Genomic DNA, 71,427 nt, shown 5'->3' with positions numbered 1-71,427 from the left:
ACTGCAGCTAAGAAGAGATCACATAAATTACAGTCATGTATTACTTCTCTGCAGCCACTATGTTTAAGTAAAAGCTTCAGCTTCTCTTTCCTTGTGTAGGTGGATTGCTTTTGGTCAGAATTTTCCTTTAAGCACAGCCTAAGAGCATTTCACCTTTATTTTCCTGTCTTGAATTTTTCTTTTAAACATAGTAGAAACTTCCCACTTTGAGTTAGATAACACTACACAAAGAATATGAAAAAAACAGTTGCCACTGAGAAACTGAAAATGCTACCTATTATTTAATCAATATTTCTAGTGGCTGTCATCAAATTGGACTGCCAGGGATCCAGGGATTTTTAGGAGACATATCAGGACCCTGAAATACTTCTCATGCTCTTAAATGGAGCAATAAAGAAAGGAACTCTGCTCAGGTACTTAGTTCTTTATGGGACTGGTTGTCATGTTAACATATGAGGTAGAAATGGAAGCATGTTTCTACATGGAGGTAGGAGGGACCTCTTTGTGTGGAATGTTCTGCTGGGGATATTTGAAATGGGAGCCTGCCCCTGGCAAAGGAAGGTCTGGCAAGATAGGGGCAAAGCTGCTGCTGTCCAGCCAAGGTGACCTCCACCCATGTCTGTGTCTTTCATTGTCTGCCAGTTACCAGGACAGGTAAGCACCCAAGGTTGGGTATTTCTAGAGATGCAGAGAATCTGGAAAACCACTGCTGCCACCTGCTGTGCCATCCCACTTTTAAATCCACAAACCCATGCCCTGAGCAATGCCAAAGCCTAAAGCTCAAGGCTTCCCGTGGGATTTGCCTACGGGGATTAGAAAAAGATGGATTGCTGTGCAGGTTTTAACCTTACTGCATGATGGTGACCTCATGTGTGTAATAAGCACCCAGAGGTATTTCCCAGCACTTTCCAGCTTGGGAGAATCCTGGAAATCAATTCCTACCTGCTCTTTGTGGTTGGCAGCATCATCTGGCATGGAGAACATCGACCTCCACCACTGCAGCTGCTGTTTGCCACCCAGATTAATTTTTCAGAATTAGGATTCCATGAAAAAGCTTTTTACATCTTATGAGGCAGTTCCTTTAAAAGTGTTCAAATTGCGGGTGGTGCAAAGTCAAAATCCCGCTTTCAAACCAACTCTGCAAGATTGCTTCTAATCTGAAAAGTGATTGAAAAAGTGGCAAGTGATCACTTTTCCAGTTTCTCCAGATCAGAGGGTTGTCAAAGTACTTGAGAGTCCTCTGCTTGCCCTATTTAAGTATTGCGTCATGAACAAAGGAAAAGAAAGCTGATGATGACTATTCAGCACTGTGGATTATCTACATTTCAGTCCAGTCCAGGTGACTCAGCTTCATCTCTGTAAAAGTGAAAACACCATGGAGTTAAAGACCATTTTGCAGGAATTTTGCTGTGAAAGGTTGTCAGGGTGGTTTGATCTTTGATTTAGATGACAGAGGCGCAGCTTTTACTATTGCAAAGAGTTGAACACTTGCACAGAGTGTGAAGAACAGAGCAAATGGAAAGCGTGAGAATGCTGTACTTCATGGTAACTGCTAAACAGACATTGAATTAAAATTTAATTGCAATTGATGTGAGATTAATTGTGGCCTGGAGCAGGAGGCAGTGACTGTCAGACTACACAGAGCTCGAGGGCTGTCTCAGAGCTTGGCACTCTTGAAGACTGCCAGCTATTAGCACTGTAATTATGTTATTTTTATAATTCAAGCACTATGCAAAGGAATAAATGTCCTGCCAGTAACATAAGCACCACCTGAAAAAAAATAATATTAAGAAGAATGACTTAATGTGGAAAAACATTGAAACAGCTACTGAAGTACTCTGTATCCACCTCATCAGCAGCAAGGTGCTAAGGAGCTACCACCGAGTCTGCCAAAGTCAAATTGAGTCAGACTAATTTAAGTGGGTTTTTTGGCAGTGTCCCTGGGCTATGGAGCAGTTTGCAAACCAGTAGCAGGAAACTTTAGGGACTGGTGAGAGACACAACACCAGAAAGATGCTGGGAACACAGCAGTGACTACAAGTGTCAGCCACGGCTGGAGATTTGAAGCTTCCAAGCTTCACTTGAAGTTACAAAGGGGGCTTCAAGCAGGAACCACTGAACTAATGTTTCAATGTTGAGAAAAAATGTAAGGAAAGATCAAACAGGTGGGTTCAGTCGAGGGAGGAGAGAGTAGATGAGGACACTCATCAGACTGGTATAAAAAGAATAGTGATGAGTTATTCTCCATGTAATTGGCTTGGTCCTTTTGGGTTAATTCCATATGTTTGGGGAATAATTAGAATAACAATGGAAAACTGCAGGAAGCAACTCAGAGTTATGGAATCAGCCATATGGGAGACTTCTGAACCAGAGGGTTCAGAAACATCACTTAAGACCAGTCCAGACACTTGCTGTGCTTCAAAAAAAGGGAAATTGAATAAACATTTCTACAGCTTCCTTTCAATCATGTTAACATGAACAACACTTAGGCTTACATGAAGTCACTACATTTTTTAAGTAAGCTGAACTTACAGGAAGAAAAAATAATTAAATCAAACTATGTAGATTTGCAGCTTAAACTTGGCAAAATAATTCAATAATTGGATCTTTATATGTTAGCATTGCTATTCTGTGTTGTCAACATCACTAAAATCAGCTCAACAAATATACCTGCTTTTGCCATACTTTCTCTGAACAGAAGAAATGTTATTAATAAAATGACATCAAAGTCATTTGCTGTATTGCAAGTGACTTTATATTACAATTTAGACTAAGTTCTAATGTGTATTTGTATTTAAAGGGAACCAAAAGAAAGTATGTACTAAAAAGAAAGAAGTAAAACTAAATCTCTAAAATATTAATGACAATGGATACTCACTTTCAAAAATCCTGGCATTTTATGACTGACTTCCTGAACATTGCAATTCCAATTGCAAATAAAAATAAAATAGTAGATTATTTTATTTCCACTTCTTATCAAAATACCTATTTGTTTTCAGATTTGAATAAAACCACAGAGAGAAAGGATAGGTTAAAAACTGCACATTTGACCTGTTTTACAATTGGTGTTCAGAAGCTTATTGAGTTCTGGAGGCAATTTAATAAAGTCACAGATATGAAAATATAGAACTGTCTTTATTAATGAGGTATGTATTTGTTCAGATCAGGTTTCTTGGGATACAGCCTTCTATTTGGATTTCAGCTGGCCAGCCTTTGTATCTGTCCTTCATCTGGTCAGAGTGGTTTATCTGTAAAAGTAAAATAAATTCAGAAAAAAAAAAAATCTTTTAGTTTTTTTTCTATTTACATACCAGTTTCTCAAACCTTATACAAGAGGAGAGGGTAATGAAGGAGGACTGGGAAGCTGAGGAGAATCTTGCACATCTTGCTTAACATAACGGGTGAAGATTCTGCCAGTGTCTCTCTTATACAAAGTGCTTTATTTATTTCACAGATGGCTGTCATGATATAAACTAAACTGAATATCTTTGTCCAGCAGAAGCTCTGAAATGGGAAGAATATTGCAAAAATATTCGGCACCAGCACAAGCTGGGGGTGACCTGCTGGGGAAAAGCATTGTCCTGGTGGACAGTGAGCTGTCCCTGACCAGCAGAGGCCAAAGATGCCAATGGTGTCCTGGGGGGCATCGGGATGAGCATTCCCAGCAGGTCAGGGGTGATGCTGCCCCTGTGCCCAGCCCTGGAGGCACCTCTGGGCTGCTGTGTCCAGCCCTGGCTCCTCAGCACAGCAGGGACAGGAGCTCCTGGAGCTGAGGAAGGGCCTGGAGCATCTCCGTGCCCAGGAAAGGCTGAGGGAGCTGGGGCTGCTCAGCCTGGAGAGGAGCCCCAGCTGAGAGGGGCCTCAGCCCTGGCTGTCCCTGGGTGTCCCTGGGTGTCCCAGGCAGTCCCTGTCCATCCCTGTCTGTCCCAAGCTGTCCCAGTCCATCCCTGGGTGTCCCTGGGTGTCTCTGGCTGTCCCTGGATGTCCCTGGCTGTCCCTTGATGTCCCTGGGTGTCCCAGGCTGTCCCTGGGGTGTCCCTGGGTGTCCCAGGCAGTCCCTGTCCATCCCTGGCTGTCCCTGGGTGTCCCTGTCCATCCCTGTCCATCCCTGTCCATCCCTGTCCGTCCCTGTCCATCCCTGTCCATCCCTGTCCATCCCTGTCCATCCCTGGCTGTCCCTGTCCATCCCTGTCCATCCCTGTCCATCCCTGTCCATCCCTGGCTGTCCCTGTCCATCCCTGTCCATCCCTGGCTGTCCCTGGGTGTCCCTGTCCATCCCTGTCCATCCCTGTCCATCCCTGTCCGTCCCTGTCCATCCCTGTCCATCCCTGTCCATCCCTGTCCATCCCTGGCTGTCCCTGTCCATCCCTGTCCATCCCTGGCTGTCCCTGTCCATCCCTGTCCATCCCTGTCCATCCCTGTCCATCCCTGTCCATCCCTGTCCATCCCTGTCCATCCCTGGCTGTCCCTGGGTGCAGGAGGGGCAGAGCAGGCCCAGGCTCTGCTCCAGGCCCAGCAATGGCACCAGAGCCACGGGCAGGGGCTGAGCCCAGCAATTCCCCCTGCACAGGAGGCACAACTTGTGCCCTGGGCAGTGCCCAGCCCTGAGCAGAGAGCAGAGAGGGGCTGGAGTCTCCTCCTGGGGATATTGCAGAGCCCTCTGGACACAGCCCTGTGCCCGCTGCTCTGGGATGGCCCTGCTGGAGCAGGGAGCTGGCACCAGTGACCCACCGTGGTCCCTTCCAGCCTGACCGTTCTGTGATCCAGTGATATTCTGGGAAAAGAGCTGCACTGTGGAAGTTTGACATGGCTGGGGAGGGAATCAGCATCATCAAGAGACCTGAACTCTGCACTGGGTTTTCTCATTTCTGTCTGCCCCAGTCACACAGATGAGCGGGGCTGGGCTTACAGAAACTGAACACTACAAGGACACAGATGCAAACAGAAATCTCTGTGAAAAACAGTATCTTTAGTCCTCCTGTCCACTTGAAGTCCACTTACCTGTGGGCAAGTTATTCCCAAAGTTTTTGGTTTTGATATACAGACAAATATAAAGTGAAAATGAAACAAATCTGACCTTTTCTTTTTGGATATTATCTGGCAGTTTGAAGCCTTTGGCAGCTATAAAAACCCAACTTGATCTGAACTTTATATTCATTATTTCTTTACTTCCCAGTTCTTCCACTAATTTTTTGGTGTAATCTTTCAACCTAGGAAAACATAGTGAAAAAATGAGCGTTAAAAATTCAGGATGTGAAAAATAATGAAAAAGATCACGGCTGATTCATGCTTTATATTCAGCATTAAGCCTGCAGAAGCAAAAATGAGATTTAAATAGTCCTGAAAGTTGTGGTAGTAGCATGACATTGAATTCACAAAGAGAATTGAATTTATCAAATTTTTTCCTTCTCAGTAAGTTCCTGATATTAATACAACCTGTTTCTAACAGCATAGCAGAAAGAAAAATGTATCTCAAATGCTTCTGGTGCTTCAGTCCTTCCTAAATAAGGACAAGGGTGTCAAACATGGATTAAGTCTTTTCCTGGATAATTACCATATCATGAACTCAGCTAAAAACCCCCAAAGATTTAAAAGCACCTGACAAATCAGATTATGATGTTAGAAAAAATGGAAAACTAGAAACATCATAATTGGAGGTGTGGATAAATAACATTTCAGAGTAAAGAAAGCTGTGACCCAGACATAACAGCAGTGCCCTTTGGGGTGCTTTTAACCAATATAATATCTACCCATCTTATGGAGCACCAGCACACAGATGTGTGCAGTCATGGAAAAGATACAGAATTAAAACTTTTAGACAAGAATGGAGAGAACAGCTCTTAAGTGTAGAATGGAATTTGCCATTCCTTTACACCAATTCACAACAGTAATCCTCCAGCTTTTCACTGCTCTGCCCCTCAGGCTCCATAAACTCCTACCTGGTGCTCGCATCATCTTGAGTGGCCATCAGAAGGAGGGTTCCTTCTGGTGCCTTCTTGATGTAATCTGCCATCTCCCGTGAGTGGTCTGTGGAGTCAATCACACAGTTGGTTATTCACAGCCCACACATCACATTCCTACTCATGCACCCATGGTCACCAGCATTTTAAAGGAAATTCCTCAGGAAATCACCTTCCAGTGCCTTCGGAGCATTCTGGTTCTCCTCACGAAACATTCAACATGTAGAAAATGTGTCAAAAGCTGTTCTTAAAGTAGATAATCTTTCCAGCTATGTGGAAAGATGTTAAGAGACAGATTAGCAAATTTTCTATGCTGATTTTATAACTATGCTGATTTTATAACTAAAATAGAACAAAATATGTCAGGAAGAGGAATTTTGCTGAGTGAAGTAATCTGGATGTCATACCTGGTTAAGTGCTGTTCCTACCAGACTGAAATAATGGAGACCAAAGAAAAAGACAAAACAAAAAAAGGGAAAATAACAAGATAATATGAAAAAGAAGATAAGTAACTATCTCAACCAACAGAAGAAATCCAGCTTTTTAAGCAAAATTTGTCATCATATCTGGCCATAACATATTTTATGAAGATAGCAGCTGCTTGTTTCTAGCTGATCCCTGTTGAGAATACAAAGTCAAACAGGAAAGAGGAGGGTAATTACATGAATCTGGCTTTTCTTAATTCTTAAACATTAACAAATGCTCTATTGAACTCTTTTCCTTACCTGCTGCCCACATTCCAAAAAAATTTGTTGACATGTGTTGTCCTGTTTTATCTGTAATTTAATAAAAAAAGGTCTAAATATGAGCAAATAAAATATTATTTTATTCAATAGGAAAACATATAATTTTCAGCTAAAGCTAGGCATCCCTAATTTTGTGTATTTGGCTTCTTTTGTTTCAGTTCTTAAATTGGAAGAAATATAAAACAACAAGTTTAAGATTTGGAGAGAATATTTTGTTTCATGTAGTCTCTGAATCATTAAATGGGACTGAAAAAAAATTATTACTTCTTATTTTAAAGAAAAATTATTTTTTTTTATATGTGCTTCCATGTTTTTGTGTCTAAATATACCATACTAGGTCATAGATAGGAAAATTGGTTAAGCCTAAGACTATTTGAGTGAGCTTCATCCTATTCTGTGCAGTGTTTGAATGTTCAACCTTTCATCCATAAGATACTTACTGAAAACAGTTATTATCTTGTCTGATCTAAATAGTGCACATGTAAAAAAAAAACATGTTTTGCTGCAGACTGGTGCAGGATAATGGACAGATTTAGCTGCTCCTATTTGCCACCATCTTGCTTGTGCATTCAAGATGAGTATTTCCTCTCTTATTCTCATTTTTTAACTCATTTTTATATTTTATACCCAGTAAAGATTTTATGGTTGTTGGAAAAAAAAAAGGCAGCAGTTAACTAGGGAAAAATTTGGAACAGATTCTTGTCAGTGGTTAATTTAACCTTCAGCAAATTTATACGAGTTTAGACAAAGTCAAGAGCTTGCTTAGCAATAGTGAGACAAAAAAGATTTGAATATATCAAAACACAAGTGTTTCCTGATCAAAGCCAGCTTGACTGTGCCTGTGAACTCCCTTTCTTCCCCCTTCTCCACAAGATTTAGGCATTAATTTTTCCCATTATTGAATACACGGCACTTCATCACCGTTCCCATTCATCTAAATCAAAATTTAGGATTTAAACCTAGAATAAAACACACCTGCTGCTTACAGTGGCTTTTACTATAAGCAAATGGCAGCTTAATATTAATTAAAATTTGAGTTTGTCTTTCTGTACCCTGAATAAGTCCAGAAAATAAATTTGTACCATGGCTACACCTTGAGGCAAAACTGCAACTCTCAGTTCCTGCTTCCCCCTTATCAGTGGAGCAGCAGATATATTTTACCAAGGGAGTCCTACTGCTGGAGATCACAGATATTTTTGCTGTGCTACAAGTCTTTTGTCTAATAAAACACACTTACACCACATCTGTGTGCACATTTTCTATTCTATTTTCCTATATTGATTATGAACACGTTTCTTTTGTTTACCCAGAAGACTGTTTTTATCATGCAGATTTGTTTTTCTTACATTAAGGTGAATCAGGTTTGCAATGTTTTCCTTTCCCTTCCATAATATCTGGTGAAAAACCCCACAAAACAAACTACCCAAGCCCCCAAGAACACTCATAATTTATTGCAGTACAAAAGTATGTCTCTCTCTAACATTTTTTTCTCTTACTTACAATTCACAATGGCAATGTTTATACCACTTCCAGCTTCATTCTTGTCATTTATAAGCCTGGAATTGAAATAAATACAATATCAGTAAAATACATCTCTCCAGCAGCTCTTTACCAGTTTACCAGTGCTAAGTAATTTTCTGATATTTATGTTTTCTTTAGTTATTTAATTTAAAACTCTATTGTAAACAAGAGCTTAAAAATCTTGCACAGTGTATCAGCCAGTTTCCGTCAACAATGACTCTTTCAAAATGAGCCAGATCAAGGAAATATTTCATACAAGTGCAGCCAGAAAGATAAAGGAGGAAAAAAAAAAGCCAAAAACAAGATAAAGTGGTTTTGTGTCTGTACTGTCTGTGGCTTATGTCTCCAGGAAAGGTCACTGCAAGGTTTTGAAGTTATTTCACCTGTCCAGTTTGAAAAGCCATGAAAGAACCTGACTTTCAGAAGGTGCTGAGCAGTCAGCATTCTGCAAATCTGCTATCCTGAAAATATCCCATGAAAATTAAAAATCCTACTGGAAACTAACAGTTTATGTAGAAGAACAAAGAGAATCACTGGAGATTAGAAAAAAAACCCAACAATAAAATTAACAAACAAACAAAAAAACCCCACCCTGAAACAAAACAAAACAATCAAACAAAAAAAAATAAAACAGGGGAAGAAGAGTAAAATTCTGTCAGATAAATTCTGAAGTTTTCCAGCAGAATAGGAGGCCCTGGCAGGAGCTCAGTTGCTGCTGCTGAACCAAACCAAAGCACCTTTTCTCACACTACAAGGCTCTTGCTTAGGTGTAAAGTTAGAGTGGTACTCACTGCTCATCCTCAAAGCAAATTTTAGCCCTCCTCTGTTTGCCACCGCCACTGAGGATGCGATAGGCGAAGTTCCCAGGCGGGCAGGGAGACCAGTGGTCACATTTCTGCCTTTTGGGGACTGGGGCTGCAACAGCAAAGATGGAAAAATGTTTTATTGGATGCTGCATGAATAATTTCTACATGGGATGGATCCCCTAAAGTTAACGTGCTAAACTCAAACATCTGAACACAGAATCCTGGCAGTTCTCTGGGGTCGTGGCAGCTTCATCACAGGTTTGTTTGGGGGGGAAGTTATCACTGATTTCCAGATAGGTAGAATTGAAATAAGGTAATTATTATCTGCTATTCCATGTAACAGGAAACAGGGGCTACAAGGATGAAGGTTTCCCACCAACAGTTTGAAGTGAATAGTTATCATTCTTATTTTAAGCCCTTTTTTAATATAATAATTTAGTCATAGAATGACAAAAATATACACATTAAGCCACCTGTTCAGAGTAGAACTAAAAAATAATGAGAATTTACTCACAAAGTTTAGTTAGTGGTTCAGCTGTTTATCATAAATATAAAATACATGTAATAGAACCAAAGCTGCAGCTTTGCACTTTTATGCTGGCAAACAAATAAGGTGTTCTTACATCAGTGTTCAATGAATTACCTTTGTACCCTTGCAAAAATAGGCTGACATTGTGTTTCTTCATAAACAGTGTCTAAGAAAAAGTTTAGCTTTGCTTTAATTAACTTTACAGTCAACTTCATTCTTATAATAGCACATACCAAATAATTTCTTAGCTAACAAGCTGTTGGTCATTTAGCACATAAATTCACATTATTAGAAGAAGTATAAGAAAGAAAAAAAGGGAATAAATAAAACTACACACCCCTCAACACTGGTTTCTTTACCATCTCTTCAAGTGCAGCAATAGATAGTGTGTTTTGGTCTACATGATCAGCAATCAAATATCCCAAATACCAAGCAGCAAAAGATGTCAGGAGCAATGCAAATAATCTCAGAAGAGCTGTGAAGGGGGGAAAATAAAAATAAATAATTTTAAAAAAATCCAAAACTACAAAGACATAAAAATGTTTTCATAGCAACACAAAAAAATCCTGCCATTTTTTGGGCATTGCTACCTAAGCTGGCTGGTTTTTGGCTGTTTCACTGTGCTAATCACAGCCTTCAGAGATGTGGCAATAGAGTATTTGTTATATTCCTATCTAAGACAACTCCTCTTATTTCTAAAACTTGATCTTCAAGCAGAAAATTCTCCCCAACACTCCATTCAATCCACATCCATAATACCTCAGAGAAACACAAAGTTCAGCTCAATCCTAGTAGGATTTTGACTCTGAAAAGTACTACAGAGGTGTTCTGTGGTTACTATTGATTTTTTGAGGCATGCAAACACTCCAAGAATGGATTGAAACACTGACCAAACAGGGAATTCCCTGTGTTCTCAACATGCTGGGTTGAAACAGCAGAAGGCCCAAACAATCCCTTTCAATGAGCTCTGACTGCATTCAAAGAATCACAGAATTATCTGGGTTGGAAGGGACTCAAAGTTAATCCATTTGAAATCTTCAACTGCATCAGGTGGCTCAGAGCCCTGTCCAGCCTGACCTCGGGTATTTCCAAGGATGGGGCAGCCACCACCTTCCTGGATAACCTGTGCCAGTGTTTTACCACCCCTGTTGTGAAAAGTTTCCTTCTCATATTGAACATCTGCTTTTCCTCAACACCAAAAGCGCTAACAGGCTTTCCTGATGAAATACAACACCTAATTTATGATGCTAAATGAGGAAATATCACACTGCAGTAGTGGAACAGGCTGTTTTGGAGGCATGAGTCACTTCCTGATGTGCAAAGAGCCATCCTTGAAAAACAAGGGTCTGTTAAAGTGGAAAAAAAAAAAGAAATTTATTCGTTTTATAGTCCTGAAAATTGAGTTCAACAGGACCAATGTCCAAAAATATGCAGTATGCTTACTTTTCCAGCCCTCTAAAAATATATTATTTAGTCTGAATCTTCCTTATAACAATTTACACTCATAAGATACTTCTTTCCTTTCCTTGTTGGAACTGTCTTTTATAAACATTAAGATTTCTGCCCTACCCTTTCTCTAGAATAAGGCCAAATTTTTCACTTGTCCTCCTCAAGTCCTGTTCTGCGAATTCTGACACTCCTGTGAATTCTGCCCAATTGGTCTGCATCCAAATTCTGAAAAATTCAGAATGAACACACTGGTCCAACAAAGACATTCCTGAGCCTTTACTTCTGGTTATTCATGCCAGAAGGAACTTTGATATTTTTTTTTCCATAAGGGCAGACTTTATTCACTCAGGTTCTGTTGATAATCCACCATAAAGACTGAATTTTTCCTCTCTAGCTACTCCCTAGTTGTATTTGTCCATGTGGTTATTCCTGCATTCTCCCAGCTTTAAAAATAAAAAGCCCAATGAAACATTGCAGAAATATTTGTGTGACTACAGATATTCTGATAAACTCACTGTTTTCATCAAAGGATTAAGACTGAGAAAGTAATATAATGGATCTTCAGATATTATAAATTTCCCTAAATATTACCCATGAGAAATCTCCCACTCCACCAAGAGTAGTGATGCAAACCCACACTAAAATAGTACTGAAATTACTCTGACACTTCATTTGTGCAGTGATGTGAACAGAAACACTGACAAAGTCCACGTGCATAAACCAGGAAGCTGCTGGAACCAAGCAGAATGACCCCAACCTTTGGTTTATTTTTTTAATATTTAAAAAAAATACCAGATTTATACACAAAATATATTTAATTCATAAAGGAGGCCAAGTCACAAGTGTCAAAGACAAAACCCAGTAAGAATGAAGTGAAAATGACAATTTTATTGAGAGATTTCAGTGACTATTTCTGGGGAGGGGATGGGGTGTGGTGCAGTGCAAAGATCAGTGAGAGCACCAGTCAGGTTTTGCTCTGCTCATTCCACAATTAGCTTGGCAGGTTTATCTCTACAAGGTATTTACACTATTTTAATCATAATTATGGAGCAACTCTGTCGGAAAACGGGCTCAAGAGTGCAGCATTTTACCTAAATAAAAGAGAAAGCACAAATGGCTAACTGCTGTTATGCCTGATGTTATTCCCTGGTGGTTGGGAAAATCCTGGAACAGATTATCCTGGCACAAATGGGATCAGCATGGGTTTAGGAAAGGCAGGTCCTGCCTGACCAACCTGATCTCCTTTTATGACCAGGAGATGTGGGGAAGGCTGTGGATGTTGTGTCCCAGGACTTCAGCAAAGCCCTTGTCACTGTCTCCCACAGCATCTCCTGGAAAAGCTGCAGCCCAGGGCCTGGACAGGCACATCTTCCCTGGGTTAAGAATTGTCTGCATGTCCAAGCCCAGAGGGTGGTGGGGAATGGTGCCACTCCCAGCTGTGTCCAGGCACGAGCAGTGTCCCCCAGGATCAATTTTGGGGCTGGTCAGGTTCAATGTCTTTATTGATGATCTGGGTGAGGGGATCGAGGGCACCCTCAGTAAATTCACAGACAAAACAAAGGGTGGGAGTGTTGATCTGCTGGAGGGCAGGAAGGCTCTGCACAGGGATCTGGACAGGCTGGATTGATGGACTGAGGCTTGGATCAGTGTCTCCAGCAAGAGCAGGACCCACCTGTACTGGGCACTGGTGAGGCCACACCTCAAACCTTGTGTCCAGTTCTGGGCTCCTTGCTACAAGAAAGGCACTGAGGGGCTGGAGTGTGTCCAGAACGGAGCTGGGAAGGGTCTGGAGCCCCAGGAGGGGCTGAGGGAGCTGGGAAAGGGGCTCAGCCTGGAGCAAAGGAGGCTCAGGGGGCCCTTGTGGCTCTGCACAAGTCCCTGGCAGGAGGGGACAGCCGGGGGGGTCGGGCTCTGCTGCCAGGGAACAGGGACAGGAGGAGAGGGAATGGCAGGGGAGGCTCAGGTCAGACACCAGGAGGAATTTCTCCATGGAATGGGTGCTCAGGCCTTGGCAGGGGCTGCTCAGGGAGGTTTGGAGTGCTCATCCCTGGAGGAGTTCAAGAAACTGAATGCAGCACTCAGTGCTACTCTCTAGTTCACAGTGTGGTGATCAATCAAAGGCTGGACTCAGTGATCTTGGAGGTTGGTTTCCAACCTAAATGATTCACTAATTCTATAATATAGTCTGCATTTTATTTAGAACACAAGGTTTATAATTGTTTTTTGAAATATGCCTTTTAAGGCTCAAGGAATTAATTTACCAGCTCTCCTGCACAGTTTGTACTCAGTTATCAGAACTCATGGAATATTTTCACTGTCAACCAACTTTTGGTTTTCCTTTCTGGGACTCAGAAGGTATCAAGAGACCTCACTGACCTGAACTTGCTGGGTCCAGCTGGCTCTCTTAGGTTTACTGAAGTTATTTATCCTGCACAACTCCATTCATTTTTGGGTTTCTCCACTGACACGTGCACACCTATACACAGTTTAACAGCAAAGCTATAAACTGAGGTGAAGTTAAGATAGTGAAGAGGGCTTAATATTTGTGATTAAGCAATTAAGAGCTATAAAGCACAAAGTCTAGCCTGCATGCAGGAAAGCCAGGCTCTGCTGTTGTTGACACAGGAGGCTGTGGTTGCTCAGCACCAAGGAGCAGTGTGGGGATGGTGAGCTGCAGAGGTGCTGCTGTGCCTCCCTCACTCCATTTCTGCTGTGGAGGAGATCCCTGAGAGTCACAGCTGTGTCACTGTCAGGAGACAGAGAAGCTCAGCAATACTCACAGTGCTGCGAAGAGAGAAGCCAGGAGGAAGGACGGGCAGGATGGAGGTGTGGCAGGACATGTAAAACAGCAGAGAATAAGGAAAAGATGACAGAACCACAGAATATCCTGAGTTTGAAGGGACTCACAAGGATCATCCAGTCCAGCTTCTGGCTTACAGGACATCCCAACAATCCCACCCCGTTTCTGAGATGTCCAAACCATTCTTGAGCTCTGCCAGGGTCAGGGCCCCACTTCCCCGGAAGCTGTTCCAGTGCCAGACCACTCTCCGGGTGAAAAACCTCTCCCTAACATCCCACCGAAACCTCTCCTAAGAGAGCTTCCTGCCATTCCCTCGGCTCCTGTGTCAGCAGCCCCACCTTTCAGCAGCTCCCAATTTCCCTTGTCCCTCAGGTGCCTCTTGGCAGCAACTCAATCACTAAATGTGAGCCCAGGATGGGTTATTCTGCGTGATTCTGTGTGATTCTGTGTTATTCTGTGTGATTCTGTGTGATTCTGTGTGATTCTGTGTGATTCTGTGTGATTCTGTGTTATTCTGTGTGATCCTGTGTTATTCTGTGTGATTCTGTGTGATTCTGTGTGATTCTGTGTTATTCTGTGTGATTCTGTGTGATTCTGTGTGATTCTGTGTTTTCTGTGTTATTCTGTGTGATTCTGTGTGATTCTGTGTTATTCTGTGTGATTCTGTGTTATTCTGTGTGATTCTGTGTTATTCTGTGTGATTCTGTGTTATTCTGTGTGATTCTGTGTGATTCTGTGTTATTCTGTGTAATTCTGTGTTATTCTGTGTTATTCTGTGTGATTCTGTGTGATTCTGTGTGATTCTGTGTTATTCTGTGTGATTCTGTGTTATTCTGTGTGATTCTGTGTGATTCTGTGTGATTCTGTGTTATTCTGTGTTATTCTGTGTGATTCTGTGTTCGGCTGATTCCAAACCCCCACGCAGCCACACCTCACTAAGACACAAACCCACCCGCACGCAGCTGGGCTTGAACAGAGGAAAAAAACCAAAACCAAAACCAAAAAAGAATATATTTAAAGCTAGAGCATGAGTTATTCCAGACTAAGAGCCGGCATCAGCCCTCTCGCCCCTTCCCCTTGGCGTGGGGGGGTCTCATCCCACCCGGAGCGGCTCCGAGGCGCATCCTACTCACAGTGCCGGAGCTTCATTATTCCTCCTCCTCCTCTTCCTCCTCCTCCTCCTCTTCCTCCTCCTCCTCCTCCTCCTCCTCGTCCCTCTCCCGTCCTCCCCCTGCCAGCCCCGGGAAGGGGAGCGGCCGCCTCTCAGCGCCGCACCGCCCCGGTTAAAGTTAAAGAACTTTAAAGTATTCTCTGCAGAGAGCAGCCAGCAGGCTGGCAGGACTGAACCAGGGTTTATGTGCCACCCATCGCCCATTCGGAAAGCTGGACTTTTTCTTTCTTTTTTTTTTTTTTCTTTTTTTTTTTTTCCTTTCTTTTCTTTTTTCCCAATCGCTAAATGGTTTGGGTTGGAAGGGACCTTGAAGATCATCTGGTCCCAACCCTGCTACCATGGGCAGGGAATGTCCCAGCACATCAGCTTACTCAGGCTTTGGACACTTCCAGGGATGGGGAAGCACCCCACCACCCTCACAGTGAAGAATTTCTTCCAAATAGCCAATCTAAACCTACTCTCTTTGAGTCTGGATCCATTCTCCAGATGAACCAGTGATTTTTGAGTCTGTTGAACCCAACCCAGGGCTTTTTCCACTGGAGACCCCTCCTCCTTCTTCCACCCCTCGTCACAGCACTGGGATGACACGATTTCCACCAGGAGCTCCAGCCCACCCTTGGTTCATCTTTCCTTGTGCACCAGGTGTCCTGCACCATCACCTGGAGGTTTCCTCTCTGCTGGGTCACTAATTTTCATTTAGAAAATCGCTCAGACTGCTCTGTGATTCTGCACTGCAGTTGCCCTTAAAACCTTTCAGATTTAGTTTCCACTAAGCTCTTTCGTTCCCTCTCCCTCTAATTCTGCACAGGAATTACGTTTAGCTCAGCAAACAGATGAATAAAATCCTGCAGGAGGGTTCATATAGGAACTGCAGCCAGAGTGGGGCTTTTGCATTCCTCCCAGGATACTTTTGAAAGCTGTAAATGTTTCCATTCCCTGGAGGAGAGGTGTTTCTTGTCCTTGTCTGCAAGTGGTATATTATAACACCCAGTAAATTGCAGGTAAAACCTAAGGGAGTAATTGCTGCTGGTTATTTTCAAATGTACTGGAGCTTGCACATGAAAAAGCAATGCCCCATAAAACCTGTGTGTGTGAATAATTAAAGAGGTAACATGGGACAAATAAACTTAAGGAATGAGAAGCATTGGACAGAAAGGAAAAAGAGTTATGAGACGGCAAGAGGAAGTTAAGGGCAACATTAGTCTGGTATACTTTTTAAAATATGCAGTTATTTCTTTAGGAAGTGTCATCCTGCAAGCTGGCACATCAGAAAATGATGCTACTGTTAATAAATGATTGAAACTGTTGAAGACTGAACTTGTAGCCCTTAAAGTAACAATAATCCAGCTCCAAACCCAAAACACTGCGTTGTAACCAAATGAAAAATTCCTTTTTATTAAAGCAAGGAATATTAACTAGGATTTGGGATAATTTAATATTGAAATAAATTTATTGTACGAGTAGTGGTGGCTCACAGATTCCATAGAGAAAACATTTAAGCCCTTAGGAACTCGGTCACCACCTCAATACAGTGAAAAATCCACTTCACTGGCCATCAGTGTCTATTGAAAAAAAATTAAATTTTACCTGTTTTTACCCAAAAGAAAAGGGTAGCAGATTACTTTTCATTACTGCCTAAACTACATGGAACTACACCCAGGCATTTGCTACAAATCCTGGTTTGTTGGCCTGCCAAATCCCAGGGATTCAGTGGCTGAGGGGATTTTAAGTGCCAAAGAAGAGTAAACTCTAAAATGTTTTAGATACTTCAGATATCTCAGTTTTGTATCTGCAAAAAGCGCAAGCGACACTTCTTTCTTTAGTGATTAGTGGGGTGCAGAACCCTTCTGAAGGATCATTTCTGGTTTCATCCTGCAAACATTCATTCTGTAATTGGAAAGCTTAGAGAAAAACTTACAAAATATTAATATTAATATTAATATTAATACTGTGAGGCTGTAAAACCTTTTGGTGCTAAGCAGGAGAGGAAATGTACTCAGGAAACAAATGACACTGAATGGAGCAGGTGAACGCATCTACAGGGTCTTATTCTTGTCTCATCACCACAAAATCCAGCCAGCAGAGGAAGTTTATGGTCTAACACGGTTAAAACAACACCAGCAAGTTCCTGCTTGCTCTTTGAACCATGGCACCAACAGAGAGATTTTCTTCATCTGCCTCACTTGACTAATAAATGAGCAGAAGTGTCATTCCAGCCCTTGTAAGAATTTAATTTACATATTTTCTGCTTGCCCACAAAAAGCCAGCAGCGGATTTTCAATCCTGCCAGGACGAGTTTAAAGAACTTTAATGATTTGAAACGGAGGCAGAGTTTGCAAGGCAGGGAGACAACATTGAACTAGATCTTTGCTTGTGGAGCTCACAAGAACTTAAAAAAGTAGACCTCCTACATAAAATGTGCAGCTGATGTCTAATTTTACCTAAGACTCAGGGCAGACAAGAACATGTACAGGGACAACAGGGGCAGCAGTGTGGAAGAGCAGTTATTTAACTCACCCATAATTTACCACGTGCCTGGGCCATAATTTAACTCACCCATAATTCACCACCTGCCTGTGCTGTAACTCAGCATTCTGTGTGGTGGTGACATGAAGGGGAACATAGAGAAATAGAGATGTACATGTCTGTTGTAATAAAATTTTTGTTTGTTGTTTTCTGGTTTTTGTTTGTTTGGGGTTCCCCCCTTTTTATTTTTATTTTTTTTTTCCTTTTTTTCTTCTGGTATACCTTGCCTGTCTTTATGAAACCCAGGAACAAATACTTGAAACAAGATGAGAACTTTGAGATGCTTCTTTTGTGGATATAAAGGATTAAAGTCACTTTCCTCAAAGATCTGCAATAATGGATCATTTAACAAAGGGCAAAAAGCAAGCATTGATTACTTTCAGCTGATAAGCTGGAAAACCTGTAGAGCTTGTGAATCTGGGGCATTGCTGGCCTGCTAAACCATACAAAGGTGGGGCTACTTTGTGTGGTTTTCTTCTGCTTTGATAATCCAGAGAAAATCCGGAGAAAAAATAAATATATTTGCCTGCACTTCATCCAGATACAAGATGAATACATCAGCAGTCAAAAACGAATCAGCAGTTAAAAATCAGTATAAACCACCAGCCTGGAGAATGTTCAAGCTGTCCAACAATAAAAAGAATCTCATTCAGTAAGAATACAGAAAGCTGAAAGCAATCTTAAATCTACAATTAAAAAGCACTCGAGGGAAAAGTAAATGGTATTCCTGCTCATAGTAGTTCAGTACAATTCTGGGTGCATGAAAAGAAAGAATTTGAAGAATCACAATACCTTGTTTATTCATAGAAAACAGTCTCATCTAGCTAACAGCTTTAAAAATCCAATACTCTAGTATTTGTGTAGGCACTGGCAGCACAGATCCCCATATTCTTTACAATAACCTATATTTTGGGAAATGCTATTGAATTCCCCAGCCAAACAGATGATGAGTCAAGGTACAGGCAAGTGGTACTTGTCAGCCTCTAGAAGGGGGAAAAAAAGAGCCACAAGCCATTTATTTTTGAAGAGTTTGTTTTGGTGGAGAAAGGGGAGAATAGTAAATGTTTACTGTTTAAGTGGCCATCAGAATTACACATCGTACTGGAAAATTACACAGAGCACTTGCACTGCCAGCCTTCACGTATTTGTGTACACTTCACTGTCATTATCAAAAAAAAGCCATATTCTCGCAATGAATTCTTACTTTTGTGTTTCACACACAAACTTAAAAGCTGTTTTGTCTAGACAGGCCAGTTTTCTTGGGCAAAGATGAGCAAGGGAAGTGTGATTAAACAGTTTTACAGTTCTGGGGTCAATGAGCCTGAAGTCTGGAGGGTGCTCTGAAGATGATGGCAATTTCCAGAGCGTAAGAGAAGCTTAAGCACGAGAAAAATAATGACAAGCTGCGAGCAGAGCTGTGTAATAAAGGGATCATGGAATGGGTTGGAAGGGACCTAAAAGATCACCCAGTTGCCACCTCCTGCCATGGGCAGGGACACCTTTCACCAGAACAGGCTGCTCAGAGCCCCATCCAACACCTGGATGGGTGGATTACCATGGATAACCAACACCTGTGGATAACACCACAGGGATACCTGGGGCATTAATGGAGAGCCTTCACTGAATATCAGGACAGAAATAAGCAAAACCTGCCGCCTTTGAAGGAAAAACATTGAACAGTCGGTGCCACTCCATCTTACTTGACTAATGCCCTAAATTTACAATTTATACAATAAATACACCGTGCTGCCTTTAAAAAGCTGTGGGCTTAAAAAAAGGGGACTTTTTAAAGAGGCGTTTAGGTGGAGGGAAGAGGGAGATGATAAACCATCAGAAGACCTTAAGCTATGGACCTTAGAGGTCGGATATTCAAAAAAGAAAATGAAAGTAACTTTTAAGGGAATTCGGCCAAAAATATCCAAGAGTTGGAAAACGCCCCTTGGGCTCCACCTGGCGAGGAAAGAGCGCGGAGCAGGGGTTGGGGACAGGGATTTGTGTCCCTTCTCCATCCTCATCTCAGGGCAAGAACAGCCCCTAGGTATGACCCGATTCCACTCCAAACCATCAGCAGCTTCACCTTCCCAGCGTCATGCTTCCCCTGCTCCATTCTGCCCCATACTGAAATGAAAAGTTGAAGCAGGAATGTCTCTAATTCGGGAATAAGCAGGAAAAAAAATAAAATCACCTCGGAGCTAAACTTGGCTTCCTCCCCCTCCTCTGCCAGGGTCAGATGGGATCTACAGCAGCTCTGCTTTCTCTGCCAAAAGTTGGAATTGAGAGTCACAGGAGGAATTTGGATGGATATAATTTATCAGCTTTGAAGTTCGTCTTAGCAGGATTTAAACAGACACACAGAATAGGTTGAAAGAATTAATCATTTATTTTACGCAGCATAAAATCTGATTTTTTTACATAGTGTTTATCTGAAAATGGCAAGACCTGAAAGTACAAAGTATCAGTTTTTGGAAAATTGAGTAATGCGGCTTGACAGTAAGTGGGATAGAGATCCTAACATAACCTGAAGATTGAATTAGAAAGACTACACCCCTTTATTCAAAGTTTTGATCCCATTTTCTTTTCAGTCAATGTTAAAAACATTGTCTAATAAAAAAACCAAACCAAACCAAAACAACAGGTGAAGAAATGCCTCTCTAAATTGGAATAATTTCCTTAAAGGTGAAATCCTTTCCACACTTCCTGAATAACTATCAAGTAACAGTTAATGTAGTGTTAAAAGCCTTAAAAGATCTCTGCATCTCCATATAAAATTTGCAATAAAAAAAGTGAACTGCCTGTTTCAGGTAAGTCTTAAACACTGAACTTTGTATAGTTTCTGCACACACAGAGTACTGGCTACCAAAGCAATTTTTTCCAGCACATATTGCAATAATCCACACCTTTGTGCCATCAAGAAATTGTTGTCTTTTTATTACCTCTAAACATTCTCAACTCCATTTTTTTAAACCACAGAATTTTCCAGAGGACAGCCACGCTGCAAATAGAGCCATTTAAACATTCAGCTCTATAACCCCTCTCTGAGAACACAGCAATAAACATGCCCTGTGCAGGTTTGACTTGGCCCTGTGAAAATTTCCCTCAGCAGAGGGGGACGGGATGAGAGGATTGTTACAAACAATGTCCTTTACTCAAGTGTTTTGCCTAAATACACATTGCTGTAAAATCAGAGCAAATTCAGTTGCTCAGCTGGAGTTGTTTTTAGGACAAGAAATGCCATGGATGGAGCTCCCAGAGCTCCTTGTGGTCCTCCTCTCCACCCTGTACTTCCTGAGGATGGAGAAAAATGAGAATATACAGCACCAGGGTGTATTTCCAAGTGGGATGTGAAAGAAGTCCAGGGAACGTAGTCAATGCACAGAAGAGTCTTGGCACACATTAAAATTCAGGGACCATTGGCACAGGTAAAGTTCTGGCTCCAATTCTTCTCCTAATTGCACTGCAAGGATTTTCAACCTACAGTTAATTTTTAAAGCTACTTTAAAAATTAAAGTACTACTACTTTAATTAAAGAACTACTTTAAAACAGGTCTGTGAATGATAAACAAGAAAAACATGTCATTTGTTAGAAAGCTGAAATTGGAAAATGGAGTTCTTAACCTTTTAGCAACTTCTTTTGGGGGGGAATGAGAAGGGGTAAATGGCCTAGAAGACAAATCAGAAAAATCAGATTTACAACCAGTGAATTAGTAGGACAGCAACTACACTAAAATATATTTAAGTGATTGTTATCAATTAAAAAAAAAAATAAAAAGGAAGAGAACACTAATTGAGAGCTCCTTCTTTTTAAATTTTAAAAATTACCTTTTGTGTTTTACTTTTGTCTAGCTCACAAGAAATTCTGCATGTGCCTTCACGGTCTAATCTAAAATTCCCAGTATTTCAAAGACCACCCGACCACAAAAATCTGGCCAAATACAAACCTTTCTTATATTACTACTGCACAGGCATTGATGTCAGCATGTTTTATGATCTCCTGTCCTGCTGCTCACAAATGCCAGTGCTGGGGGTGAGAAACAGCTCTGTGTGCACTGTTACATGGAGAGGGGAATGTTCAGCAGCTGGGCAATGATCCAGTCTAAAGATGGTCGTGCCCTGTCTTCACCTGGGAGTGGATAATTCCCAGTAGCACCAAAAGGCACCTTGGAGTGCTGGTTTCCAGAATATTCAGGCAAGTGGGCCCTTGCCAAAGGAAATGGGGATTGTTGGATTTTGCACCTACAGCAGCTTCTCAGCAGCTGCTGTCTCACCGTGCCTTTTGTGGTTTGGATCCATCTCACCCAGGGGTTTGGCTGAAGCCAAGTATTTCTGCTAGCATTCCCACAGAGCCATTCCCAGGATGCTGGATTACTCACAAGCCTGGATTAGCATCTAATTAAGCCTCAAAATCCAGCAAATCTAACTGGCTCAGAAGAATGCTCGTATCCCATTACCAACCTATCTTCACTTCTCTCAACTGCAGCAAGGACTTCAGCAGCCAGAAGTGAACAATTTATCAATCAGAGAGTCAAGTTTGACAGGAACTAATGTCTTGGTAAAAAGTACAGCATTTTATGCAAAGGATCAATCTGTTATGCTCTTGCAATTTTTAATGAAGCTAAAGGCATCCTATTTATTTTTCTTTCTGCAATTCCCTTTAATTGCACCTCCACAGGTCACTGTACCAACACCTTTCATTACATCACTCATATTGCTATTTATATTAATGTCTGAGATGAGGATATGACAACCAACACCAGCCCAATTTCTGGAAACCCCTACAGAAATCAAAGAAACTTCCAGCAGCACAATCATTTTGTAATACTGGAAAATTTAAGGATCTCTCTTTCTCTCTCTGGAAATTTGCAGTGCTGTGCAACTCTCACAAGCCTTTTAATATTTAAAAGGAAATCCTTCAGTAAGACAAAGCCAGCCAATACACAAGGGTTGGGTACTCATAGGTTGACTTTCGCTGATAAATTTTACAGCTGCTGAGCACAAGAGATACCAAAACCCCTTGCTACATTGCATTCAGGTTGATGCAACATGCACATCCTAAACACAATCCTTCACCTTAAAAACAGAACAATCCCCTCCACCTAACTTCTTTCGCAGCCCCTGGACAAAAGACTTATTAAAATGCTTCATCTATTTCCCTCAGCATTTAAATTACGCCAAGAAACCCATGACAATATTTCTAAAACTTGCGAAGGCAGCGGGATAGAATTAACCTGTTCCCAGGGCTGGGCTCAGGTTTAACCACTCCAACTCAAAGCACACCCCCTGAAATCCCTGGCTATCTCACCGATGGTATCAGATTACCTGCGAGGCTGCAGCCAGGGGAACACAACTTTCTGACACTTTCCTGGGACGTGGTGTTGCATTCCCATCAGAGGAGAGCTGGGTCAGCAAGAAATATTGATATTTCTTACAAGGGATAGTTTGGAATGCTGTGATTTGGAGCATCCTGTCTTCCATAATAAATAAAAGATATTTTCCAGTATCATCTTTACTCAATGCTCTGTTTTTTTTTCACTCCTCTTCCCTCCTTTTTTTTTTAAGGTGTGGTTTATTCTTACACCTGAAGTTGGTTAACAGGAACATAATAATCTCAAAACATATACATTTTTTGAAATATATCAGAGAAAGAGATCACTGTGAGTTACCAAGTGACCACACATGGTTATAGTGTAGTCTATCACTGTGTTTCATCTTCCATACAAAACTGCTCGAGAGCATTATTTTTCTTAATGTGTTGTAGGCTAAAAATGAACTCTCAAGGGTTTCCATTGCTCTCCTTGTTGCCAGAGCAACAAAGCAGTGCTCACCTGAATTTCTGCCAGTATCAATTTACAAGCCCAGATGAAGTTTGTGATGTAAGCAGGTGTCACTCACAGCATTTTTACCAGGAGACACATTTTTAGTGTGAAGGAATGCCAGGAAAACTCAAGAATATATCAGTATTTCGTTTGTGCTACTTGGTTACCGCTCCTCCTCATTCAAGTGTTTCCCTCAAAATATCTTGGCCAAGGACATTCAAAGGGAAAGGGTAATACTTAAATCTTTTATATGAAATCCAGTGCACTAAGAAGACTTTGTTCACCAACTCAGAAGAAATCTCACTAAAGATCCTACTCAGAACCTTTCCTAATAAATTCCTTCCTAAAACTCTTTGTGGTGAGGAGATAGGAAGGTTCTGAGGTGAGGGGAGCAATGAAGTGAAACTTTTTAAGAGCATACAAGTTGTTTTCACTTTCTGAATTGAAAGAGGTGTTATTGTTTAACACTATCCATCCAAAATCCATACTGTGTTTTGGTTTGGAACAAGTGACAAAAGCATAACTTCTATTGCCATAGGGTAGAAAAAGAAGGAATACACCTCTGGAGTTGTTATGTGTTAAAACCAAACCCAGGAGGACAATGTGTAATTCTTAATTTAAAGATATTTGGAAAGAGCTATGGAAAGTAGAACACTGAGAAAACAGCTAAGCTCTATGGCTTATTTCATGTAATTCACAATTTTTCTCCTCTTAAAAACTAAGAGGCAGAGGGAGAAGGAGACAAGCTCAAAATTCCTTCCTGTTTCCAACTCCAAATTCCACAAGAAATCATTTTCAGACGTTGAATCACAGCATCAATTATTTTACTCTACTGAGCCAAGCAATCTGAAAGTGCAAGAATTGAAAAGAAAACCACAGGCACTTCCAGTTATGACGTGAAAGACATAAGTTAGTTAAAAAAAACCAAAAAACCCCACAGTGTTTTATTTTCACACACATGACGTGCATCTGTGTAAATGCACCATTCCTGAAAAAAAAAAGTTTAAAAAAAAATAAAAAAATCTTTCCTTGTTCCACACAGAGTCAGATACAGAGGCAGTGTGAATCACAGAGCTATATGAAAGGATTTTGGGCAGAAAATTGTCTGGCTTGGGAAATTCAGAGCTAAGCTTTTTTTTTTTTTTTTTTCTCCTCATTTCCCATACAGATAGCAAACTGCTCTGCTATCAAAATGCAAAGGAATATTTTTTCCTTTTTTTATGTATAAAAAAATCCTCAGCCTTGCACTGTTTATCTTTACAATCCAAACACTTAGGCCAGTGTTACAGAGAAGCCTGCAACTAGAGAAAAGAAAAAAATTGTCCTATCTGCAAAGAAAACACCTCATTCTGACCTCAGCATGATGATATGCATTTGCAGAATAGAAACCTGGTCAAATACATCCTCCCCTGCCTTCTCCCACTGTTGTTTCCAGTCCCACCACGTGTTTGTTTTCATCCAGGCAGGACAAACACACTTTTCATTTGATTGATGCCAAAATGAACACCTCCAACTGCTGCTTGAGCTGAAAAACAAGCCAGCATAAAGATTTCACTTCACAGCCTGTCCATACAGACAGGTACTTCTCCTCTGAATTTCAAGGTTGCTGAGCTCAGCCAAATTAAAAAAAAAAGAAAAAAAAAAAAGTTGTCTTTCTTATTTTGTTTTCTTTTTGTTACACCTTCCCTAGAAATACATCAGAACACAGACCTCACTTTCTTGTCTGTCCATACATATGCAGATCAGCCTTTTCTAAATATCAAACTCAGAAAAAATGCAACAAAACCCTACACAAGGTGGGGGAAACTGAAAGGTTTCTTTTTTTTTTTTTTTGTGCACCAAAGTGGAACGCCATGAAGTATTAATTTTTATAAAATCCCAAAAAAATTCAAAGCCAAGCCGTTACATTTGGTTGTATGGAGCATCTTTGTGCTTCAAGACCAGTTCTAATCCACACACTCACCAGTGGTAGCATCCTTGTAAATTAAGAGAGGTAGTCTTGTTTTACTCTAAGGCTGAACAAGTTTGTTTCCCAGTTTTCACCACCTTGGACTATTTTGTTACAGCTCTCAGGGAGGGTGACCCTCTCAAGTGGCAGCAGTGATCCTGAGGGAAAGAAACCACAAACCAACATTTCTTCTTCATCTCCCTTGCTTTTTCTCTGCTGCTTAAGTCTGACTTTTCTCCCTCCCCCACATCATAAGCACAGTTTCAAAATAAACTGATGTAAACAGAAAGCAGTATTCATTTAATGCAATTAATAAGAAAGAGTATTAATTTTTTTTCTCTTTTTCTACAGTCAGGCTCGATTAGTTAGAAAATACTGACAGCTCCTTTTTTTTGTGAAAGAAAGATGGGTAATTTTGTTCAGACAGTGGAAGAACATCATGGTGTGGTTTTTTATATTTTTTTTTTAACTTTTTTTAGTTTTGGTTTGCTTTTTTTTTTTTTAAAGAAGGTACTGTAGAGAGCATAAAGGCTCATTGTACTGCAGTAGCAAATCCAGTACCGTAGCACTTCAGAGGTGGCTAACAGTGCTTTGGTTCAGAACCAGTGTTAGAAAATAAAGCTATAAAAGTCACGATGCAGGATATTTGGTGGGATTTTCAACAGCGTTCTGCAGGAACGTAGAAAGGACTGAGGAGGCATTGGCTTCTTCCCCTTGGCAGAGCTCTTTGTCCTTGGCCCCGTTTTCAAGTCTGTTTTCGGGATCCAGCCTCTCATTTCCACCGGTGGCGCACGAGGGAGGACTCGTCGTTGACCACGTCATTGTCCGTGTAGCGGTGCTGGCAGCGGGGTGGGATGAGCAGCAGGACGATGAGGACCAGCAGGATGATCCCACACAGGCTCATCAGGGCGTAGGAGGCGATCCAGAGCACGGGCTCGTGGAAGGAAACGCTGGAGACGCAGTTGCTGGCGACGTCCGCTGTGGTGAAAGGGCCCTCGATCTCAGAGACGGGAGAGCCGTCAGCTTCTGGGGAGTTACAGGAATCGGGTCAGAGACACGGAGGTCAGGTCTACAGACACTGTTTAAAAAGTACTTGTGTATCCCTCTGCCCCTGTCACGGCACGTCTCGGCACCCTCGTGTTTTACCGCGTTTCTCATCGCAATAAAAATGCAAGAATCCCATGTTTATAACAAGGGGCTCTGAAGCATAAGGAGATCGTGACTTTCCCACACCTCCACAGGCTCAGAGAGAAGAGGCATTGCAGTCAGTCAAAGCCCAAACCACTGGATCACTCTTTTGCCTCTGCACTAATCTTTCAAAAATGCCCATTTAAATACCCTACAACACCCACCCTGGTGTAGGGCGGGGCCTGGGCAGCTTTTTGCTCGTTTCTGGCATTTCCAACAACTGGAAAAGCACCTCAGGTGATTCTATGAACTTCTGTGTTTGCTGTCTTCTTACTGAGCAGCAGGAGGGTTCATCAGCTTCACAGATACCTTAAAGGACTTTATCCTAAACACAAAGTGCAGTGTGGAGAGCAGCACAGACACTCTTGTGGATGAAAATCTAGAAGGAAGGTGAGGTGAGGCAGGAGAGCTGGGTGACAGCTGTCCACAAAAGGGGAGTGGAAGAGAGAAAGTCAGGAGTGAGGAGCAGGGACATGAAGTAGCAAAGGTGTTGGGCCAGGAGAGCTAACCCAGCAACTCAAGAAATGATGACAAAGTTAAGGCAAGAAGCAGTCATAATTCGCTTCTCTAGTCAGCCACTGCCATGACACATCTGAGTATTTTTTCATGAAGGCCTCAGTTTTAACTGTCCTGCTCGATTTCTCACACATTTTACATACAGGCACACTCTTGCCAGATGGGAAGTGATCCCATCCACTAAAAACTGTATCTCTAATTTTCACATATCTTAGTCACAACTCTGAAACCATGTTTAAAGAGATTACCATAAACTACACCCTTGGAAGGAAGAAGGGAGCCTGAATTTTGCAAAGGTGGACTTCAAGGTTCTTAAAAAAATGCAGAATAGGTTGGTTGCTTTATCTGCATAGATTTTGGTCATCATTCAGTCCCTGGCCTCATAAGACCTCATATTATTTAAAGATTTAGGGTTTTTTTTAGACTTAATTCAACTTAATTGTGGGCTGGTGTTGAAAGGGACAATCCTGCACCCTCACTCCTGTCCCTCACAGCCCCTTTCGTGTTGGTGGAGGGAATGGGAGGCTGCAACTCACAGATCAGATGGGAAACCAACCTTCACAACAAACAAAATGCCCAAACAAGGAATTTTCTGTGGAATCACTCATCTGAACCAACCCTTTCCTCACCCCTAAGTGTGGGAAGACTCCTTTAGCAGGAATATGCTGTGAGAGCGAACTGGGGGCACCCGAGGCTGCACCCACGAGGACCCTGGCACTGGTGAATAACCAAACACCCACTCCCCAAACTCATTAGATGGTAAAATTCTGCCTAGAAGGTCTGTGGCAGAAATAACTTTTGTCCAGAACCCCCAGGATTGCATTTTGTCCACTGTGCAATTATTTCTTCTGGACATCTCACACCCTGACACCACTGGTTTGTCTCTATGAATTTCTGCAGCAACACCAAACTCAACCACACTTAACACCAATTTGAAAAGCAAGGCCTAAGTATCATTACTTAGTTGTATTTTGAAGAAGTTGGGGGAAAAGAAAAAGTGGTACAATTTTGCACCTTGGAAATAGCTTTGAAAATAAACAGTCTCTAATTACTCATTATTTGGCTCCAGCACAATAATTACTCCTATTAAAGAAGACAACACAAAACTGTTGCCATAGTGGCTGACATTTTAAATTGCATTTAGAGAATGCTTTGATAGCAGCACAGCCTCTGCTTTCTTCCCTCCAAAAGGGAAAAAAAAAGTTTTCCCTCACACTCTTCCACCCCCAGAGAAATTGAGAGGAAATTTGCTTAAATTGTTCAAAGAAACAAAATAAACTAAGTCACACACACTCAGCATATTACACATTAACTGAATTAGAGTATTTTGATGTATTATTTTAGACTATCTGGTGGTACCTAACTACAGTACTTTTATAACTGTAGATTTTAAACTGAGATTTTCTTCATTGTTGATGATTGCAGGACAAAAAAAGGTGCCTCTGGAAAAATGCTATTTTCTAGCATTTGCATAGAACTCAACACACGCTAGCTCACCCACTTGGGTGGTTATAAAGGCAGTAAACCTGGAATTAGATTAAATTCATCATAGAATTGTAAAATACAGCTTGAAAGGGGCCCTGGAAGTCACCTAGACCAGGATCCTACTCAGAGCAGGACTGTCAGGATCAGTGGATCAGTTCTGCTACAGATTTATCCAGCCAGATCTGGCAAAACCCCGAGGAGGGGAATCCTGTTTCAGTGCTTTCCCACCCACCTGGTGAAGAAAAAAACCAACCTTCCTGAATGTCCCTGGTAGATGATGCTCTTACCTAATTTCATTTTCATTTACCATGGCTTCCATTCAGCATAAGGCCTTCCAAAACCCCAGCTCTTTTCCCATAGGACTATTTTTATTTATTTATTTATTTATTTATTTATTTATTTATCTATTTATCTATTTATTTATTTTTATTTTTTTGTTTGGAAAGGGACCTTAAAGATTATCCAGCTCAAACCCCCTGCCATGGGTAGGGAACTTTCCATTAGACCAAGTTGTTCAAAGCCCCATCCAACCTGGCCTTGAACATTTCCCGGTTGCTTCACTAAAACCAGCTTGTTGATCTGAACATCCTGTCTCAAGAAGGGACCTGATCCAAAAACCTGTCCTATAAATACTGGGTTATCAACAGGCATCTCAAAATTATTTGTCTGAATAAGTCTTCAAGGGTTTCATGTAATGAGGAAAAGGCGAATTTCCTGCTACAATGGAATAGCTTCCTGCAGCCATCTAACTTTGCTCATTCTTGGTACATCCTGGAGAACGAAAATGGTCCAAGAAATAATGTGGGATAAGCCAGTTCTCATCTCCAGCCAAGTCTGAAAAGTAACCTGGAAGTCCAGTGAAATTCAGGTTTTTAGTCCTGTTCCCACAACTGTTTTATTCATCATATGCAGCTCTAACAGCATACAAAAACACAGATTTAATTTAATGTTCACACTAAGACAGCAAAGGTCATTGCAAAAGCCGCTGAATGGCCTTTAACATTCCTCTGTTTCTGAAGACTGAGCCACCAGTAATTCAGTTTAATTTATGCCCACAGAAGGCTCCAAATAAATGCCACTGATAGAGTTGCTATGAGGGCATGGCTGGCCTCCACGGGAAGCCAGTTCTGCAGCTCCATCCCTCACCACTCACAGCCGTGGCTCTCCCATCAAAGTGCTGTTAAATATGGAAAGCACAGGCTGTGAAGAAGTGAAACTCAGCATAACTGGCACAATCCAGCGAAATGTCATCTGCCCCGCGTGAGTGGAACCCGACAGCTCCGCACGTCTCGTCTCAGCCGCTCAGCTGATTCCTCAGGGAGCCGAGTTCCCGTGATGCTGGGCTCGGAATATGCAGAAAACGTGGATAAGGGGACAGGGAGGAAATGTCTGGGAGCACCAGCTGGGTGTCACCACATGGCCAAGCTCATGGAAATTCCAATGGCAGCTCCATTCAGCAAGCTCAGCTCTTCCTCTCTGGCAGAACTGCACGAGGTGGTCAGACTATGCCTGCAATATTAACACCGAGGTGTTTCTGTGGTTCCCTGATTGTTTCTCTCAACAAAGAGGGGCTGGCAAAGCAGTTCTGATGCACAGCAGCTGCCTCGTGTCCCCTGCTGACCACATGTGCTCAATGAGTTCTGTCAGATGCCCCTTCCTCCCTCCAGGACAGGGACAGGAGGCAGCTCCACACTTGCTCCAGCTGCACTTCGGAGGCACCAGGAAGAATGAGACACAGGAAAACCTGACCTGCAGGATTTGTCCAGTTACACTCTCCTGCCAGATGCATTCAAAATGTGACTTTCATCACTGTGTGCCCATAAACCAGCTTGTATCAATATCCAGATCTCTTCTGGGAGCAAGCTCAAAGCTAACAAATCTCAGCTTTTTAACAATGGAGAGATTAAAAATAAAAATAAAAAAATAAAAAAGCTTTAAAGCTGCCCTAGAGCTACAACTCAACCAGCAGTATCTCTGGTTTTCCCCTCTATGACTGCATTAAGCACTCCAGTCCTAATTACCTTTACATTCTCTAAGACCTTGCAGAAACACTGCCAGTTCCAGTCCTTTTCTCATGCAAACCTCAGGTGAGACAATGTTTTTCAGTCCTGTTTTTTCAATGTCCTGTTCGGGACAGAGACCTGGATATGGGTGCACATCCTTCCCCTCCTCTTCCACTTGGAGGTTTTTGCAATGTCAAAGGTCAAAGCAATGTCTGAACAAGGAGAGGAAACACCAAAGCTTTTGGGTTTTAGCTACCCTTGGTGAGAAAAGAGAAATAAAAGCTAACCAGCACAGGAAAAGCAGCCAAAAATGATGAGCTTTTTCACATCTCCTCAGCAGCTAGTTAATTCATTAATGGCTTTCTGCTTATGATGAGAAAAGTAATTGTTTAGAATTAACACAAACACTAATGTGAGTCACTTAATGTGAGTCCCATTTTCACCTCAGCTCTTTCTCTGCAAATTTCTGAGGGGCTGAACAGGCTCAATTAAGAGAAAAGTGTGAGTAAGGCACTTCACACTGCAAGAGCTGGCTGAAGAATCCATTTATGCACAAGTCAGAGCAGGAACCAGCCCAAAAGGAAGCTGGATTAGAAACAGGGACTCATCTGATGGAACAGTTGGGGAAACTGCACACACAGACAGATGTCCCAGAAAGATCATCCCTGTGAGAGGGAAGAACCCAGCACACATACCCTGAGCTGAGGCTGATTCACTTCATGCCAAAAGATGCTGCAATACAGTTTTGGGTTTTCTTTTCTTTTTTTTTTTTTTTTTTTTTTTAAATCTTCCTTTGGAATGTGAATAGCTTGGAATTTCATTGAAATACACCCTTCACACTGTGGGAGTAACCACACTTTCCACCAACAGGTAAGTGGCAAAAGTGTTTCTCTGAGTTTTCCTCTCTCCCCAAATCCTGAGAGATTTTTCTCTTACCTGCACAGGGACTCACTGCAAAGCCCACTCTCCTCTGGGCTCTGTCAAAGATGACATAAAATCCTTCCATGACTGTAGCACCAATGACCAGAGCGTTTGTGGAGGAGGAGATGCCGAATCGGTAGCACTGCAAATTATCTCCTATCACAAGGATGGGTTGAATATAAAGCTGTTGAAAATAAAAAAAAAAAAAAATAAAAAAAAAAAAAAAAAAGGAAGCCAGAGCGTAAAAAGCAACACCTCACGGCAGTTGGAAGTTCAGAATTTTTCATTTTTATAGTTCAGGCATGCAAATTCCACTGGAAATGGAGAATGGATAGGGGCAAACAGATTTTTGTACGTGATTTAAAACTGGTCAAAGCTAACAGGCAGGTAAGAGGTAAAGTGGATTCTAAAATAAATTTGAACACAGTCAGTCACTACATGCAGGTCAACAGCAAATTCTCGAGATTCTCACTTTTCACCTTATTTTCCATAAGGGAAGGATGGCTGAGGAAGAACTTGGGAGATTAACTCAAATGAAAGAATAATTTAGTCATTAAAAAAATTATTAGGATGGAGTTGATTCAGAGAGCATTCAGTGTCAGCTTCAAGGTTCTTGATTTTATAAATTCAAGGCACATTTCACCCCCTGTCTCCTGTGGGAAGATGAATGATTGCCAAGCTACATGATCAATAGAGAAAAAGCTTATCATAAGGCTTTACTATATTTCAAGTTAAAATGTACTTAATAGGTTCATTCTTTCCTTTGCTCCTGCCTGTCCCTTGAGGTAAAAGAATGTATTAGTAATGTTAGAGGATACCAGCCTGTACTGCAACTTCTACTGGGAGGAGAAGGCAGAGAAGAAAAACAAAAGTGGCATATTGTATTCTGAAAGTTGGGATGGAATATTAATAAAAGATAAAGCAGGTGAGTTACAGAAACTGGTGAAGAGCTCACAAAGGGTCATTGCCAAGATTTTCATATTCAGAAGAAGTTCTCCAACTCAAAATGCCACGAGAAACAAATCAATTCCCTTCCCAAAATGAGAAGATCAAAACAAGCAGAGACATTCTGTATTGACATCTGATGTGGCCAAAGCTCATGAAAACAAAACAAAACCTTGCCTGTTTTCCCTGAAAAATTAAAAAAAAATAAATTCCCAACTAGATGGACTGCACTGAGAGAGAAACTCTTCTTTGTCCCTTTCTTTTTTGCTTTTAGCTTTCACAAGTTTGTTATTTTCCCTGTTTAAAAATTGATATTTAAAACTCGATTAAAAAAGGTTTTCCTTGCATGCTATAAGCCCTAATAATAATAATAATAATAATAATAATAACCCTATTACTGCTAAAAACAGCTCCTATTTTTAAGAGCATGTGCTTTATAATAATAAAAATAAATGCACAGATGAATAAACAAAGAAGGTTGAGACCTGTGGTAGGATAGAGATCCGAAACGACCTACTGGAGTTTTCATCCCTCAGGTAAATGGAGAGTTTGGGAAACAAGGACCAGGGTTTTTCAGTTCTATCCCAGCATGCAAGCTGTGAACCAGTCCAGAAACCAGAAGAGAATTCTTGTATCTGTAAAACAAACCGACCAAACAAAATTATCCTTAGACATTACAGACATTTAGATAGATTTTTGTGAGTGATCACGACCACTATTCAATACTTCTTTCATTTACATGGAGAAATTCAAGAACACAAATCTGAGCTGCTTTTTTAAGGGCCAAAGCAAAACCCCAAACCTCAGTGCCCAAAACCATGATCTGGAGAATGGGGAAGAGGCAAAAGCAAGTTTAGCTCTCCCTTCCCTCCCCATTTTTGTCTCATTATTTCCTCTACTGCAGTGAGCACATGTGGCCTCCCTGAGCAATCGCTTCCACAATGGGATTTTACTGCCTCCCTCCCTCCCTCCTCTCACCAAACACTAATGTTTTGAAGCAGCATTTTCCATTTTATAAAAACCACAAACCAAAATGCAATCCACGTGAATATATAATGAGACACTGAGGTCACCTCCCTTCCTCGTGCACCTACAGCTTCTCACTCAGCTTCAGAGTTTTGAAGCCAAGGGCTAAGCCAAAAATCTCCTGGCATCTAAGGCACTCAAGGTTTGTTGGAATGGAAAGAAACACATCCCTCTGTCTCTTCTGCTGCCCTGTCACTCCCTGCCAGTACAACCTGACATGCTTTTGAAATAAAACTGATTTCCAGTACTTTGTAATATATCCATGGAACGAACAAAACTAAAAGCAAACCTCTACAGAGCTTGTTAGGCTAAGACAAACATCTTGCTCAATGTTTCTGCTCCCTGAAGCTGACCTGCTGCCAGATCTGAGCAAAACCCTTCCTCGTTTTTCTGCATTACTTTGGCTGGTTCTTGTTCCCTCACCAAGCAGCAGTCAAGGGAGGAGCTTGGTCTGAGGCTGCAGAGCCAAAGCTTCCCATCTGGATGAAGGGAAAAGATGGAACCCAGCCTCTGCACTCTCCTCATTTGTATTTATCTGTGGTATGGATTGTTCTGTAAGCATCAGCTCATTCATTAAAATATGGCATTTTACAGGTGACAGGCGCTCAGCCCTCGCCACACACCTGCCAGTGAAGCCTTTGTCAGGGCTGCACAGAGATCCTTCACATTTCCAGAGCTCTGCTCTGCTCTTGGGCCTCAGCAAGCACAGACTCATGTGAACAAGGAGATTTATCACCACTAACAGGCCTTTTACCCTTAACTCTCAGTTGATGCTGAAGTGCATCCCTTGGCACGGGGCAGAACACTCTTCCCTCACAGCGAATTCCCAGGCCAAACCTGCTGAGAAATACAGTTCTCCTCTCTTTCCATTTTGTCTTGAAAAGCAGATCTGAGAAAAATTGCAAGATACCACCCAGCCAGGTCAGGCCAAGCCTATATAAGTGCTCTAAGTGCTTGCTTTAATTTCCCAGAAAGACTGCTTAATGCATTGCATTTCTCTCCCTTAATTCTGTGCAATGCATGTGGGAGATTTGAGTGCATGATAGCCTAAAGGCTATTAAAATAAAGACTTTATGATTATCTAAGCCTTCCTCCATTCAACTTTTTAACTTAACATTGTATTACTGCTGTCCTGACTTCAGCTCAGTGAGGTGTAATAGGTGCCCCCCTTCCCTGGCTCATCTCTGCCCACCTGCCAAAATCACCACCCTTCAACACCAAACTGCATCCAAACTGCTGCTCCCTGAAAGAGTTCAGCCCAAATAATGTGAGTTTTAAAAACCATCTGCACCACTAAAGAGCACAGAGCTCACAGCCTTGTGTTTTTTAACTGAGCTGAATAAAGAAATGTGTCGCACACAGTTATCCCAGCATATCTGAGGGGGAAATAACACCTGCCTGGGGTGCTCATAACCAGCAGGATGAGCAGTGAGGAGCAGGAACTTGTTAACCTGGCTCACCTGTGGTCAGAAAAGTGTGTCTGACTACAGAAGATGATTTTTTTTCTTTTCCAGTGGTACATCTCCTGCCAGAAGCACAGAGCTGCAGTGCAATTGCTGAAAATACCCATTTTCCTGACATTGCTCCTACACAGCTGGAATCCCATCCTTGCACCCTGTAACTACTTTCTTATTTGGTAGACTATCTCCTTTGTCAAAGTAAATTCTGGGGTGTGTGGAGGGAAAGGGGTACAGCATGAAGGTCCTTGATATTAAGAAGAACTCAGAAAAAATGCTACTTTCTGCATTTTTAATAGGAACAGAAAATAAACATTAAACAGAGCGAATGGTTCCCTTTTATTTTATTTTAATACTTTATTGATCTCTCCACTGTTTCCTTGTCAGGTGGAGGGCCCCAGTTCAAATGTCCTGGCCAGCATCAGAGGGGAGTGTGGAGCACTGTGCCCCACTTCCCACGAGGATTCCTCACCCACAGGGTGACCTTACAAGAGCTCTTGGAGTGGCTTCTTTCACTTCTCCCCCACATGCACTGAAATTGTTCCAGCCAACACTTAAGTGTTGTGCAAAGAGAAGAACTCGTAACTGGTACATTTATTTCAGATACTGGACATCTGCAGGCAGTGAAGAACACTTCATGCCAAATCTCTGCTCTCAATCAAGTGGGGAAAAAGGATCTCAATCTTGAATTATCAGCACACAGGCAAACACTCTGTCTTTGGGGCAGCTGCTTACTGTGTTTCCTGTGATTTGCATCAACAACCACTGTCTGATTGTGAGTCCATGACAAAAATATCCAGTTTGTTCACACTGAAATAGCTGGCGTTTATTCTCCCTCTTTAACCTTCTTGGTGCTGTTCCTTGTATTGAACAGAAATTTATGAATAGTTTTTATTAACCAGAAAATGCTGCTTCAGCCACTCCACACACAGAGAGCTCCACCATCCCCATGCCCTACTTCTAAAGCCCACTCTGTTTCCAAAGAAAGATGCTTTTGAACATAAATAATTCAATAATGAAGGTCAAAAGCAGCTTTATTGATATGAATAATCCTAATGAATGGCATTTATTCTAGACAGCACTAAGAATTATACTTGGAAAAGAACTGCTTGCAGCAGCAGGTTCTCCTACTTTATAAACACTCTGTTTTGAATGGAAAGACTGATTTTTGCATTCCCAATGCTTTGAATCAGAGCAACAGGGATTATGTCCATGTTTCTGAAACACTCAGAATAAAATACTCTGTCTATTCCCTATTTCTGATGCATTTCCACACACACACTTCTTGTCTGCACTTGTGCCCCCCCCACACCTTTTCCCTCTTCCTATTTCTCTTTTTTTTTCACTTCTTCCTTTCCATCAAAGGCCATCAGTCATTCCTCCTTTATTAACTGGGCTAGACCAGGGAAGGTTCTGCTCCCCTCAGGTGAAAAACCCACGACTTGCAGGCAGGCAGCAGAGATGACACTCCTTTCAAAGACCCTGTGATCCCTGTGAAAAGGAATTTCACATTTTTTTGAGCAGGTTTCATGGCATTTTCTTACCAGGGACGTGCGAGCTATTGCCTGCACCACGGCACTGAAGACTTTCTCTGGCAGTCGAAGGAGAGTGGTTCCACTGTCTACTATGGCTTTATCAGCATTGTACTGGGGAGGGGAGGGAAAAAAAAGAGAGAAGTTGTACGCTGTAGTTACTGTGAGGCAGATCCCACTGTCTCCTAACCAGAACAAAGCTGCTCCTTTTTGGCAGCTGCCTTCCCAGAACTGCATATCATAACTTGTCAGCAGCTCTCTCCAGCTGACAGCTTCAATTCCAGTGAAATCTGAGAGCAAAAAAAAAGAAAAAAAAGCAAGATACCATCAGCCTAGACACAAGAGTGGGTTTATCTGCACCGGTCAGGAAATTACTGTGTCACCACAGCTGGTGCAAATGGTCCCACTGCAGTAAAAAAGTGATGTCTGGCCCCTCTCAGCACTTTAATATTCAGTAGAGAGGTGTTAAACACTCTGATGCAGCTTCCAAGCCCTGAATCAAGGTCTCTGCTAGCAGGTAATTATAATTTAGACACAGAGCCTGTTTTAATGGCTGGCATATTTAATATAAGAATAACCAGAAAAAATTAGGCCTTATTACTTGTCTGTACTGGCTCAAGAGTACAAATGCCACACTGTTATCCCTTGACTGCTGAAAAGCCCTTACACAAAAAACCAAGAAACTTGAAGTTTTCGGTCTTGTTGCCCTAAAATCTGCACAGAAAAAATATAACAACACCCATAGCAAAAAGATCTGTTATTACTAAAAATTCAACCCTAAAATGAAGAGATTTCAGCAAACTTCAGGTACGGTAAATGAGGTATAAACTTTTTAAAGGGTAAATATTTTTTCATGAACTCCTTAAAAACTATGATTAACTGCAGGGATAAAAAAATGCAAGTAGCAGTGGCAGCTATTTGCATTAACTACTTTTGCTGCCAGCTTAGGCAGCAGGATTAATATAACTGAACTGTGACATGTTTATGGCATAATCATAAGACACAGGATGATATACAGCCTAAGCTACTTAGGAAGGGGTCAAACAGCAAGTGAATTTAAAATACACTGGTTTAGATGTTATCAAGTCACATGGAGTCCCTTTACAAAAATAAAACCCACCAAAAAAGTAAGAAAAGCTAACTCTGACAGTTATTTCCACGTTTCTTTTTGAAAGAGCTGCTATGGGGCTGCCACATAGAGCTGAGAGAAAAGCAAACTGGAAACCATTTACTACAAGCTTGGAAATACTTCTAAAGAGTGGAAAGAAATGCCAAGACATTTTGGAGTCCATTTTAACAGATCTGTACCACAAAATATGCAATCACTGGCAGCCTGGAGGGCCACCCTTGGAGAAAAAAATGGAGTTTAAAAGGTTGGCCATTGATGTAAACCTGTGCAAAAATCTGGGAGTAGCCAGATTGCTCACACAAGGGCTGAGCACCAGGTTTTGCCTTCTTGGCTTTCCTGGTTAATATTTACCAGTGCAAAGTGCACTGCTGGCAGGACTTCTCCCAGCCCTGGCTGCCAGGCTCAGGACCACAGCTCTGGGCACATTCCCAGCATTGAAGCAAGGAAATTCTCCCTGGCAAGGAAAGGAGCAGTCCCTGGTGAAGGCTGTGAGAAAGTGTTCCATTTCCTAGAAAACAGCAGAGAGGAGAGACGGCACACAGCTCCTCATCCCAGAGTGAATCACGCATCCTCTGCGAGCTCCTGGCCAGCCAAACTTTAATTGTGCTGCTCTGATTTTACTGCTCTTCCTCTGGGTTTCTGTGGGAAGGTCTCCTTTGATCCAGGAAGGTTTGATCCTTCTGCACCACTGCAAGCAACCCCTGGCTCAGAAAAGAGCAACAATTACAGGAAACTTTCCTGACACACCACTGAATTTTTCAGTGAGTTGTTTTCTGGCAACAGCATGCATTACACCACTGAAGGGCTCCCCTTCAAAAACATGTTGACTGTTTTTTAAGGCAAGAAAGAAAAGCAAACATTTACTTTAAAGGATCAGTGGTTTTGCTTTCCTAACAGCACAATAGAAGCATTTAAACAGACCTTGTTCTGCTTATTGAGTTGAAAGATGCTGCGACTCATTTTAAATAATTGATATGGCAATATGATTTCAATATTTTGCATGGAAATATAATATTTATGCACATGCAATATTGCAATAATGGATTTCAGTTAATTTATATGAACTATAATAACTTTAAACTTATCACGTCCCATTGATCTCCAACTAAGAGCATGAGAATAAAATGAAATTAGGATGTCCAAAGAAACTGGGGCATAAAAAATACAGAACTGAAACAAAAACAGGAGTAGCAACAAGCAAAGGTAAGAAAGAGGTAAAACACACACATACACATATATCCTCCACAAAAAAAAAAAGAAAAAAAAATGAAATGGCTTTGGAATAAAAATTGCAACAGCACAGTCTCATTAGACTGATTCAGATAGAGCAGAACATTATTCCTAATAGAAACAGAAGGCTTATCCATCAGGAATAATAACTGCCAACCATAAGAGAGCAAAAGTTGATTGCAAAAACATAAAATAAAAAAGGAAGCCTAGGATGAGATCTTTAGAAAGCAACCCAGGGTGACACCTGTCCACTGCCATCACGAGTTGTGAGCTTAGACAGCTCCACAGGGGCCAATCCAAAATCTCCCATTTCCTTTCTTTGACCAGAATTGCTTTAATTCAGCTCCCAGGAGACTGCCATGCACATCTGCTTGCCAAGACAAAACTGACCAAGGAGGGGCTTTTTCCCCAGGCAAACCTGGATTTCCCAGAGGAACACAGAAGGGCCGATACCTCTCTGCAGTCCAGCTCCAGGTTCTGTCCCCCGACCTCCAGTTTGAGGATTTCAACCTGGTAGTACCACTCCTCTTTGATGGGTGTGTACCAGATATCCCCCCTGTACAGACTCGGCTCAATTCCACCCAGCACCTAAGGGAAAGGAGGAAAGAAGTCACACGCTTTAAAATCCCACCTGTTTGGTTTTGGGGCACACAAAAAGGGGGATATTTAATTGTGATGCTCAGGGGCATCCAGGTTTTAATTCAACATCATTTATTAGGATTTCACTGTCAAGTTTTCTGTCAATAATAGAGCAGTATGAAACATTTAGACATTTAACAGAATACCCATGCTGGGTCAAATTATCAGTATTTTCACCTAGCACCTCACACTGATTCTGTTATGAAAACTCCACTGTTTAAAATTAAAACAGTATCTTCAGTGGTTAGAAGAAATCTAATGTATAAAAATGGGGCAGAATAATGAATTTACATGTGAAAAATCTGCTTTATCAGATCAGAAAAGCTTTAATACTGTCCAAGAAGATTTCAGTTTTTCTTACACATGTCCAAAATGGAATCCCATCCTGTCACTGCCATCACTGTTAGCTTCCATCAAAACCTAGGCTGAGGATGGCTTGGGAGCATTTGTGGGCTTTCTGACTCTGAACTAAACCTAAAAAATTTCTCTCCTGGTCTTCAGTTATATGAATAACATTTACAATATGTGAATTCTCTTCAAAATAAGTATTTGTGATCAGCTCCTGTGCTGAGATGTTTCAGCATCATTTGGGAACAGTCATTCCATCTCCCAATTCCAGATGCATCACGCCCCAATTCATGGTCCTGCTGAAGATGATGGAAAGACTTCCCAGAGTAAAAGCAAGCAGGAGATCTGATCTACAGATTTTTCCCTTTAATATGTTGTTGACAAAATAAAAAAAAAAAAGAAAAAGCCCCTTGATTCCTCTCCCCCTTTTCACATCATGTAAAAAAAAATAAATTACTGTAGCATTTTGATGAGATTGAACAAATTTATCAGCTGAATAAGGGACTGCTCAGTTTGAGAAATATAGCAGAATCTGCCCTGAGGAAACAGCACAACATTCATGTTTTTCTTTGTTAAAAGATGAAAAGTTTACTCAAACTTGAGAGAGAAAAAAAAAAAAAAAAGAATTGAGAATGAAAATAAATAACACTCAAATTTCGCCCAGGGGCTTAGCTTTCCTTTAAAAAATTAGAAAACATCTTTAAAATATGAAAACATATTTAAACACTGAATTTGGCAGGAGCAGGATAGTCAGAGAAAAGAGGGAGAGAGATGAACAAAGATACATCTTCCCTCTCCTATTGACAGATACCCACAAGACTACCTCCGTTGGTACCACTTCCAGAAACAGGGAGTCCAGCACCACACATCTGCAGGGAGAAAATGTTGGGGATCTTTGCCTGCCTCACGAGGGAATCAAAGAATGTCTCCACAGAACTCGAGGGCTTGAAGGTGTTGAAAAGCAAAACAAACAAACAGGGAAAAAAAAAAAAGAAAAAAAGAATTGCAGGGTTCATTAGAAAGTTTCTTCACAGAAATCAGCAAATCATTCAAACAAGACCACTTTTCATGAGTAAATTGAATTTCTGACAGGCAGCTGATGAAAGTTCTAGACATAATAAGCCATTAAAACCCCAATATCTGTCATTTTTCTGTTTCTGCTGTTTTTAAAAACATTTTTACTTTTGACCCATGTCAGCACTGCAGCCACCAAATCCCTAAAACACAGGAGTAATTTCCAATTGCAGTTTCCAAACCCAAACACCAGTTTCAGGCAGAAACTCCCACCGATAATTTCTGTTTGGAAAAGGCTTTGTGTTTTTAGAGCACTCAAACATACCTTGCCTTTCACACCTTTCCATAGTTAAAAAAGCAGGATTTTAAAGTCAAGATTTTCAGTTTTTCAACACTATTGAATTGTAACTCCTCCCTTCCCTTTTCCCTTCCCACTGACAGCCCATGAAGTCAATAAAAACTCCCACACAGCTCTGGAATAAAGCAGACTCGTCAGGCAGTGCTGAATCGTTTGTTCTGTCTAGGTAGAACTCACTTTGGGATGTGAAGGTTGAAAATTGTAACTTTGTAGTTTTCCAATCATGTTTTCAGTTTTAGATTTTGAAGTTATACAGTGTGGACTGTAAATTTCAGGTTTTAATTGAATCTTCTACCTGAATTTCCTGCCTCCAGAGGAGCAGGATGTGCTTGGTTCTATGTTCCTGGAAATCCTGTAGCTAATATTTGTTCTGAAATTATCCATCCACCTCAACTTTTACTTGATGAATGGAGAATGTGCAAGAATGAACTGCCAAGGGCTTTGCCTTGGACCAGTTTGGAGAAGTTATCCTCAGAGCTCTGATGCCTCCCTGCACACACATCCCACAACCACACTCTGGTTCTACAAGCTCTGTAAAAGCTCATTCATCCCAGGGGAGCTAAAATCAGCATTTCTGTCAGCAGAAAAGCCAAACCCCTCACATGGGACTGTGGTACCATCACAACCCAATTTATCCTTTCTGGAACAGAGACAGAAGATCCGTAGGAAAGGGTGGCTGGAAGGGTGGAGTCAAACATTTCTATTTCCTGTCCTTGTGAGGAGACAATCCGAGGGGCAGGGATGCTTTACCTTGGCTAAGGCATCGTAGGCAAGACCAAGGATCCCGTGCCATTTAACCCCTGGCAGGAAGAAGTTCTCTGACTCCAGGATGGTGGCAATGTTGATGGTGTAGCTGCCGTAGAGTCCCTTGGGCATGGTGATGACATCTGTGCCCAGCACCCCCGTCCAGCTGCCTTGGCTGTATTTCACTGTCACCTCAACCCCTTGAGATCTGTATGTGCTCGACCTTTAAAAGGAAAGGACACACTGAGGCACCACTGTTCATTTACTGTGCAAGACAGCAGAATATATTCGAGCTCAACTGTGCAGAGAGGGGGGAAAAAAAAAGTAAATTAAGTATGAAAAATATGTATTCGTACTGCTTGTAAAATCAGGAAAAAGCAGAAATTAAAAAAAAAAAAAACCAAACAAAACTCAAGGTCTCATTTTTATCCAGAAGCCATCAATAACTCAAATCTTCAGAATGTGGTTTTTTTTTTTATAAAATAAATAATCTAAGGTATCATGTCACCTAGGGCAGTGTCCCTGACTCAGACTGCTCCAAAGGAGCAACACTCTTTTAACTGGAGAAGGAATTTAATAAATGCCACTAGAAAATGGAAAGCTGCTGAATTCAAATCCAAAATTGAAATGCCAAACTAACTGAATAGCTGTAGACTAATTCCTCATTAATATTCCTGAAAGATCAGTTTTGAGTAAATTGGAATATTATTGTGAGTATTAGCAGTAAGACAGAGGTTTCCTAAATCTGCAGTTTGGCCTATCTGTGAGGAAGTAAGTAGAATTTAATATTATTAACAAATGATTTACTGACTTGGAGGAGGAAAGGAACAAAGTTTTTCTAGATCAGGGAAGAATGGCAAAGTAGCAGTGGAGTATGGCAAGCAAAGGAAGGAACTGAATCCTGTTTAAAAAAGGCTTAACAAAAACATTAGTAAAAGCTTCAGTGGATTTTTCATTTTAAAGATGTCTAATCCATAAATATTGTAATAATATCCCACCCACATCTCTACTGAAGAGCTACAAAAGTTCTGGATTCCCCCATAATTTACTCTGGGTCCTCTCCTTGGCACACAGCTTCCCCTTTTGGAGAGGCAGATGACCACACTCAGCTCATCTCAAGAGACTTTTCATAGCTTTTTGGAAAGTTAATTAAAGGGGAAAAAAAAAAAAACCATAAAATGAATTTATAACAGCATCTTTACATGTGTGTAGAGCAATAGAAAGTGCAAGGGTTTATCAGGTGTAGATACTTTGATCAATCCTGCTTTAATCTAGCAGACACATGAAGTGGCTCCACAGGCCCTGTGCCTGAGCTCACCAGCGTGAATTTGGGGTGATTTTTGTTATTGTGAGGAACAACCTTCAGATGGCAACGTGGACAAATTCCATAATTCAAACACTTTCTCCTGAGGGACATTTTGGCCATATGGACCATGGAACTGACTCTTCCTCACTGAGGAAGGGGAGGGGGGCAGGCCTAACCCTAAGCAGCTCTTGACACTCCCAAAGCCCAGCCCTTCAAGGGTTAACATCTAAATCAGCAGAAATACATGAGATAATATTTCAAAATGCAGGGGATTCCACAGATACTGTTATTACCTGCATCTGATCACTTCCTCTGCTCCTGTGTAATTCTGCATTTGTATGGCACTTACACAAAGGAACATCTCTGCTCAGGCAGGGTCTTCAGAACACCTCAGTGCCACTGGCAGTACATTTTATAAATCAAAATAGAGTCTGAATAATTAGCAGCGTGAGGGAAACTGGGGGGCAGGAAATGAAAGGGGAAATACAGGGTTCTTCATGTAGAAAAGTGTCTGGCTGAGCAGCAGAAGAGGAAATATCTGAAATCAGAGAGAAAATTGAGCACTGGGAGAATAAAGCGAAGCAAATCTGCAAATACAAGCAGTGCATGACCAGAACAGCAGCAGCACCCAGCTCCTCTTCCATAAGCAGGAAGAGCCTGATGGATTGAGCTGTGGACCGGGACACAGAAAGACTGGATTCATTTTCCAGCACAGCTGGTGACCTTTCCTGGGGAAATGCAAGGCAAGTCCCTTCCTCACCACTTGTGCCTCGGCTTCCCCACCTGTAGAAAGGGATACGAAGACACTCATCTCATTTGTAAAGTTCACAGATGTCATATTGAAGAAAGACTTTATTACTTCCTTCAAGGAGCAAAACTGGTAATGTGGGAAGGGATCTTGCAGTAAATTATATTCTGTTCTGCAAAACCACTTCCTGCCCCCTCCTCTTGCAGGTGATTAGCCACTCTGGTTTTTTTCACCTTTCCACCTCGCTGATCTAAAGGAAGAAAACTTTGGAGGTCAAAACTGGAGACTTGTAATTCATGGGCTGAGTGTTTTAAAACAAACACACAGCAGAGAAAAGAAAATTACAAACAAGCTGCTTTGGCTGGGATGAGAAAAGAAAAAATTCACCTCTTCCAGCAGGACAAAGTGTATCTTAGCCAGAGGAAAGGAATAAGGGCTCCTAGATCATGGTGCTGTAGTAACCCTACTCCCTTCTCCCTATCCTTCCCATTCCTATCTTCTCCCCACAGCAGCCACCAGAAACTCGGTCCTCAAACCTCAAACAGATCTCAAGCCCCAGCTGAGCAAACCAGCAATGGGGTAACTTTCTCTTGCAGAGCTAATCCTCATTACCAGCCCACAGCACAGGAGAGAACACAACCAAAATCTTATTTCTCATGTCACCATCCCTTTGCAGCAAGCTCAATGTGGCAACAGCAAATCCACCACGTGCAGGGAGCCCTGGAACACCGATCTCACCAAACAACTTTAAGACAAAGCAAACATGAAAATACAGCAGAAATTATTGATTCCTTATCAAGAAAGTCTCATCTAATCTGCAGGGCTTCCACAGAAAAGTTTATAATTCACCCCAAACCACAACCTGTACAGTGCACACAACCAACCTCGCAGGATAACACTGCAAAAACAGCGATTTCTTTTGTTTGGTGCTATATAACTTATTGTATTACCTCAATTTATGGCCTGTATTTCTATTACCTCCATATCTCTTGGAAAGATCAACTCCTGAGCAGCTTGCTTTTGAACCTTCAGATGGTGAGGCAGTAGTACTCTTTATTTATTTACTGAAATAAAACTAAATACTGCTCCTGAATACTGAAAGCCCTGAGCAGGTCAGATTTACATACTGCTGCAGAGCCATCACTGATCACTTGGGTTCAAGTGTAAAAATCCCTTTATATGTCTGTTTAAGTAGCTCTTTCATCATAAGTAGAGTGCTCAACAAAACTACCTGTTATTTTGAACAGCATGAGAAACAAACACCGTGATTTCTTTTCAGTTCAGGACAAATCAGGTCATTTTGCAAAACCTCATAGATCGTGGTGACTTACAGAGCATGATTATCACAGCAAACTCAGAACTTTTCACAGCAAAGGTTTGCCAGAGCCACTCAAAAGCCCAGGTTGTGAAAGGGTGCGTGGTAACAGCTTTACTCGCTTTGCACAAAAAGAGCCAGATAATTAAACAGCAGGATTGTATCACATAGATTATATGATACACAACATCATTTAACAAGTTAGTTCTGGAATTGCTCCAGGAGGGCTCTTACAGAAAAACACACTCCCTGGGTCCTTTGAAACAAAGATAACGCCTTTCCCATGCACCCCCCCTCAATTTCAATCCAAAAAGAATCATGCATTCAATTTCTGATTTTGATCATATGAATAAAATTAAATTAAGAGTGTGGCATCAGGAAATTAAGACCCATCACTCTCTCCAACACAACATGAATATTCTAATAAGCACACATCTATAACTCATAACCCATTAATTTAACAAATTGCTAATCTTTCTTTCCCCTTGTTTTCAACTTGCAGCTTAAGACGTCGGAAGCACTCCATGACAATATAGGGAAAAACTGCAGGAGTGATTACCAGATGAGAGATAACCCCTTTATCTAATCTTAAGTGTTCCTCCTAGGAAGGAAGAAAAGTGCCCATAGGTCGTTTTTCTCATTTACACGTGGGCAAAGGTCGCTCTTGGGTAATTTTACAGATCCAGCTGATGTGATATCAATGCCCCTGTTTACCATTCCTGCAAAAATCATGACAACCCAGTGCGCTGCTTTGGGCTGGGGACAGAGTTAATTTTCTTCACAGTAGCTAGCACGGGCTGTGTTCTGGGTTTGAGCTGAAAACAGACTTGAAGCACAGAGATGTTTTTGTCATTGCTGGGCAGCTCTTGCACAGAACCAAGTCCTTTTCTCCCTCTCAGCCCACCCTGCTACCGCCAGGCGTGGTGTGTACGAGGATTTGGGAGGGGACACAGCCAGGACAGCTGACCCCAGGGATATCCTCAGGGATATCCCACACCAGGGTGTCATGCTCAGCATATACAGCTGGGGGAAGGAGGGGGAAATGTTTGGGGTTATGGTGGAGGGGTGAGTGAGTGGCTGTGTGGGGCTGAGTTGCCATTGGGGTTTAAACCACAATGCCAGGGAAGCTGTTCTGACTGATGGGAAAAGTCTGTCTTAAGGCCAGTCTCAAAAAGAGACCAGCACCCAAGGAAGCAGAGGTGACTGGGCTTCACCTCCAGTCAGGAAAAGTCTCAAATAAAACCTCCTGGAATCTGTTTCCAAGCAGGTGAAGGACAGTCGTGCAGGCACAGACACTCAAGGAGGAATTTCACAGGCACATCACACCTGACCAATCTCACTGCCTCCTGCATCACAGCTGGATGCACAGATGAAGAGAACAGTGCCTGTGGCACACCTTGGCTTCAGTCAGGCTTTGGACACCGCCTCCCATGGCATTTCCATGTGGAAGCTGAGGATGTGGGGCTGAACAAACCATCCATGGTGTGGGCTGAAGATGAGCTGCACCCCTGGCTCCAAAACAGCCACGGCCTTGTGAGAAGCACAGAGCCCCAGGGGTTGTGAGTGGAGGAAAAACTGTTCCAGAGCCTGGAGAAAAGGAGGCTCAGGAGAGACTTTCTCACTCTTGACAAGTCCCTGGGCAGGAGGGTGCAGCCAGGTGAGAGTCAGTCTCTTCTCCCATGCAACAGGATGAGAGGACACAGCATCAAGCTGTGCTAAGAGGGGCTCAGGCTGGACACCAGGAGGAATTTCATCATGGGAAGGCTTGTTAAACATTGGAACAGGCTGCCCAGGGAGGTGGTGCAGGTGTCCAAGGAAGGCCTGGGTGTGCTCTGGGCTGGGGACAAGATGGGGAGTGGTCACAGCTTGGACTCAATGGTCTTGGAGGTTTTTCCCAACCTAAATAATTCCGTGGTTCTGTGCAGGTCTTCATCAAGAGCCTATGTGAAGGACAGACTGCACACTCAGATTTGCACGGATCAGCACTGAAGGGAGCAGCTGACATGCTGACTGTCACAGCCACGAGTCACATTTTTTGAGGTTCAGGTTGGACAACGGAATATTTCTTCCCCAGGAGACTGTGGCATGGCACTGGAACACTCTGCCTTGGACAAAGTATGGATTCTCCATCCTCAGGGGTGCACAGGACTTGGCTGGGCTCAGCCATGGCTCACCTGCTCTGGTGACAGCCCCAGCTCATTTGGGATGTGTGACGCACAGAGCTTTCCTGCAACCAACATTTTTTGAGTATCTACCTGATTTCACTGGGGCCAGGATCCCTCCAATTTATTTATTTAAGTGTAGTTACAATATTTAAAATGGAAGAAGCATGGTGTATCCAGGAGTCTGCTAATATTTGTATTCTGAGCACGCTGCAGGACTCCAGGAGTGCAACCCAAACCAGAAACTCTTGCTGCAATTGCTCTGGACTGTAATGACTTGATTTTGAGTAATTTTGCAAAGCACCCTTAACTAACTCTTCAGGGCCTGCACTTCAAGGTTTCATTATTAGCCTTATATCAAAGTTCTCCAAACACAGTGTCCACTGAGAACACCGATCACAGGCTGTAACCTTCACATGATTTCAGCCTGTCTTTCTCCACACACAAGCTCTGCTGTTGCTGTTTCTAATGAGAGAGGCCTTGTCCTTCCAGCCTCAATAACATCAGTTAAGAGACAAGGGAGAAAGAATGCTTGTGCTTTTAATTCTTGCAATTAACTTTTCTCTAGCCACTGCCTATGGAAGGCACGGAAAACCCTGCAGTAGTGCAGAAATAGCTACCAAGTGCAAATTCCCGATTTTCCAGACCTGTATCATATCAGCATGATGTGAAATACCTCAATTAACATCTAAAGATAAGACAGGAGGTGAGGCTACTCTAGTAAGCAGCATGGAAATAACAGATTTCCCTCCATCCCCAGTGCATCTGATTGGAAAAAAAAGTGTAAAACCCCATGTTAAAACACAGATGAGGTAGTGAGAAAGGTGATACTCTCCAGTTTCCCAGCACTCTTAGTATTTTTATCCATATGCTTCAGCTAAAGATAGACACAGCATTTTGGAGAATTTTACCTGAAATAATTGAAACTAGAGAAAGGCAGAAAGGAAGGAAGAAAAAGAGCAAGCGTGATTCAGACAGACAAAGCTGAGCTGTGATTAATGTCAGCTTATGCTAAACACAACAAATTTAGTGCATAACAAACACCAGAACCACCAAGTTGTATTTTATAAATAACCAGATTCATCAAGGACTGTCCAGATCCCTGACTGATTGAGGCCTGTGGCCAAACTGAACAACAAATTAGGTTTTGACTAAGTAATTTTGCTTCTGGATGAAATGTCAAGTAACTGATACAATTACCGGCTTTTAATTTTTTGTTTTCAAACAAAGGCAAAGCAGATTGAAACTTTTAATTCCTTGCAAATCTATTCAGGTAAGAAATTGGCTGAAATTGGTGTGATTTTGCAAACAATTTTTACCCTGTAATCAGCTTCTCTTTTCTCCAGTTCTAATTAGTGCTGCTGATGTTCACTCAGAGCTCAGCTGTGTGGGGCTGCTCACGGTGGCAGGCAGGATTTTGCCAAAATTCCCACCAAACAACCAACATCCCACTCCCATGGGATGTCACAGGAGCCTCAGGAGCTGCTTTATCATCTTGTCTTGCATGGAGGAGCCAGGAATCAAAAGACCCTCCCTAATTTCCACCATGGGTGCAGAACAGGTACTTACAGCTCAGGATTGAAGTAGGATGTGACATCAGCATCAGGCACACCTGCTACAGCAAAATTGCTGCTCCCAGTGTCAACCAGAATATTTAACTGCCAAAAAAAACAAAAAAAAAAAAAAAAAGAGAAAAGACAGGAGAGGTGATTTGCATATCCAATTAAACAAATAAACAACAACAACAACAAAAAAAATCACAGTTTTTGTCTAAATTGCCTCCAGTTTTAAAATCATGGTGAGCACTGCCCTGAGTAATAAATTTAGTGTCACTTTTGGGGAAATTGCTGCTGCAGCCCATCCAAAACAGCTGATCATGCTGAAATGCTTTAAAATAGTCCTGTTCCTGGAAGGGGGAAAACCCGCCAAGCCCACATTTGCACAGCAGATGAATTCCTGATCATCTCAAATTCCTTTTTGGCCTAAGCCCACATTTGCACAGCAGATGAATTCCTGATCATCTCAAATTTCTTTTGGCCCAACCCATGAGTGTTGGCAACCTGTCCAGGACACAGACTGAATTATGGACTGCTTAAAGCCCTGTTTGTCTTAGAGCTCATGAGATCTCACAGTAGGGGCTGAGTGCAGGTCTGGGCAGAAATAAGCAGAAGCACGCAGCTGCCTCGTGGATTGGAAAACACAGGAGCCATGCCCAGCTCATCCTGAGCAGCAGCAACCTTCCACAGCCTTTACCACCTTTAAAAATGAGGATTAACACCGTCATTGAAAGGTGGTCTAAGAGGGGGCCACTTGTTTGGTTAATTGGGAGGGTGATTTAGGCTGAAAATTTTCACATGCACAAAACAGGACGTGTCCTTTCCCCATCTAGCTCAGGTAACCAGGCTGGTCCATCACAGCTGCAGGATGGCAGAGCTGAAGGAAACTGCAGCCACATGCAGGATCACTTCTTTCAGTGGCACCTGGAAACTGCATCAGGTACAGAGCCATTAAATGGTAAATTTAAGTCAGTCAGAGATTCTGCTGCTACCAAAAGTAATGGTCACACTTCTCCCCTGCTCTTGGCTGGATGCTTCCCAGGCCTCCCTGGCAAAGCCACAGGGCTGGGATGTAAATCAGATCAGGTTCCTCACCCCCAGATACCAAGAAAAAATTGCAATCTGCCATATCAGACAGCTACTCAAATGGGTATGGCAGGAGTGGAAACCAGAAAAGGCTGATTCCCTCTTTTGATAACAACACAGTCTCAAACTGGCTTAAAACACCTGTTCCCCAGAAAAATATTAAAGAATTAAGAATTTTCCTGCAGGAGGGAGCGAGACATGAAGATTTGGTTGCCCATGGCTAAAGCCAGTTCAAACCAGCCCCCTTGATAGTCCCCATCACTCCTTAAGATGTGATGTAGCTTGGGATCTACAAAGGGAAGGGAATGTGGGGAGGGCAAGAGAGAACCTGACCAGGGAAACAAGCTTGGTGTTGACAAAGGAAGTGGAGAAAAAGGGCTGAACTCAGAAATGAATGTAAACACAAAGGAGGATAAAGCATTTGAAAAATATGTGCTGAATCCTTCTCTAATAAGACTGAGCATAGACAAAAAGTGTGAGTCAATGTTTAAAAACATCTTTAGTTTGCTCATGGAGGAGGAGGGAGGTGATGGTTACCCTCGTTTCACCCTTTTAATATAGTATGGGACTGATGAACTCTGAAATTTAAACAAGAATACAAAACCAACCAGCAATTTCTGAGAATCTCTTCTGAACTGGAGGCACACTCTGTCATTGGTATTCCCAGCCCTAATCTTGCAGAAATTTTAAGACTAAAAAGAAACAAACCAACAACCTTAGCCAAGTGCCTCGCTGCATCCCAGATTTTAGATTAAGCAAAGACAATACATTAAAATTTATTTTGTAACCACATGAGCTAGACAGAGACATCTAAGAACAAAAGGACATCCACAAGTTCACTTGGCTCCAGGAGCTGAGGCTTTAAAAGAAAATAAGAACCTCTGAGGCACTGCAATAAAATCCAAAGTTTGCTACATACTTCATTTCAATGATAGCAAAAGCCTAACATTTTTTCAACTACCTAGCAAGGTACAAACTATTCATTTCTCCCCCTTCTCTGGCATAGAAATCATATTAAAAATAAACAACAAAGAGATGTGCATCTATCAGGACCGACAAAATTTGCCTCAAAGGGGTGCTGCAGGGCTTAAATTAATTAGCCTTTCAGGCAGTCTGTGATGTTTGAGCAATGGGCACTTAGATCAGCATAAATACATGTAGGTGTTGCCTTAGCCTCTGTGATATGCATGGCACCATACACGGAGGAGAAAAAAAAAAACCAACCAAAAATCACTAAATACGACACATACGAAAGATATTTTACCCCCGCACCTTAAATACAATGTTATCATCACTGAATTCACAAACCATCGAGGGAAAGGGCAAATTTACTACCCACAGGATGGAGCAAATCAAGATTTCCAGGAGAAAACAGATATCCCCCACAGAGAAAGAGGGGAAGCACAAAGCTGGCTGGCCATGCGAGCTGCAGCCCACTCGGCCACGGCAGCGCTCACATGACAGATGCTATTGATGCTGACATTCTCCATCCACATCTCTGTGCATAATGAGGTGCAGGCAGCCAAGGCAGACACTGATTTATTGTAGTCCTCACAATAGAGCCAGTGATCAGCAGCTCATTTTGGGGTGGGTATAACTTACTGAGTTCCCTTTCTCTCCCCGCTACCCTTCGGCTCTGAATTTTCATCAGTGCCCTCGCGTCTCATGAAGAGCCACTTTGATGGTGTCTGCACTGCTCCACTCCACGCTGCCCACCGGGCTCCCAGAGCTGGGACAGCTTTGGGAAAGCTCTGGAGAGTCCCAAGGTGGCCCCTGAAGGAGCCATGGACCAGGGCTGTCCATCCTTACCCAACCATGGAGAGCAGCCCTGCTGAGAAGGACCTGGGGATGCTGGTGGGTCAGAGGTTGGACCTGCCCTCGGAAATGTCACCTTGCAGCCCAGAAAGGCAAATGTGTCCTTGGCTGCATCCAAAGCAGGTGGGGATCAGGAAAGGGATTGGGATTCTGTCCCTGTGCCCTGCTCAGATGAGACCCCACCTGCAGAGCTGCCCCAGCCCTGGGGCCCAGCCCAGGGAGCAGCTGGAGCTGCTGGAGAGAGCCCAGAGGAGGCTCCAGGATGAGCAGAGGGATGGAGCAGCTCTGCTGGCAGGAAAGGCTGGCACAGCTGCCATTGTTCAGCCTGGCCAGGAGAAGCTTTGGGCTGAGCTCAGGGTGGCCTTGCAGGGCCTGAAGGAGCCCCAGGAAAGCTGGAGAGAGACAATTGCCAAGGGCTGCAGGAATTGCCAGGAGCCAGGGAATGGCTTCAAACTGATAAAGTGTGTTTAGATTAGATATTAGCATTAAAACCAATGAAAAACTACTTTCCTTTTGCTTTTGGAAGAAGCGAAGACTTTTTTTTTTTAATTTTTATTTTTTAGTGTTTTGTTTTTTTGGGTTTTTTTCATGCTTTCCAAGTACAATTTCAGACCCACACAACAGAAACTGAGAGCAAATGCACAAAATTGTTTCTTTGCCCTGAAGGTCACCTTAACCACAGCTGTGAGACATGAAATCTGCACCTAGAAAAGTACCTGGAGATTATTTTGCTGTCTGCATTTCCTATATGCAAATGGTGTTGTTATTATTAACAGGAGGCTCATAAAGATCCCTATTTTACTGTAAGCAAGGCAGGAACATCCACCTCTGCCATGACAAACTCACAGAGGGAATCTGACACTATCTACATGCCATTAATTTGTGGTTATAAAAAGAAACTAATCCAAACGTGTTTACTCAAAGTCACGAACACTGAAAGCCAAAGCCTCGGAGGTCATGCATTTTACACTTTTTCTACTCTGAAGGGGTAGAGACACTGAAAAAATCCCCAGTCCTAATGATTTCTTTCAACTGGAAGTCAAACACTTTGTCAATACTTCAAGGATCCCTTAAACTTTCCAGTCCTTAACTCAGCACCAGCATGAAATAGCACTTACTGCATGCCACGCAGCTTCAACAGTTTACCTTACCACTATGTTTTTAATACTTTTAAGCCTTCCATTGCTAAATATTGTTGTATTTTGCTATCAGGAATAAACCAAAAAATGCCTATTGATGAGTTATCTTTTTCCCACTCAGCAAAGCTTTGGCTGTCTGTGGTTCAGGCACCTGCCCTGGTACAGCAGGTGATGCCAATATGACACATCCACACCAGACTGGTTGTTATTCATGCCTCATTTAACTGCCTGGCATAAAACAATTTGCAGTTACCCACCACACATTCAGAAAGTGAATTCCTTTACATTTTCAAGGGAAAGTGAGAGCAGCAATCATTCATTTTATTTTTTTGTTTCTCGTATCCCTTAGCTAGGACAGAAGTTGTTTCTTTCCTGCCCTGCTCAGGCTTTGTAGAAGCTTCTCTTCCCTGTTTGAGGTTGAGAGGTTTTGGTAACTTCCAGAAAATTATACAAAACAAATCCCACAGGCTGAAAGTGCCAAATGGATTTCTTTGAAGCAGGTGTCTGCATGATTTGGAATCCACAGACTTTTCCAGGTGTGGAATCCTAGTGCTTGCCTGCAAACCTGTCACACTGAACTAGGGATATTCTTCATCCCCACGAAAAGATTGGTACACAGAAAAATCCACTGCATTTGTTTTTTCCAAGTTCACAGGTGTGAACAATCCTTTTGGGTCAAGCAATAAAGTTCCACCACTGGACAGGGTAACTTTCTACAACTACTTGAAAGGAGTGAGTTGGTGTCAGTCTTTTCTCACAGATAGCAAGTGACAGGATGAGAGGGAATGGCCTCAAGCTGCACCAGGGTAGGTTTAGGCTGGATATTAGGGAAAAGTTTTCCTTGGAAATTGTTGCAAAGCACTTGACCAGGGAAGTGGAAAAGTCATCATCCCAAGAACTGTTAAAAAACCATGTGGATATGGCATTTGAGAATGTAGTTTATTGGTGAACATGGTGGTGGTGCTGGCTTGATGGTTGGACTTGATCTGAAAGGTTTTTCCCAGCTTTAACTATTCCATGATTCTGTAAAGAAACCAGACTGCAAAAATGTATTTGGCTCTTTGCTCCTGCTTCAGCTGAAGCACAGGGAGTGGGGGGGAAAAAAGGAATAGGATTTGCACATAGGGCCATAAATACAGTAAAGAATCTCATTCAGCCTTACATTTACTCTGGGGTTCAGTCAAAACTGAATAATGAGAGTTGATAGTTTCCTTCACAAGGCAGCAGAGCAAAGAAGCTGCTCTGTAAGAATTCATAGAATCACAGAATGGTTTGGGTTGGAAAGGACCACAAAGCCCATCCAGTGCCACCTCTGCCATGGCAGGGACACCTCCCACTGTCCCAGGAGCTCCCAATGTCCAGCCTGGCCTTGGGCACTGCCAGGGATCCAGGGGCAGCCCCAGCTGCTCTGGCAATTCCATCCCAGCCCCTGCCCACCCTGCCAGGGAACAATTTTTTTCTAATATCTAATCTAAACCTACTCTCTTTTAGCAATGATACCTTTTTTCATGATGAAAACTACAAGCCATCATGCCTCCTCTGGGATTTTAACTCGACCCAAGGGCGCCCCTTTCTCTTCCCTTTTCTCTTGTCCTCAGTGAAGAACACAACCATTCCACACCAGTAACATTCATGTGCCACTCAAAATCTTGTCCTGCTGTGCTTTCATGGTTTCTCCCAAAGCACCCACTTAAAAAAGGGCTTGTAATTCCACTCTGCTTGCTGGAGCATGTCACACAGTGAACTATGACAAAGTGAAAAAGTTTTTATCCCCATGCAGAGACCAGAAATAGGAATCATCCCATTACGTGCTCAGGAGCTGTTACCACACATCATCTTCTACAATGTAGATGTAGAAGTCCACCCCATCTCACCCCTGAGCGTGTACCATCTCTTAATTCTCTTCCTTATTTTGTCTCTCACTAATAAACCCTTCAGAAAATAATCTGCTAAACAGTGCTTAAAAAAAAAAAAAAAATTAAAAAAAAAATAAAAACAGGGGGTTCAAGGAAGTGCTGCTTCTTGTTAGGGATTAGCAGCTAGAAATCATTTGGGTAACAGCCCTTCTTTTTCAAACTGGTTAATAGATAGGAAAATTAGTTGGCAATTTAAATGCTGCCTCATTTAACACAATGATTCCTAATTACATTATCAGCCCATCTGGCAAGAATTGCTTACAACCATCACACAAAAAAAGAAAACACCACTAGCTATATGCTGTGTTTGCCCACAGTTATTACGTGTTATTATTGGCACTGACTGTCAGTCAGGTTACTTCAGCAATTTGTTTCTACAAATTTGTAATGTTACAGTATACAGTGGCTTTTTAAGCACATACTGTATGTTTTTTTCCTCCCCTGTGTTACTTAGAGTTAGCATTTGCAGCCTACTTTCTAATAAAAAAAAAAAAGTATCAGAAGGCTGGGCTTTAATATAGATTCTTCATCTGTTCCTCTGAAGGTGCAGAAATAAAAGCAATTTAAAAGATGAGTTAAGAGAAAGTTTTGGAAGCAATTCTAGATGTAGAGGACTGCAAAGTCAGACATAAACTTGAAAAGCCTCCCCAAAGACAGATTCCTGCTTGCAGAATAAGATGTACTTTGTTTAAAAGGTGAGACTGAAAACAAAAACATGTAGATTTGTTGGACTGGCACACTGTCCCTGGACTTTGGGGCTGGGATGGACTCTCCCATTTCTCACTGCTCACAAGCAGTCCCTGTACTGGAGGAACCCCACACCCCAAGGCTGGGATGGAATCACACTTCACCTTGGAGGAGGAGGAGGAGGAGGAAGAGGAGGAGGAAGGCAGACCCACATTTTTCACCAAGTCCAGCAGGAGTATTTCCAGTGTTGCCCTGAGTGAGGTCACCTCAGCAGAGAATCCAGACCTATCTGCTGCTGCCTCCAAAAAAAACCCCTCCCGTGCTCACAAGAAGGGTTCACCCATGCAGCCAGGATAAGAGAGGCATTGTGAGGAAAGGAAAAAAAAAGGTAAAAAAAGAATGAGATTAATTTTCTAATGATGTTTGTTCAGCAGGTGGTGCCCACATTTTGCTGCAGCTCCGGGGATGCAAAGGAAGGTGATTTATTGCTGCACGAAAACGTGGGCAAACCAGAAGGTCAAGTTTATCACCAAAGATAATTCCTGCTTTCACAACAGCAGAAGTTTGTCACAAACTGTGCTGTCTTTGTAGCCTGGGGAGTTAACAGGAGAAGAAGTGGCAGACCAAGCTCTCCAGAGAGTGTTTGGCCTTTGCTGCCATTCCCCTCGCTCCATTCCCAGATGGTGCCAGAACCTGGGATTTACATTCACTCCCTTCACATTCACTCCCTTCACATTCACTCTCCTCCCCAGCCACGTAAAACATTTATTCCCAAACACTCTCACACCCTCACTGGGCCCAGCAGAAGACCAAGAGTATTTCCCCTCAATCTCTCCATGGTCTGCACTGCTAGACTGGGAGGGATATTTCTTTTTTCCTGCCTGAAAAGCAATAATCTCTTTCTTTACCAGAAGATTACAAAGTGCTATCTGGATTAGCCAATCTATCCGTGTTTAAGAGCACTGCCTGCTTCTGTAGTGGAGATTTGTATAAAAACCACAAATGCTAAAATGACAGATTGCTCTGAAGTATAAACTTGCTAAACTAAATTGTGAGTTGAAATACGAGCATCTGACTGTGGGACTGATGAATAGTCATTTTGAAGAAAAATATTACAGGAAGTGCTTTATATATATTATCATTTTGACAATAAGGGAAGGCTATTATGGTTTAAAGACAAAAAAAATAGTCAGCCAATCAATCCTGGTAACAAAACAAAATATCTATTCTTCATTTCTGCGCTCTCCTTCCTGCCAATGCCCTCGGTTCCACAAACATTAGCATTCTTTCTGCACATGCCATCTCATGTGCTATCTTATTTTTCAGGCTGAAATTTATTTGCTGTGTCTAGATTTATCATACAACACATCCATCCTATTCATGCTACATGAACATGCTTTGCTGTTGAACATGAGCCATTACTTGCTTATCTTTGAGCTGTGTGAATCGTAGCAATTTTGTCTCACTGCCTTTTCAGAAAAGATTAACCTTTTCCCCCTGTTTTTTATTTTTTCCCTCCCTCAGATACGAGTCTCACACCCTGTAGCAGACAAAACCAGGTGTGTGAAGCAGCTCTGTAGTTCACATAAACCAGCTGCAGCTGAAGTCATGCTCTGCTCTAAGGTTTTAAGGAAAATCTGGACTAATTAGAGAGTAACAACAATAATCTAGAGGTCTAGAAAGAAACCACCTGTTGACAGGCTTTAAATGGCTCGAGAAGACGAAGGAAAAGTGTGATAGGGGTTGCCACAGAGACCCCCCAGGGAGCCAAACCTTTCAGAAGGAAGGGGCTGCATGGAAGCCAAGAGGTGCCTTCATCAGCCTTCCCCAGGGTAGCCACCAACACTTAACCACAATGAGAGTTAGCAGAAATCCTCCCAAATCTGAGTGAGGAAAATCTCTATATTTGCTGTACTTGTACCACACACGTTCTTGAATGGAAAGATAATGAGTGCCTAGATAAATGGGGGATTAAAAAAGCCCCCACAAACACTCTGAAATTCAAGAACGAATGCATGAGACATCAGCTATTCGTGCAGAAGCGCACACAAAGCTCTTGTTAAATCCAAAAGCCTGTTTCCACCTCTTAGTAGGTGTAAAGGAACTAAATTAATAAATTTCCTGGTAACTGCAGCGCAGCACTGACGAGACAGGGAGGCTGTAAGCCAAATGCCATTGGGAACAACTCTCACATTTAACTGCAAGCCTCGAGAGGAATCCCAGTGCCCACGCAGCCTTGGTTTAGAGGCAGGCTAAGTCTAAGCCCTGTGCCGTGTCCTAAATTAGCAAGAGTCTCATCCAGAGCCCTGCCCTCCCTCCCTGGAGAGCAGGGTGACTTAAGGTGCTGGAGAGACAGCTATTAATTCAATAATTCCATAGCTAAAAAGAGCTTAACTCTTGGAGATGTGCTTGTGAATGGCATCACCCATTTCACAGGCTCCTTCTCAGCAGAAAACCCTTCCTCACCTGGAAACCTCAGAGTGCCACCAGCACAGGGCAGACCTGCAGGGCACTGTCCAGCAGGACTCTGAGCTCTTTGGGATGCCACATCAGATGGAGCTAAGGATTCTGTAGGAGGAGCTGAGGAGGGGGAGAGTTTCCAGCTGCACAGTAAAGCAGGGCACTGTGGTTAAATGTCTGCTGTGGCTGTTCTGATCACCAGCACTACTTAGGGCATGATCTTTCTAAAAAGTATAATCATTTCAAAGAATTTTAGAAGTTGAGCTTTTTTAAGGGAGTTTAAAAAAAAAAAAAAAAAAAAAGGAGAAATCATGCTACTACATTACCTTTCAGAATACAATATTAAGGAGGGCTTTTTGCCTTTTTTTTTTCCTTGGGTTAAGGAAATGAAATCAGTAAGCCTACATAAATGTATTGTACCCAGTGAATGATTACAGTTAGAAGCTGCATTCAGTTCAGAATTTCAATTTTCTGAGGCTTTTGCTCTCCAAAATTAGCTTCCAATTTATTTTGTCAGGTCATTCTTTTCTTTTCCTCTATCGCTCATTAGACTCGGCGAAACTGCTGTCAAATAAAAAAAAAAAATAAATAAAAAAAGGGCATTTTTAACTCTTCTTCTGTATCTAGCTTCAGAAGTCCTACAGTACAACAAAAAAAATGGTTTGTTTTGAAATTAAATCAACAACCCTCCAACTGCAGTGAGACCAAAACAGTTTTGTACATATATACAGAGCCAAGCCATGCCAGCAAACTCAAGAAGGCTTGAAGTGACTAATCTTTAAACCTTGTAGGTGAGTCACTGCCCATGTTTACTGTGCCATCTGGAAATAACAAAATTCATCAGGGGAAGGAAGCCCATTCAGTCAGAGCTTCAGTCCCACTCCTGTGTTCCCACCTTCTTTCAAAGGTCTCCCTCACACCCAAGATCTGAACTTTAAACTCAATTTTAAATAAGATCCCGGATTTCAATTACACTGGAGATGTGAAACCAAGTGCCAAAGCTGCTCCTGCAATACTTTAGAAGGTTTTTGTTTTGTTTTGGTTTTTAGGGAGACTAAAAGGAACATAGGGAATGGTTTCAAATTGAAAGAGAGTAGGGTTAGGTGGGATATCAGGGAAAACTTCTTCCCTGTGAGGGTGGGCAGGCCCTGGCACAGGGTACCCAGAGAAGTTTTGGATGCCCCTGGATCCCTGGAAGTGCCCAAGGCCAGGCTGGATGGGGCTTGGAGCAACCTGGGACAGTGGAAGTTGTCCCTGCCATGGCTGGGCTGGAACTGGATGATCCTGAATTTCTCTTCCAACCCAAGCCCTTCTATAATTCTATGATTTGAAGCAGTGAATAACTTTGAAAAAAAATCTGTATTTCAGAGGTAAATAGAAAGAAAATGAAACTTGCAGTGAGAAAAATCAGATTTTTCAGAAGGCTGCACGCCAGGTCTGATCTCTTACCTCTCCTCCCCGCTTAACCTCACTCTTGTAGTGACACAAATTCTTTCCAGGTTTTTTTTTTTTCCCCCTTCCTCTATCAAAATGTTAGTTTTGGAGATGAGTGTTTGTTAGCAAAGGTTTTTCAAAGCCTGGAGAGCTGTGAGGAGGAGAGGTGAAAGCAGGACACTCCTGACTCATCAAGTCTTTCCCTTCTCCCCGGAGCGAGCTCTTCCCAGCAGCACTTCCAAACCCACACCGTGGGCCACCACTCATTAGAGCATCCTTCTGACTTCCCGCTTTCAGGAATTCCTCCTTACGTTTTCTTAGTGCTTCTCTTCAAGGACACTGGATGCCTAGAGACTTTTTCCAGTCTGTTCTCCTAAAACGCTGTAACAAACCCAAAGTGTGTGAGTTTTCCCTGAGTTTTCTCTATCCACACACCACAACAGTGACCAACCTCCCCAAAACATGGAAGTCCATGATGTGATGCCATGGCAAGACCCAGCTTGAGACAAGTTCAGGGCTCTGAAAGCAGCCTGTCCCTCCTGGGGGCCAGGAAAGCCCAGACATTCCCATGTTCCCCCAGTGAGATCCCTGGATTAGCCGGGATAGTTGGATTTGGAGAGGTAAATAAACAAGCCCACACCTTGGCAAGCCAGCTATGAACTCCCTGTACCTCAAGGCACCATCCTCTGCTATAAAAATGCCATGACTTGTTCCTCAGGCCCGATTTGCAGCACTGCCAGGTTTTATTTAACACGAGATCTGGGTTGTGTCAGCCTGAGGAGCTGAAAAGGCCAATCCCACCCTCTCAACTACCTTGAACCACCTCTTCCTCACCTGTCATAGCAGCTCCCACCTCTTTCCTCCCTTTCTGCCCAGAAACAGCCACCATCCCACACTTTCACACACCTACTGGGCTGGTAGGATGGTAAAGGGACAAGACTGGATCTGCCAGTGCAGGGGAGGGAAGGGAAGGAGGGAAAGATCAGGACAGAACCCACCAGTTCATCTAAGTCAGGCACAAAGACTGGAAATTGGTTATTCTGATCGTGTTTCCTGTTGGAAAAGTTGTCCCACACCTCTGGGGAAATGGTGTAGGGCCAGGCAGCTTCTCTCTGCTCTTGGGCCATCTTTGGTGGCCACAGGAATGTGCACAGGCAGTCCCAGGTCTCCGAGCACAAACAAGGTGATGTAACTCCAGTGGTTTTATTTCCCTGGCAATTAATAAAGGGAATACAACAGATGGGAGGCTTTTGCTCCCCATTGCACCTGACCTATTTAGGATATTGCCAAGCAGAGTTTGATTGTCATCATGGGTGTTCCTTGGAATTATACAGGGGAGTTCAAAGGCACAAACAGAAAACAGCTTTATGCTCCATATTAGCAGGGAGGACTATTTGATTGGGGGGAAAAAAAGAAAAAAAAAAAAAAGCTGTTAAGCAATGTCATAATGATGCATTTGATTAATTAAAAATAAGAATCAAGCTTTTTATTCATATTTGTTCTAATGTTTTTACTTAAAAAATTTGGCAGGACAATTTAAAAGGCAGTTTTGATTCTCAAGTGAAATAAGACACGCTTCTAAAAAAAAAAAAATTCTCTTTTTTGAAAGCAGCACTGTTCCTCCCCTGCTATTGGAGTAGTTTATTTCTCTCTCTCCTTCTCAAACATTCATACTTTACTTTTTCCCCTGGCTAATACTGGAGAGGCAGCAGCTCTGGGAAATGAACCAGCTTTGCCCGTGGCTCATACATCATTACAATTGTTAACCAAGTTCCACTATAAAAATCTTGATTACACAGGAGAACACGGAGGCATGCAGGAACACAGCTTCATTTCCAGATACCAGATTGAGTTTGTAGGGCAGGAAGTTAAAGGGCTTTGTTATGCTCTCAGGTTGATAAAGTCTGCCAGGACACACCATAGCAGCAGACGTCAGACAGCTCCCTACAATCCATTCCTCCACACAGCAACAACTCCAGTGTAGGAATGAGCTTCCTTCTGCTCTGGCCAGGGGTTACACGCCTCTGTGTGATGGTGGATGGGTGATGGGAGCTGGAATTGGATGGGCTTGAGGGTCCTTTTCGACCCAAACCATTCTATTCATACCAGTGGAGCTGACAGTGCTCAGGGCACTGGAATTGTGGAATTTTGCCCACTGGCAACAGCAAATGCTGTTGTGCACACCTGCCAGAGAGAAAAGCTCCCAAACCTGGACAAAAAGCTGCAGGTAGTACCACTGGCATCTGGTCACTTGCCAATGACCAAAGGTCATTCAGGGTAAACCCGAAGGCTCAGCAGAGTGCAAATGAAAGTTAATTTTAGCTGGAACATGCAGCACACAGCAGCGTTCAATAACCACAGCCCCTGAGAAATTTTGTGAACTTTCCCCATCCCCCACACTGTTTATCTCAGTGGTTCAAACGCAAAAATCTGGCACTTTGGATCATGTGAGATGTTTGTGTTATTCCCTGAAGGACTTTGCTTCTGAGAAGTAATGAGAAGATTATTCTCTGACAGTTAAGCTGAAGCACTGTGACTGCATCAGATGTTACATTGCTCCAGCAGCTCCCAGACTTTTGGGAAGTGTGGCCACCTTTGAACTCCTCTGTCTTATTTGCAACCTGAGAGTTGCTGAGAAGAAAAATGAATGAATTAGATAAAAATCTCTTTAGTCACCGAAAAGGTAGGATTGATGAATCATTTTCTGACACGCCTCACACTTCACTCTTTCCTGTAGCAGACATCTGCCAGGCAGCACAGTGAATAAAGGCACAGCCTTTCCAAACCATGCTTAAGCAGCACAGCAGTGCTGAAGTGCCCTGAAGAGCTCAAGCTGGTGTTGTGTGCTCTGGCTTGAATCACAGAGCCATGGAATGGTTTGGGTTGGGAGGGACCTTAAAAAATCACCTCGTTCCAACCCCCTGCCACAGGCAGGGAACCTTCCACCAGACCAGGTTGCTAAAAGCTCCAACCAACCTGGCCCTAAAAAGGTGCCACAACTGTTAAATTCTTATACTGCAGACACTGACAGTCAAGGTTTCTGTATCAACAGGTATCACCATGGAATTTTGGAAGTAAAGTTTCCATTTACATAGGAAAAAAAAATGTGAGGGAAAAAACCTCCCTCAAGATTTCACAAAGTCACAATTTTGAAAACACATCCAAATCCTGCAGTCAAAACAAAACACACCACTATTTTATTTTCTATGCCAAAACTATTGCTGCCAGTGGCATTCTTCAAATCCTTTTCTTCCCGAGCACCACAATAAAATTTTCAAGTTGGCACATGCAGGACCCAAGCTTCCATATGATGACAAAGCAGGTAAGCCTTTTGTTCCTGTAGAAACCCCAAATCCTGATCTTCTCTGGCATAAAGCTTCTTATGGAAGAAAAGTAGGAAGCAGAAAGAGCCTGGGTGGTGGAAAAAATCTCACATCTGGCCTTGACCTGAGCCTGAGCATTAGGTGGGCTCCAAGGTGCTCTTCTAAGAGCCACTCTCACAGGCAGATCCACTCACAAATATCAAGGAATTATCTGAGAGATGGCTGCCAAAAGCATCCAATTATTTTCCCCCTGTCAAATGGCAGGAGCTGGCCTTTAATCCCTCCCTCAAGTGGAAAGGTGACTTTTGAGTTGTCATGTCTTTTTCTTTAAAGCAAAAATGCCAGTTTTGGAGTTTTGGATCCCTAAGGATGGATTCTTCCCTGTATTTAGAGAGGAGAGGCTTACCAAGTGTTACTGCAGCATTAATACATTTTCTCTTTTAAAATAAGACCAGACTGGGATGTGAGACCAGCATTTTCCCTGAACACATGCAATCTAGTTTAACAGCAGTTTTTGCTAGTAAATAAGTACAAAAATAAGCCAACCATAAAGCTAAATAAAATCAAATAATTTTAGTACTTGCAAGCTGAGCAAAGAGGACAAAATCCACAAGTAATTTGTTTTTCACAATATCAAATTATTAGTAAGCAGCGGTGAGGGAAAAAAGCATTGCAGAGTGCAATTACTGTCTTAACAGATTCCCTTCAAAAGGGCCTAATTATGACACATTAATTGTATTCACTGAATTGTAATTTTCACTCAAATAAGATCTTTTTCCCCCACCTAGCTTGCTTTCCTCAAATTCCCTCCCCTTGATATCCCACAGGTTTCGTCTGTTGGAGAAGGACTCTTAAAAAAAAACAAATTGAAAGTCTAGAACATTCGTCCCCAGCTGCTCTCCCCATAAAACACTCTCAGACATAAAAAAGGCAGCGAGAGCAGTAGGAAAGACAGGTACACGAAGAATGAGGGAAGAACCCCGAGGGAGGAGTGAGAACAGGGGGGAGAAGGTGCTATTTTATCAGCCTTTGGCAAAAGAGGGAGCAAATATTGACTCTGGCCCGAGGTTTCTCAAGGCTCCAGGGCTGACTTTGCTACGTGGCCGCTCTCGGAGGACGTGCACGAGAAAGTCCATTGGGAAGCCACGCCTGGAGCAAGGCTGCTGGGCAGGCTGGGCCCATGGACAAGCTTTCACCCTACAGGGGAGAGGTTTTCAGAATTCCTTGGTGAGGCTCTCAGGTGATGCCAGGCTGCTGCATCCCTCGCTGTGCCGCGCACGCAGGTGGCACCGCAGCGAAACCAGCGCTGTGGGGTTGGCGCACACTCGAGATCCCTCGGGAGCTGCCAGCGGTGGAGGAGCATCCTGAGCGTTTCAAGACGAGGGAAAAGCGTGGTGGGTCGCTCAGGCTGAGGTTCTCCTCTCAGCTAGGCTCTTGGCAGCCCAGGTGAGCCAGGTCCTGCCAGCCCAGGTCCACAACACCGCAATCCAGTCGCACGGCGGGCTGTGATGGGGGCACGAACAGAAAGGAAAATAAAATCTATCTAGTATGGGGCTACTTTAAGTGCTTTGAAGGGCACTGAGCTGATGGATACAAATTCAGGTGTAAAACTGACCTCAGAACAAGTTCTGTGTTTTCTTCATCAGCTTGGACCTACAGAGCAAACCCAGGCTGGAAAGCAGCAAGATGTAGGACAGGCCTGTCAATAGCAGGAAAAAACACTTCCCTTTTTAAGGCAGCTGAGAGCTGCCTCCTTTACTTTGAAGATTTGATCTCAAGCCCTAATCTACGCTGAAATAGAAGCAACAAGTTCCTTCACTTATTTACACAAGTTGTTTGTAGGATTAAATCTGTATTTTACAGCCAGTAGGAAAAGGGGGAGAGAGAGGTCCGTCCGCCTCACACTGGTGAGGCACATGTGAGAGCCATTGTACCAGCTTCCTTTTTCAAACAGACCTGTACTTGACAGTGACCAGACAACACTTCAGGTCAGACTCGTTTCACTTACACTGAGTGAGGAAATTTCAAAGGTAATAAAATGTGGAGGCGATGTAATAGCTGAGGTGTCCTTACATACTCGAAGTCGCAAGTGCTCTTCAGGAAAATGAAGACCCCTGCAAGGTGTAGTAGCTTTTAAATCTGTCTTGCCAAATGCAATCCCTAGAGCTCACAGCCCTCTAGTCAGAGAAGGGGGGAAAAAGGAGAAAAAAAAAACAAAACCAAAACCCAAAAAAGAAGAGAAAGATTTCTTCCTTAATAATCCAAATGAACCAAACACATGGAAATTCCACACGGGCTTTCTTTTGTTCACTGTTTCATTTTCATCTCATTTCTACACCAAATCCCAACTAATTTACACTTCATTCAGGCAGAACAGTTATTTGCTCGCCCTCTACTTTCCTCTTTCCAGATTTAACTGATGCTTTTTCCTTGATAGGGAACGAAACACAGAGTGATAAAAAATGTGATTCTGACACCTATTTCTACCACCCCTGCTCCTCACAACCCCTCCTCCCCACTCCTCCTCTTCTGCCCCAACCCACCAGGATCTGAATTCAGGATTGCTACAACCAGAGACCCTGGGTAATAAAGCTTCCATCACTTCTCTGAAGAGGAGAAAGCACCTTTAAAGGAACAGTTGGTGGGGCTCTATCCCTGACTCTGGGAGAGAAGCATGTCCTGAGGAATAACCACAGTGAGCCTCTTCCATTCAGTGCAATTTACGCTCGTATTTTGGGTTATTTCTGTAGTACAGGCTCTACTACCTCCACAAAGTCCCTTTTCCCAGGGCTAATTTTGGATGGAAGAAGGTGCCAGAATGCTAATTTGTAAGGGCAGGGACTTTCTGGTCAACCCAAACCTGGTATCTTTGCTTGCTTGTCTTGGGTCAAAAACATCACAGCCTGCCAGGCCACAGCCATTCACTTCACTGTATTAGTCCTGAATTACAAATGCCAGTTCCTCATCCTTTTTATTTTGCAAGTATCCAACAACAACTAAAATCGATTCAAATCACCATTTAAAAACAGGAATATTTTGCATTTCATTGCTATTTCCACTAGGCAGATCTGGAGGGATTTTGATGCTGCCATCTCAAAACACTCCAATGCACCATAGAACTTGTCTTTGCTTCTCAGCCTTTTGTTTTTTCAGCTGTCATAAAGAACCCAAAAATAAATACAAAAGATCTTAGTAATTACTAAAAAAAAAAAACCCAAAAAACAGAAAGAGAGGCTTGAGATGGAACCTGCCTTCTGATATTTGAACAAAGAAAGATCACATTTTAAAAGTCCTTGTATCTAGGAAGACAGTGAGCCCCTTTTCTGCAAAATTAAGAAAGTGGAGCTGAGCTTGTTGGGGAATAGCACAGTGCCAGAAATCAGATTACAAGAGTGGTTGAATCTTTCCTCACATCTTCATTCCTTCCAACACTCAGGGAATGAGAGCTACCACCAATTATGGAAAAATTGCTGCAAGGTCAGAACTTGTTAATGTGTGTGTACATCACTTTCAAAACACGAAGCCGTAAATTCTGAGTCCATGACACACTAGAGGTATTTAATACATATCCTTCTTTATCATTCCTTCCTTTAATAGCTGGAAGAAATGGAAGGGGAGATAACCTCCCACCAATTATGTGGGAGCTGAAGTTTGTGTTTTGCAGCAGAGGCCATGAGACCCAACATCCACACTGACCTGAAAACTTGGGAGCAAGTTCATAGAGGGGGTTTTTGCTCACCCCATGCACAGAACAAACTGCCATTAGGATAAACAGCAGATATAAAAGCCTCTTCACGAACAGAATGAAAAAGTGACACTGGAAGGAAGGAGCTGTGACATTCAGAGCACAGGTTGGATCCTTCTGACGTTAATCAGGAATAACATTTACCTGTTCCCAGTGAAAACACAGCTTGGAAATGCAGTGGGATCAGCAGGACTGCCACCACCTCGTACAAAATGAGGCAATGGTACTGTCCCTGCAAACATTTAATGCAGTCCAGATGGACTTCAAGAAAGCTGTGAAAAACATGAGGTTTTTTTAAGAGTTTGACTATTCTTTTGGTCAAAAGCTTGTAGGAGAAACAAAATTAATATGAAGAGAACTGCAGTGAAGATAGCAAAAAACCCTAAATGATCTTAGATTCAATTTCTCACAGTGCTTATAATCTCGGGGTAGGCAAAATAATAAAAGATAGAGCAAAGGAATTCCACTGGATTATTTAAAGAAATAGCTAAGAACACTGCACACAATTCATATTGGGCTCTTGCCACCTCTTATTTAAATCTGAAATTGGAAGAAGTGCACCTGTACAGAAAGGTATAAAGCACATAATCCATCAGGAGTAGGACACAAAATAATGCATCCATGAAATAAGGGACAAATACATCACACCCTTCAATACAGTAGACTGTTTTCACCTTTCACACAATTCTAAAGTAGGTTTAAATGTGAATGAATAAGAATTAGTGGGAGTAATAACATTTGACACCAACCTGGTAGCTGGTCTGGAGATCTGATAGGATTAGGAAGGATACTGTATCATAAAACTGGAAATGATCAGAAACACTTTGGCTGCAAACACTTTGCAAAACTGGATTGACTGCACTGAAGTTTCCTGTCTTGGAAATAAAATAATTTTTGACTTCACACAGCTGCTCTATTTTTGTACCGTCAGAACAAGTGTTTCAGAACTGCCATTGTGAATCGCAGTTCTGTGCTGTGTTTATCTGCTATATGACAAATCAGAACTGGAACGAAAGCCAAAAAGTATGCCTTAAATGACCTGAAAAACGAAATTCTGTCATAGTAGCTTCCTTCCAAGAACAGAAATTAAAAAAAGGAAAATTTCTAAAAATGCAGCTGAGCAGTAAAGCGAGCCCTGTAGTGCAGAAGCCTTTCACAAATGTTCATTCCCCATTCTGGCACAGCAGCTTCCAACACTTGACGCACATGCTCCCGAAGTCATGGCCACCAACACTACTGTAACCACCACATCAAATCTGGTTCCTCTTCTCACAGCCTGCTGCCTGGTCGTGGTCCACCCCTGCCCTGAGTGCATTTCCCCATCCCCTCCCTGCTCCTGTGCAGAGCAGCAGCCGTGTCATCCACCCTTCTGCTCCGGGAGCGCAGCCGCGCTGCGCCGCCGCTCTTCGCTGCCAGCATCCTCCTTCCTCCTTGGCAAAATGTCAGGGCAGCACTCCTGCTCCCTGGGCTGGCCTGGGAACAGGCCTGGCTGAGGCAGGGAGCTGGGGAGCCCCAAGCTGGATCGGTGCAAGAGCAAGGGAAGGTGTCCAAGCATCGCTTTGCAGCGCAGGTTCTGACGTGAAGCAAAGTCAGGTTGGGAGGAGCATTTAAATCGGGGAAAGATTTTCCTTTTCTACACCATCATGCACAGCCCACTCCCAACTCCAGCAGCGACTTGGCCAAGGAGCTTAACACAATCCAACGCTTGGCACTATCCAGACACTTGCTTTTAGTAGCAGCATGTGAAAGATTCAAGTACCAACAGTAGCAGCTTTGTAGCTTTATACTACTCCTCGCAAAGCAGGAAAACAGCAAGTAACATTTGTGATCTTTAAGTCTTCAGGTTTCAGGCAAGGAACGAGATAACAAATTCATCCTCATCAAAAGTATAGAATAAATTCTAACTGTACTCCACTGAGTCATTACACACCAAGATCTGATTTGGGAAATAGAAGCATTTATAACCTTACGTACAACCTCAGTGGGTCTACTTGTGAATAAAACCTCACATGTGCTAAACCACTGGCAGTCTTTAAAATAATTAACTTTGCAAGAAGTCAGAACTAGTTCAAAATAGTAAAAGTTTGGCAATTAGATTCAAAGCATGTTTTTTTTTCATGTGGAAAAAATAAAAATCAGAGGAAAGTTTAGCTGAAACCTTCCATCACCTGTAACACAAGTGATACGAGCTGTTAAGCATAAGAGAAGCCTCTGGGTGTACTGAGGGCAGCACATTTCTCCCTCTTAGACCTCCAGTCATATTATTAAAGGCCTGTCACATTTTTCAATCTCCATTTCTTCCAATTTCAGAATCCCCCTAGACATGTAAGGAGATAATAAGCTTGATAGTCACTTTTCCTACCTGAAATTATTTTTTTTTTTTTCATCTAAGACATGCTGAATTGGTTGATTAGTCCAATCAAATCTGGTGCCTTGATTCTGGCAGTAGCCAATACTGAATGTTTGAATGTTCCCTGGAGTTATGAAGCACACACCACACCACACCACACTAACAGAACTAGTCAAATAAGCATCACTCAACACGGAGGAAAAAATTATTTCATGGCCTCTGTGGCTACTGGGCCACACCTTGATACGTCAGACCTAGTTAAGTTTTTTTTTTTTTCTTTTTTAAATCTCTATTTATTGATCAGAAAACAATGCCAGCCTTTCTCAATGCATGTATTGATCCCAGTGTGATACCTTTTGATTAGAGAGATGATGTGGCCAATCCTCTTACATTTGAGGGGCAAAAAAAGAAAGAAAGAGCTCAGAGACGTCCAGAAATGCAATGACGGCTGAACACTCCCCATTGGCTGCGCATTTTGGCATTCATTGGCTTTTTATTACGTAGGGGAGTTAACCAGAAGAATAAAGATTTTTTTTTTTTTCTTCTGTCTACACTGGGAACCAAAGAACCTAAACTCCTGAAGCAAACACAAAGTTCTGAAGGAAAGCCCCGAGGGCTCGCAGGAAATTAATCCCCACTCAGCTGACTAGTCATCCCCACCAGCAGCGCTCCTCCTGGGATCTCATGACACACATGAAAGAGCGACTACACGGCAAAAAAACCCAAAAACCAACCCGAAACAAACTTCAGCCACACTGGTGGAGACAGAGAGGGAAGATTCAGGGCGACACGGTTTATCTGAAAACAATATTCAGAACACACACTTTCTTTGCCCCGTTAATGAGCAACTCACGGATTCCCGACAGAAGGGGCTGGTTGTGCCCAGCCATCACTTAGTTTAGCAGGAAGATGCCGAGTGATTCTCCCGGGAGCACTGGGAAGATCTACCAAAGCACCCAATCACGATGCAGAGCAGCTTAAAAAAGCAAAGAATAATAAAAAAAGCAGCCTCTGTCTCTAAAACACGGTCAGTTCTACCGGCAGAGCTTCGGATCCAAGCGCCGTGACACAGCCTAAAAGAAAGCCTGGGGACCAGATCGGAGATTTCCCGAGCAGGGTCAGGTCAGGGCAGCCGGGGGATGCTTTTCTCCTTCCTGCCCTCCCTGCCGGCCCCGGAAAGTCTCAGCTCTGCCGCCGCTCCCCCGCGCCGGGCACCGGCACCGTCTCCCGGGAAGGGAGGGGGAGAAGGGGAAGGGAGGAGGCGCCAGCTCCGAGCACCGGGACAAAGTTGCTTTGGAGCAGGGGGGGCGGCAGAGTCGCTCCCACCCAGGATAAGTTTGGTCCCCTCCTCCCCGTGCCCCCCGGCCCGCAGCCCCCGGCCCGCTCCTACCGCCTGCGGCGGGGTCCCGATCAGCATCTCCAGGTAGTAACCGCGGCCGGAGTCGCCCTGGAGGTTCTCCACCATGGCTAAAAAGTTGAGGGTGCCGCCAGGATCCGAGGCCAAGGCCAAGCCGTCCGCAGCCCCGGGGGCATCCTGCTGCCGGCTGCCGCTCGCCGGCCGCAGCAGCACCGGGGCGGGCGGGGAGCCGGCGGGGGCGGCGGGGTGGGACACGCGGAGCGGGAGGGAGAAGAGAGCTCGGCAGAGCCCCGCCGTGCCGGCCAGGAGCAGCAGCAGCAGCAGCAGCAATCCGGGAGCCGCCAGCAGCGTCCCCATCCCGGCGGCAGCGCCGGGGCCGGGAGTCGCTTCCCAAGTGCGGCGGCTCCGGCCGGAGGCAGCGGGCGCCTGGCTGCCAGACGGGAGCAGCCGGGGAGCGGGGGGGAGGAGGAGGAGGAGGAGGAGGAGGAAGGAGAAGGGAGCGGCTTACCCACGCCCCGGCTCCATCTCCCCCTCCCCCGAAGCGAGCTCCTCCTCGCGTTTCTCCCGCACGGCCCCCGGGCAGCCGGAGCGCTCGGAGCTCCGTGCGGGGAAAGTTGCTCCGACCCAGCGGCCACGGAGAAACTTCCCGGCTCGGCTCTGCCCTGCCCGCGGCCCCGCTAACGGAGCGGACCGGCACGGGGAGGAGAAAAGTTTCATCAAGGCTGAAAGGGGAGCGGAGGAGCGGGGAGCCGGCGGCTGCCCGGGGCTCCGGGGCTCCGGCAGCCTCGGGGGAGCCGCTCCCATCGCGGCCCCGCCGGAGCGGAGGCTGCGGCCGGGCAGGACCAGGGGGAGGAGGGGATGCGGGGTCACTCGGGGATGCGGGAGCGTGTCCCCGTGTGCCGGCTCACACCGGCTGCTGTGAGGAGCGGGCGTGTGTGTGTGCGTGTGGAAATTCATCTGCCGCACCGGAGAGAGCGAGGCACGCAAGGCTTCTGCTTGAGAGAGCATGCGAGGCTTTAAATGTCTTCATCATGCACGGAATTAATAACTGCAGTCAAGTGCGGCCTTTTGAAAGATGGGAACACTTAGGGTGGAATTAGTCTCGACATCTCTGGAGTAATGACAATGCCTGATGGATCGTTGGATGGAGCGAATAGTCCAAAACCCTTGAAATGTAACGCTGGGCAAGTCCGAGCAGAGCCACTCTGTGGTTGTTTCTGGCTC

The 71,427-nt window shown here is 43.0% G+C and overlaps 2 protein-coding genes across 3 annotated transcripts; both read right to left on the bottom strand.

The window, feature by feature from the left end:
• Window positions 1-3,062: 3,062 nt before the first annotated feature.
• Window positions 3,063-15,042, bottom strand: FAM3B (FAM3 metabolism regulating signaling molecule B). 2 transcript variants are annotated; one of them, XM_058826108.1, is made up of 8 exons: window positions 14,945-15,042; window positions 9,900-10,037; window positions 9,019-9,142; window positions 8,207-8,262; window positions 6,686-6,736; window positions 5,940-6,027; window positions 5,078-5,210; window positions 3,063-3,248 (listed from the first exon to the last, which is right to left on the bottom strand). In XM_058826108.1, the coding sequence occupies exons 1-8, from the start codon at window positions 14,958-14,960 to the stop codon at window positions 3,159-3,161; spliced, it is 696 nt and encodes a 231-aa protein (XP_058682091.1). In that variant the 5' UTR covers window positions 14,961-15,042; the 3' UTR covers window positions 3,063-3,158. The 2 variants fall into 2 exon arrangements, with proteins under 2 accessions (XP_058682091.1, XP_058682101.1); XM_058826118.1 differs by lacking the exon at window positions 14,945-15,042 and adding an exon at window positions 13,388-13,463.
• A 5,995-nt stretch (window positions 15,043-21,037) lies between these two features.
• Window positions 21,038-70,657, bottom strand: BACE2 (beta-secretase 2). The gene is made up of 9 exons (XM_058826095.1): window positions 70,237-70,657; window positions 48,905-48,993; window positions 41,811-42,027; window positions 40,504-40,632; window positions 39,155-39,289; window positions 36,355-36,456; window positions 32,813-32,962; window positions 31,398-31,566; window positions 21,038-26,295 (listed from the first exon to the last, which is right to left on the bottom strand). Exons 1-9 carry the CDS (start codon window positions 70,558-70,560, stop codon window positions 26,042-26,044), a joined length of 1,569 nt encoding a protein of 522 aa, XP_058682078.1. The 5' UTR covers window positions 70,561-70,657; the 3' UTR covers window positions 21,038-26,041.
• Between the last annotated feature and the right edge of the window lie 770 nt (window positions 70,658-71,427).

This window comes from Poecile atricapillus, chromosome 1, assembly GCF_030490865.1.
Source record: "Poecile atricapillus isolate bPoeAtr1 chromosome 1, bPoeAtr1.hap1, whole genome shotgun sequence".
NCBI classification, from domain to species: domain Eukaryota; kingdom Metazoa; phylum Chordata; class Aves; order Passeriformes; family Paridae; genus Poecile; species Poecile atricapillus.
Note: the sequence above shows the minus strand (reverse complement) of the source record. Positions and strands in the feature narration are given on the sequence as shown.

What these genes read in the sequence shown, in the direction of transcription:
- BACE2 (XM_058826095.1), bottom strand. Translation starts at nt 70,560, where the DNA reads ATGGGGACGCTGCTGGCGGCTCCCGGATTGCTGCTGCTGCTGCTGCTG. An exon ending in TGGAGCTGGACTGCAGAGAG is followed by an intron (nt 36,457 to 39,154) that starts GTATCGGCCCTT and finishes TCCCCTCCCCAG; the next exon opens with TACAATGCTGATAAAGCCAT. An exon ending in GGATCTCTATCCTACCACAG is followed by an intron (nt 31,567 to 32,812) that starts GTCTCAACCTTC and finishes TATTTTCAACAG; the next exon opens with CTTTATATTCAACCCATCCT.
- FAM3B (XM_058826108.1), bottom strand. An exon ending in AAACATTGCCATTGTGAATT is followed by an intron (nt 6,737 to 8,206) that starts GTAAGTAAGAGA and finishes ATTAAATTACAG; the next exon opens with ATAAAACAGGACAACACATG. An exon ending in ATAATATCCAAAAAGAAAAG is followed by an intron (nt 3,249 to 5,077) that starts GTCAGATTTGTT and finishes TTACTTTTACAG; the next exon opens with ATAAACCACTCTGACCAGAT.